Source organism: Hydra vulgaris, chromosome 09, assembly GCF_038396675.1.
Source record: "Hydra vulgaris chromosome 09, alternate assembly HydraT2T_AEP".
In the NCBI taxonomy this organism is placed as follows: Eukaryota; Metazoa; Cnidaria; class Hydrozoa; order Anthoathecata; family Hydridae; genus Hydra; species Hydra vulgaris.
Window position 1 is genome coordinate 5,079,627 of NC_088928.1, and position 72,089 is coordinate 5,151,715.

The window sequence follows — 72,089 nt, forward strand, 5'->3', positions numbered from 1 at the left end:
CATTATCTCGTCTTCTTCCACAGGTAACTTCATCTATTAAGTTCAATCCTTTGCAATCTGGTTTTAGATCGAATCACTCAACCGAAACAGCACTATTAAAGATATGCAATGACATCCTGCTAAACATTGATGATGCTTTGAACACTATTCTCCTATCTCTAGACATATCTTCAGCATTTGATACAATTGATCACAGCCTGCTGATTTCCCGTATTAAAGATGAATTTGGTGTCACGGATATTGCACTAAAATGGCTGACATCATACTTGCACTCTCGAAAATCTTTTGTTTCTATTGGATCAACAAAATCTAGACTAATAGTAAGTTCAACATGAGTACCACAGGTTAGTGTATTAGGCCCATTTCTATTTTCCATGTTTGTTTCACCTATATATCGTATTATAGCTAAACTCGGTACCAATCATCATCAGTGTGTTGATGATACCCAACTTTATACTGTCATCAACCCGGGCATAGATAGCATTAATCAAATCAAAGTGTGTGCTGATGCAGTAACAAAGTGGTTTCTAGAAAATAGACTTCTGCTCAACCCAAATGAAACGGAAGCTGTTTTATTTGGATTTAGAAAACAAATTAGCAAGCATAAAAATGATTCAAAAATTGTTTTTTCTGGAACAAAACTAACTACGATAAATTCAATAAAAATCCTTGGTGTCACGCTAGATTCATTGCTCTCTATGGACAAGCTCATAAACAACACTATTAAATCCTGCAATTACTATATTCGTGCCCTTCACCACATTTGTCCATGTCTGACTAAAGAAGCTGCAAGTACAATTGCATGTGGCATTGTTAACTATCAGCTTGACTATTGTAACAGTCTTTTATCTGGTACTTATCAAAAAAATGTTAAAAAACTCCAACGAATTCAAAATAGCTTATCTCAAATCATTTTTCATTCTCCTAATCATTTAAATTGAGAAATATTGCTGAAATCTCTTCATTGGTTACCAATAAATCAAAGAATAATCTATAAGATATCAGTTATCACATATAAAATTTTATTATCTAAATCTCTTGCATATTTATTTGAACTCCAAGAAGTCCGAACTTCAAAACAAAATACTAGATGATTAGATAGTTGTCAACTTACACGTCGTCAACAAAAAACTTCTCTGCGCTCGAATTCTTTTTGTATGACTGCACCTCGCATTTGGAATAGTTTATCTATGAACACGCGAAACAAAACCACTTTAGAAACATTTAGAAAAAGACTAAAATATGAACTTTTTATTAACGCTTTTTCAAACTCATAGCCAACTTGTTTTAGTGCTTCTGAATTACTTCATCACTATTGTGATTGTTGTAAATCAATATGGTGATTCCAAGTAATGTTTTCATCAAGATAAACACCTAAAAATTTTGTAACAAAATCTCTTTTTATTTTCTTTTGAATGATTAAGATTTGAGGTAATTTTGATCGGAGAAATTGCATTTTGTAATCGAATGAAATAAAACCCATTTTGTTTTATTAGTATTCAAGGTTAACTAGTTACATTTGAACCAATTAGATAGATGTCTGAGTTCTTCGTTAACTGTTTTAGAAAGTTCAGCCATATCATAGTTTGAAAGGAATAAGTTTGTATCATCTGCATACATAATGCTTGCTAGTTTTGAAGTTTTATTTAAGTCATTTATATAAATTAAAAAGAGTAGAGGACCAAGAATTCAGCCTTGTGGGACTGCACAGGTTATATTAAGAAAAGTGGGTTTATAATGATTGTTAAATGATACAAATTGTTTACGGTTAGATAGATAACTTTTAAACCATTTTAAAATTTTATTTTTTGTTCCGTAGTATTGAAGTTTATAAATCAAAATATGGTGATCGACCGTATCAAAAGCTTTTGATTGGTCAATAAAAATTCCTGGTGTATATTGTGATTTTTTGAATGATTTTAATTTCACGTACAAATTGGATAATTGGATGTTCAGTTGAGTTATCTTTCTTGAAACCAAATTGATTGTGTAAAGTAGATTGTTATCATGAAAATATTTGTATATTCAGTTGAACATAATTTTTTATAGAGTTTTTGAAAATATGGAGGGAGCAGAGATAGAACGATAATTACTGATTTCAGATTTTTCCCCTTCTTTAAAAGTAGGAATAAATTTTGTAATTTTTAATTGTTCTGGGAATACTCCTTGATGGATAGACGCCCTAAAGATTTTAAAAAGAACAACTTTAAGCTGTTCAAAGCAATCTATAACCACGTTTCCATTAACTTGATCTGCTACAATTGCTTTATCCTTTTTAACAGATTTGAAGGCTCTTTCAAACTCATTAAACATTAATTCGGAAGATGACTCATCTGAACAAATGCAATTCCCCAGGGGTTCTAGACAATCAGTAAAACAAAGACTTGGTCTTAGGGATTTTTTCTGACAGTGTTGGTCCTATATGATTAAAATATTTGTTAATTGCTTAAGCTATAGCTTTCGGTTCATATAAACTTTTGTTATCGACTCATATGTGGCAGGAAACCAGAGCATGATTTTTTTTTTCAAATATTTTCTTTCATTATTTGCCACGTGCGCTTTGTGTCGTTTTTAAATGTATTGAATAATTGGGAGTGATAATTTTTCTTCAGGTTTTTGCGAATTTTTTCAAATAGATTTTTGAAGTTTTTATAAGTTTTTTTGCTCGAAGATGTTTTTGCTTTTAAAAAACTTATATATAACTTTTGTTTTATTCTGAATGATTTTTTAAAACCTTTAGTAATCCAGGGTGTATTGATATTCTTAGTTGTTATTGTTTTTTCTACTATTGTAAAATTAACTTCATAAACAGAAAAAAATGTTTTGTAAAAAGTTTGATAAATATTATTTGGCTTTGCATCAAAATTTATATTTTTCCAATGCAGTAATGATAGTTGGTCTTTAAATAATTTAATATTAGTCTCGTTATAAATGCATTTTTGTATTACTTTTTTGGTATTAATGTTTATTTTTGGGTTTGGTTTATTAAGTTTCAGGAATATAGGAAAATGATCTGATGTATCAGTTTTTATGCTACCAAATTATGATACCAAACTTAAGATAATAAAATCCCGTTCCAGTTTATGTCAAGAAAACTTAGAAGCACAAATTTTTATTTCGGTAGAGAGACAACTATTAGAAGATATTGACATATCTGAAGTTGTAGAGTATTTTAAAAACAGCTCAGTTTAATGTAAATGTTATCCTAAACTGATATTACATGTTGTTCCTTAATAATAAGTTGTTAACTTTTTTTTTCACCTACCTACATTGATTTATTTTCCTCATATTCAATAACCATTAAGTTATTTTACTATTTGCCTATACAATAAATTATCATTTTTTTAATATCAGGCCCGTAAAAACAAAAATTATCTTGGGGGTGGGGTGGGGCAGCGCAGGATTAAAAGGTCCCGAAATAGTTTTAAGGACAGTTATATATATATATATATATATATATATATATATATATATATATATATATATATATATATATATATATATATATATATATGTCAGATATATATTTTTTTCAGTCAATATTTTCAAAACTGTTTATTTGAAAAATTATTGAAGGGGGAAAATGTCTCTGCTGCCCCCTCCCCTTCCCTGGTAACTACGGGCCTGTTTTATATCACAAACAATGTTTAGGCATAAACATAGTTAATAATAAAAAGAGATAAAAATATTACTAATACTACTATATAAATGGAACTACAATATTTAAATTAGAAAAGATTGGGAAACTTTTTTTTTTTTTTTAGTAGGAGGGGTAAGCGCGAGAGAATCTCTATGTTTACACCTTTGATAATAAAGATGTTATTATTATTATTATTACTCTTTTGGGCCCGTATATTTCATCCACACCTGGGCTGATATACTCCCAGTCCGCCCCTGCCAATCGTATCATTTAAATGAGACCTCATGACTTCATGTATTCTTCAGTAACAGCCAAGCTGTTTAACGACAAGTTAATTTCTTTTTCTAACATTGCTGTGCATTTTTTTCATTATATAACTGCTTCAGTCACAAAATTTCAAGTAACTAACATGTTTCTAACTACTGCATTTTGGGGTTTTTATTCTTATATGAAGAGTGAAAAAATTTTTAATAAAAATTGTGAAACTTATAGCAAATGCTAATGCTATCATGAGTGAAAAATATTATCAATGGATTATAATAAATTATGATCGTAGAAAGATAACAATTTTTATCATTGATTTACTCAAAATTACTCGCGGATCAGTAAGAACCTTTTCAAACCAACGCGAGGATTTGTTTTGTAAGCTCTTACCAAATTCTTGTTTGATTATTCCTGATTCTGAAATCAATTTACTGAATTCCCTTTTGAACACTTTATTTACTTTTAAATATTATTTCCCAATATCTGAAAAACTTTTCATGATCTATTAACTTAATTATATCCATGATTCGTCTGCCTGATTTGTCGGATTTTATGTCACTCAGGAGAAATAAAATTGCGTAATCATTAAGTTTGTTTTTAGATTGCCAAATAGCAATAAAAAAAAACCCGCCTCGGCTTTTAACTAAAACGTGGCGTTAAAAGCCAAGGCCGGTTTTTTTTTTTGTTGTGTTTGTGTTTAAAAAATATTTTTATTGATTAAGTCGTCAAACTAAAACAACCGCATCGGCAGTCATATTGAATGAGGGGATAACATTGCAAAAAATAAGAGGAAAAACTTAACAATTTTTTGATAGTTAAGAATGTTTTAAGAAAATTATTATAAAGACGTACCAATAAAATGATATAATTATTATATCAGTTAAGAAATGTGTACTTATATTTACGTCATGCATTATTACGGCATCGTTTCATTTTTTTTGGAATTAAAAATTAAATTTATGATTTAACTTTTAATTCCAAAGGCTTTTAATTCCAAATTCAAATATTTTATGCGACAACGTGGTAAGGTTAGCTGTACGAAAGATAAAAAGATTGTTTTAAGTAAAAGGGCGAGCACTTTCGCACCCCTCCATCCCCCTTTTTTTTCTTGCAGATTATGAAAAATCGTTGTTTAAAATGAAGAAAATTGGTATCCATTTTGTTTTTTCACCAAACCAAAGTGTCAAACCAAACTTTGACTTGAAGGAAAAAAATTCCCGACCAAAACGCTAATATTTATTTTCTTAACGCCATTATGTTAATATTGAAAATTACATGGTATTCGCGATCGCAGCGTTTAATTTTAAAATAAGATGTTGAAAGTGACAATAATGAACACTTAGCAATATAGTTGCGAATATTAGAAATCCTTTAATATAAAATTCCAAACAGCATTGATAGCTTAAATGATTAATTACTTCCTAAAATCTTGCATATAAGATCCTTCGAAATTTAACCAAATTAAATTAGTTAAAAATCGCTTTAAAGTACTTTATTTAACATTAGCTCCTTCTAAACTTCATGGCTCATCGATTCACCTCGATGATTGAGTTTAATTCTATTTCTTTGACCCAAATTGGATAAAGATTTGCAAACAATTTGGACGCTACTATTCGTTGCAGAGAGTTTTGTTTGATTGCAGAAACAATGCGTTGTCCTTTATGTGCCAAACCTTGCATACAGCAAAATTACTCACGAGCTGTGGACCTTGTTATTTGGAAATGTATGGTTAAACGCTGCAAAAGACCTTTCAGTATTAGAAAAAGCAGTTTTTTTGAAAAATCTCATTTGTAATTACGGCAAATTATCGGCATAACGTACATATGGTGTAGAAGCGACATTATTCCAGACTACTTGTCAGAATTTATGTGGACGCAGCGTTTTAGAGAACATCGTTTTTTTCATTTTTGAAGCGAAGTTGTTTCAAGCTATCCTGTCTAACCTCTGCTAACAAACGTTGTCTTTGTCAACCTTATTTTAATATACAAGAAAACTATTTTATAAAAATGAGAATATAAAAAAATTTATAAAAATGAGAAATTAGCAGTTACAAAATTATAAAAATGTTTTAATCAATAAAAATGGCTACTTTTGTAACAGTTTTGTGTTTAAAAACTGCGTTTGTTACAGGAATGTTTTAATTTTAACTTATAAAAACCAGGCTATTTACTGTTAACATGGAAGTGGTTTTTGAATTGAGCCCATGAAATGCATAGTGGTATAAGTGACTTTTTTCAATATTTTGAGTTATTGCCTACAATGGTTAGCATTTTGTTTATTCTACTACAGTGGTATAAGTCTAATGATATCGATAATGATGCTGGAACTGTTTTTTGTTATGCTCATCACTAAACAGCTGTTTTTGTTCACAGCCATAGTGATATTAGTCAGACTTCTCAAAACTAGATATGAGTGACTTATACCAATATGCATCTCAGGGGCTCAATTATGGATTAAAACAAATCAAAGTTAGAAAAAAAGGGGTAAGCAAAAGTGCACTAGTGCCATCAATTAGATATTATGTTATTAATGTGAAAGTATAATCTCAAGATATAATTTAAAAAATGGTAGGACGAGGTACATAAACATACGCTTTGTTTTTTTACAAATAAAATTCAAGCTTAACACAAAAATTCTGTACCGATAGAAACCACTCGCAAAAACTCGCAAAAACTCTAATACAGCAAAGAGACGTTTCTTTACTTCAGATTTAAAAACATATTGTATACAAACAGCAGCTTGGTCTGTAGAACCTATATCTTGTGTGCTGTCTACCAATGAACAAAATATTTAAAATATGTATTATATACACATATAGAAAAAAAATTTAATTTTCAAATAAAATACTTGTATACTAAGTTGTTTATCTCCCAATTCACCTTTAATTTTTCTTCTTATTAACTCTAATATAGCTAAGATAACTTTATTAACTGTATTCTTAGAGAGCATTGTTACTAAAGATCCTCTTCCTTTAGAATTATCAGAAATATTTTCTTTGCGCTTTTTACTACTTTTAATTGCAACTGTCAAATAGTCATTTAAAATTGAATCTCGCTTGGCTGTAAACTTTAAGAGTTCTAAAAAGTTTCCACTATTTTAGTTAATATTCTCACAGTTAATATTATATAAAGATTCAGATGAACCTGAACCTCTATAAGGGAGATTTTGTTTCCCCAAAAGCTTAACAATTTCAAAAACTTGCTCTAAAACATGAATACGTTCAAGTGCTTGTTTTTTTTTTTAAATTCATCATATTTATATTTACAGAATTTTCAATATTGTAATTATTGGATGCTAAAATATATGCTTCCACAGCTAAACCATGAACTTGACTATTTTCATGTGATTCAATGGTGGCATATAAATTTGTACATCCAGAACAAAAATTACTAGCTGAAGAACTGAATACCATGCAAATTGTGCAATAAACAGCTTCTACATAACTATTGCTTTTACATTTTACAGTCAACCATTTTCTTGGTACTAAATTACCTTTTAGGTCTGTTCGATTATATATTCTGTGAAGAGACCAAGCTACATTTTCTAAAAACTTAGGTTGACAAGGGTGAATTGTATTAACAAACTCCAATTTTTGAACCACGGTTAAATTTTTAGGATTTGTCGGAAATTTTAAATCAACTTGTATAGTATAACCATAATTTTCCTACATAAAAAAAATCTCATATATATTTAATGGGTAAACTATCTAATTAAAATGGCAATAAGTAAATGTCCTCACAATAGAAATGTCAGTTGTCGATGTACAAACCGAAATAAAATCAGAACCAGTTTTTCCAATACTGCTATTCATAATACCTCTCTCATCATCTATAATACTATTGATATTGATATTAGAACGTATAATAATATCTTCTACCTAATGCAATCAAACAATTAGAAACATAAGTTTTTTGTATTTTATAGTCTACAAGACTACAACACAAATTTATTTAAAAGTATTAGTTTTTTTAAATATCTTTGTGTACATTTTTTGTTTGTTTACATTTTATATATTTTAATATGGTATATAAGATACTTTAATACTTTGTACTCACACTAGAAAATGTAGGATTTTTCGTTTCATCAGATTCTACATTCTACTGTATTACTAATTCATTCTACTGTATTACTAATTCCAAACTTTTTTCATTGATGTTTAAGTTATTGGAATTATGCACAGTAGATGTACTAGTACATACAGGATCCTGTAATGATAATTCCAATATAAGTTATTTTGAATAAGAAACATAAGTTTTTTTTATTCTATAGTCTACAACACAATATTAAAATAAAAGTGTATAGCTAGGTTTTTTTTAAAAATACCTTTGTGTAAATTTTTTCTTTATTTACATTTAATTTATTTTAATGTGGTAGGCAGTCTTGTTAAGAATACTTTTCAAATGTATTTGAATATAAATACAAATACTTTTTAGAAATATTCAAAATACTTAACAAATATTTTTTTTTAGTTCAATAAATTGCATATTATAAATGTTATTTTTATTAATAATTATTTATATATAATATATAATTAACACGATATGCAAATGTGTAGATATTTAAACTTATTAATAAATGTTTCAATGACTAAATATAATTCTTTAATAAGTAGTAAGTACAAGTGTAACGTATGCCATGGTAGAGAGGAGCAGATGGGGGTTTCAGTCATTTTGTTATCTGCTTGTGTTTTGGGAAACCTTATTTACAAATTCTCATAAGTCAAAATTATTAACATTTACTTTAGAAACAAAATTTAAATTAGTATATTACGAAAAATTAGTAATTGAAATTTCGAGTTGAACACTAGAATAAAAGTATATATCACATATATCCATAAGATCCAATATCAATCATTGTTTGAGCAAAGTGACGGAACCCATCATCCTGAACACACGAGATTGGCTGAATGTCTTTTACAATCATGTACAGGGCTGCACGTTGAGCATTTTCACATATGTGTTTAGTAACCTGTAAAGTATAAAGCATTAAACAATAAACAATAGGCATTAAATACATAGCAATACATAATGGCCTTTTTTTTGTACTACAAATAACATTGTATTTCTAAAATATTGCTAACAACTTGTAACAAATTTATTTTGCTATCAATGACAGCAAGTAACAAGTGAAAAGTTAAAACGGTAAATAGAAAAAAGCAAGATCCGCTAACTATATTTACTAACCTCTGTCTTTTTAGGTAAAAAGCTTGTCATTTTTAATTGGTCAAGTTTTGAATTGATCTTTCTAATGTGTGATGTATTATGTCTTTGTAAAGTTTTTAGTATGACCAATTGGCACTGACAACCATAATCCACACTGCTTACAAACGGCAAACTCATTGACAACCTGATGATCATAACATGATTACTCACAGTTACACAAAAATCAAATAAAATGTATTGTAACTAAGGTCAATTGACTCTATTTAGCATTTGATATTCATTTATCAAACCTGAATGCTGCTCGGTTTGGCATTGTGTGCAACATGCAATGCCTGAGAGATGCAGATGATTATTGATTTATTGAAATATTTATAAAACTAAATAATTATATATGCAATAAGTCTAGCGAAAAACCTCATCCCCAACTTCAACGCAACGGAAGCGTGTCCAGCATTCATTCTTTGTCCATGATGCAGGAACTAAGCGAGCCGCTCCGTCATGTCAAAAAAAATATTATTATTAAGATACCTTGAAGTGTTTCTTTGACATAATTTATGAACCTAATAACAATTTAATATCAATATATTGATATATCTCCTGCAAAACTGTTGTAACAGACGCTTCAGTTGTTTATAATATTTTGCCATTATTTACGATTTCTTTGTTTGCATAAATTAACACGTTCGCTGCCAACTACGAGTATACTCGTAGTTAGCGGGACTTTGATATTTGCCTACTACGAGAATACTCGTAGTAAGCCGGCGTCATAAGTTTGCCAACTACGAGTAAACTCGTAGTTATACTAACTTATTTCAAATAATATTCGTCCATGACAGGCTTTGTCTATTAAGTTGTTGTTTTTCTTAGCTTTACATTTGATTTCAGAAAATATTACATTTTAATTTAAAAATCCAAGGAACCTAATTTAAATGCGGATAAAGACAGAAATAGCTTAAAACAGATAAAAGTAAAATATTGATAATGCTTTAATTTTGTTTCATGAAAATTAAAGTGTAAACCTATTCTTTTGAATAATACATTCTGAAACATTTGCCAATACATAACGGAGGTTTATTTTCACAAACAGCACATTCATATCGTGTTTTTTTACTATTTCTTTTAGAGCAGATTCGACATGGTTTTGTTGGAAATTTTTCTTTTCATTTAGTGGTATTGAAGACAAGTAGTGGAAGCTAATATTGGTGATTCGAGGCACAATTTCATTCAAACGTTCACCCAATAAATCCGTAACAATTAATTCTTTAAACTTAAGCAAGGAAGTTGTTTTATCTAGTCCATATTTACTGTTTAGACAGTAAGCATTAAACAAATATGTATCAAAGAGATGAAGTGCTACTTTTTTATACCATCTAATTGTCTTTCTTAGGCAATCATAATATAATACCATTTGTTCCGCCCTATCTACTCCTGGCATACATTGATTGTAATCTTTAATAATATTGGGTTTCCTTTTCTTCTCTCCTGTTTGTCACTTCAATCATTTGAAACGAATGCCAGTTCCTAATCATTAGCACTTCTCTTTTGTCTTTCTATTTAGCAACCACTACACTCTCTCTGCTTCTGCTTATAACGTCTGCCTGTTTCAGTTTTGCCTTTGTACATTCTTTTGGATTTGACTTTAGGTCATTTCTTAAATTATCACAAATGCATGTTTTTTGATTTATCATGTGCTTTGTTAACTCAAAGTAATTGTAAAACTTATCGGTGTACAGGTGATAACCTTTTCCCAGAATTTTTCCATGAAGTCTAAAACAATGGCTCCTGTTTCACCCAACAAATGTTTACCAAGAGTTGTCTCGCCAGAGTAGATTTTTACTTTTAGTACAATACCATCTAATTCGCAAAGCGCATAGAACTTGATACCATACTTATGTCTTTTATTTTTCACATACTGCCTGAATACAAGACTTCCCCTCCAAAGCATCATTGACTCATCGATTGATATATTTTTATTAGAACAGTAGATGTTATCCATTGTATTATTTAAGTGATCGAGAAGTCCAATCATTTTACACAAGCGTCCACTACCCGAATCTTCATTGTTAATAAAATGCCAAAACCGTAACATTAGTTGGAATTTATTTCGTGGCATTATTCTAGAAAATAAGGGAAATCTATAGAGACTGTTCTTAGACCAATAGTGTTTTAAAGATGGCATTTTTACACACCCCATATGAAGAAGAACTCCAAGAAACTGCCGCATATCTTCTGAATTTATTGATTTCCAATCTTTATAACGTGAGCTTCTTCTGAGGGGACGCTGCTTATTTATTTCTTGCGTTGCATAGCAATTAGTTTCAACTATCATAGTATTTATAAGCTCTTCTGTAACAAAAAGCCTAAAGAAATCTAATGGTTTCTTGCTCTCCATGTTTATGTTCTGACTAGGATCGGCGGTAAATTGAATTTGTTTTACAATATTCGGCTCATCTTTCCGTTGGTCTGAATTTCTAGATGGATTTGTTTCAGAAGTTATTTTGTCAGGCAAAATATTACTTATAAGATCTAACTGTTAAGCTTTGTTTTGATTTTGTGTATAAGCAAGACCACCCGTTGTTCTAGCTCTTTTCGGCGGCATTAAAAATTTTTCTACAGTGGCTTCTAGATGAGCGTCTATAAACTGATTGCCATCACTTTCTTCAGTGTTATTATCTTCAGATTCTGATTCTGATACAGTCAAGCTCGAAGACGTAGTAGTATAAGCGAAAAATGAATCTGAATCTTCAATGCCATTATCTTCACTATCCTCACAATCTTCCATAATCATATGTGCTGATCCAATTGTGGAATATCTGTGTTGAGCTAATATGAGATAGATAAATTTATAAATTATCTATTTATAAAAAAGAGATTACTTATCTATAAAACACATTAATTAGTATACTGTGTAAAAAAATTCGAAATGCACACTAAAATGTTTTTTAACATATTAAAAAACATTTTGTAAACGTTGTGTAAATCAATTTTTTTTCCTATTTTTAATAACATGCATTACAATGTAGTTATTAAATATATTTTAGCTTCTAGTCTAAAAAACACAACAATTTAGAATTAAGAAAACAAAATATAAATTATCTTTTTTACTAACTCCCAATGTGCATGTGCATGTGTAAAAAAATTGAAACACTATTTATAATAATATTGCATCAAATAAGCTACATTACTATACCTTTTCAAGATGTAATTGAGAACTTGAAAATTGTATTTGTTAAGAAAAGTTAGATGAAATTGAAAAATACAACATGTAATTTAGAAGTCACAATATGTAATTAAGAAACACAAAATGTAATTAAGAAATTTTAAAATGTATCTGAGAAACCCAACATGTAAAAAAGAAAACGCAATATGTAATTGGAAAAACAAAAGTTCTTATTAAGAAATCGTAATATGGAAAGGAGAATACATTATTTGTAATTGCAAATTCACAATGTAAGCTTAAAGGTCATTATAAAAAATTTTCTTTTTACATGCATTTTAATAAGTTAATAATATCAAATTTAGCATTTGTATGCACCAGCAATACAGTAATACAGTAAAGGAATTGAAAGGTAATTGTGTTATTTATCAATACACTATAAACAGAAAGTCTGTTATTAAATTGAATCCGTGCATTTATTTCACTAAATTTGTTTACATCCACTTTTGGAACAACCAGAACCACCTTGTCCAATTTGTGGGCATGAAATACATACAACAGAACAAGTTGAAAGAAAACATTATGTTTTATCTTCAACGAATGAGTTAATGAATATACTGAGCGAAATGACAACCCAATCGTCAATTTACGACTCTGGCGCAAACTTTAGGTGTTAAATATAAGACAGCATACAATTGGGTCCTTAGCGGAAATTTAAATTTCCTTGTAAATCCCTTTTTCATCACTTTTTTATTTTTATTGATAATATATTATTATTTATTGAAAACCAACCCATACGGCCACCTTGGCCAAATTAGGATCAAGCCTACCCAGCTAACACATGCTTAATTGGCCCAACGTTGGGTTAACGTTGGATTGGATGACTAACGTTGGCCCAACGTAGTGCCAACGCAATGTAACTCGACGTAGATTTTCATCACATTGGCTCTACGTTGGGCCAACTTACTTTGAAAAACCTACGCTTGCGGCTGATCGAGCTATTCACGCAAAGCATTTATATATAGCATTACAATCTCCATTTTAAAATAGTTTGCTTATTATAATGGCATCGTTGTAAATTAATAGAAAAAGCAAAGTAATTTTTGAGTGTTCTGCAAAGATATTAGAGCGTTGCGTGCAAGGAATTGTGCAGCTACACTTACAAAGGATTCAATACAATATCTATAATATTATTAGTTTCGTCATAAATCTTAAATCTTAAACCAAGATTTCTGTTGTTTTTATCAAAAAAATTATTGTTAATTTTAGATAATATTATGATCTATTTAGATTAAGTTTTAGTATATTATATATATATATATATATATATATATATATATATATATATATATATATATATATATATATATATATATATATATATATATATATATATATATACATCTATATAGGTAAATATGTAATATATGTATATATTTTATAGAATACATTTATAATTGTTGTAATAAATATATATATATATATATATATATATATATATATATATATATATATACACATAGGTATATATGTATATTATATAGTATATATTATTATGTAGGTATAATATATACTATAATATATATATATATGTATATATATATATACATATATATATATATATATATATATATATATATATATATATATATATATATATATATATATATATATATATATATATATAGATACAGATATATATATAGATACAGATATATATATATATACATATATATATATATATATATATATATATATATATATATATATATATATATATATTTATATATATATATATATTTATATATATATATATATATATATATATATATATATATGTATATATATATATATATATATATATATAAATATATATATATATTTATATAGTATATATTACTGTTACCCGCAGTATCAGGAATTTGCTAAATGCTAATTTATATTTATTATTTGCTATTTATATTTTTTATATAATATTATTTGCCAAATAATATTATATATATATATAGCAAATAATATTATAACTATTAGCATTTAGCTAATTCCTGATACTGCTGGTAAAAGTAATATATACTATATAGCTCTAGTTTATGTATTAAGCACTCTTTAAAATATACATAATTATTCATGATAATATAAAGATACTATCTTTAATATTTACATATATAGACTTGCGTATATATATATGTATATATATATATATATATATATATATATATATATATATATATATATATATATATATATATATATATATATGTATATATTAGGGTGTTTCATATTTTATCAATTTTTGAAATTAAACTCGCGAATCGATTTATAAATTGAACATTTATATGAAAATAATTTTGTACAAAAAAAAGTATGTTTGTACAATTTTTAGGGTCCCCGCCAGTTCGATTTTGGGCAAAAATGTTGGGTGTTTTAAACGCCTGGCGGGGACCTTAAAATTTATCCTATAAAATTTTTTATTCTTTTAAATAATATATGTTGGATTGGATATTAGTTACATAAAAGGAGCATGTTGAAAAAATTAAGATACGCCTCCGAGTTATAAAATACGCCTCCGAGTTATAAAATATGCCACCGAGTTATAAAATAGGTTTTTGTAAATATTAATAACTCGAAGGCGTATCTTAATTTTTTCAACATGCTCCTTTTATGTAATTAATATCCAATCCAACATATATTATTTAAAAGAATAAAAAAGTTTATAGGATAAATTTTAAGGTCCCCAGGCGTTTAAAACACCCAACATTTTTGCCCAAAATCGAACTGGCGGGGACCCTAAAAATTGTACAAACATACTTTTTTTTGTTCAAACTTATTTTCATATAAATGGTCAATTTATAAATCTATTCGCGAGTTTAATTTCAAAAATTGATAAAATATGAAACACCCTAGTATATATATATATATATATATATATATATATATATATATATATATATATATATATATATATATATATATATATATATATATATATTATATATATATATATATATATATATATATATATCGTCACTGCAAAACAAGACTCATTCAAAGTTTTTAACGTTTGTTATATTTACTTTTAGTTAGTAATGTGAGTGAACAACAGAATAGCAATTTGCCTATGCGAAGAATGTCACCTGGTTTATCAACATTAATATTTCTCGACGTAAATAATGTATTTTTTGCTTTTAAATTTTAAATATTACATATTTTTTAGTAGTCATTATTACACTGTAGAGTATAAAAAAAGCCTCCAAAAAATACTAGATCCAGGGCTATAAAAGTATTAATTTTAATAAAATATTTTATCTGATCTCATGGGTTTATTTTTAAACTTTTCAGATTATTTATCTTGTTTTGATTGATGGACGAGTTGTTGAAGAAACAGTGAGCAACATTTTCTGTTAATTGATGGCTACAGAAGTGGATCAACAAAGTAAACAGTGAAGGTCGAGGAGGACAAAGCAAGGGATGAAAAACATGAATTTATTGTTTATGGTTAGTGATCAATAAATATTAAACATGATAATAGTTATGTTGTATAGGGCCATTCAGTTATAACATAAAACAATTTGCTTATACACATGTAAGTTTTAACTTATACTTAAGTTATAACTGAATGTAACCCTATTTAAGGTTTTAACTTTTAGGAAACCCAAGTTGGCTTTACGAAAAATAGATAAAATTTGGTTTAAATGTAAATAGAATGTAATTGGTTTCATTTGTTGTCTTTTTAATGATTGCAAACAAATTTCTTTTAAACTGAAGTTAATCTATTTTTTAGGGCTACTAAAGTTTTTGAAATGTTTTAACACAAAGTTATTTAATAATATTTAAATGTATTTTTTTTACGACAAGGTGCAAAAGATGTTTCAAAAGCGGAAGTAAACGATCAAATGAAGTCGTGGGTTCGTAAATTGTACGACCGAAAAAAGTCAGATGGTGCGAGGATTGATTATGCATGCCACTCGGAACTTTGGGACAAAGGCAGTGATGCAAATGGCGAAGATAATGTCTAGATTATTGTATAACAGTTTTGATATTATCTGATATACATTTCATTTTATTGAATATGTTTTGTTTTTCACCTTGAAAATAAATTTAGCTTGAATGAAATAACAAACACATTTCAGTTTGCATTTGATTAAAACAATTTAAATAGCTTTAATCATACGTCGATTGCAATTGCAATCTTTTTAATACATTAAAAATAAACAAATTTAAGAAATTTTATGTTAACAATGACCTAACTAACTGCGTGCTAGTTACAAGTAGCGTTTATAATTCACTGAACCTAATAAAATATATCGTCGGATAAATGCTGGCTAAACTGCATTGGGCCAATGTAATCGGGCCAATGTATGCCCGGCGGCCATCAAGGAATCGGCCCAACGCTGGATGCCAACGTTGGGCCAACGTTACAAGAAGCATTGGGCCAACGTTGGCCCAACGCTGGTGTGTTAGCTGGGTAATATTACAAGGTAAACTAAAGCAATAAAATTAAAAATACAAATAACTTCTTTCTGATAATCTATATTATAAACATTTCTGAATTACAACTTTCATCTTCTAAATTACATCTAACGTTTCTTAATTACATCTTCCATGTTTTAAATTACATCTTACGTTTCTTAATTACAACTTTCAAGTTCTCAATTACATCTTGATAAAATGTAGTCACCGCAACGAGTTACACTCATTACGTTGTTACGAATAAACTCGTACTTCAGCACTGGAGAAAAAAAAGCTCTTCTCCGTTGCCAAAGTACGAGTATACTCTTAGTGCTTATTTTTTGTCAGTTATATTCAGAATAAAAAATACTATAGAATTCTTTTAGATTAAAAATATCTTATTTATTGAAATGTTGATATCTAGCCTTGGCAATGAGAATGTAACCGCGAAAAACAGCCTCGGCAAAAATTAATCATTATATATATATATATATATATATATATATATATATATATATATATATATATATATATATATATATATATATATATATATATATGTATATGTATATATATATATATATATATATATATATATATATATATATATATATATATATATATATATATATATATATATATATATATATATATATATATATATATATATATATATATATATATATTATATATGTATATGTATATATATATATATATATATATATATATATATATATATATATATATATATATATATATATATATATATATATATATATATATATATATATATATATATATTCTTTTAAACACCCAATAATTACATAAGTTGTAGGTAAAAAAAACAAATTGGAATCTTGGAATGTTTTCTTCCATCAAAGTTCTAAATATAAGTCTTTGTTCCTTTAAATTCCATAGTTGGACAGATTGTTTTAAGATTGCGGCAATATTGGCATCTAAAACTTCCTTAGGGCGTGCAGTTTTAATTTTATTGCCCTCGATCATACACTGGAGCATATTAATACCAAATTGCTTGCATATTAGCCATATCTCACCAACAAATAAACTTTAATTATTTATATACACGGCAACTGAATCATTATAATGAAGTAACATATGGGGTCATTAAGTAGCCTGATAAATAAGTTTAATTTGTTATGAATAAGAATGTTCGAGTCTACTTTGAAAAAAGAATGGAGGTAATTTTTACTATGCTTAGAAATATTAAAAAATGATTTTAAGACAGATCGTCCAACTTTATCAATATTCTGTAGAAACTTATTGTTGCAACCACCCAGTTCTAGTCCGTATAATAGCGTTGGAATAGCTAGGGAATTAAATAAATAAATAATCGTAGCAGGTCGGCAGAAACGAATTCCGTTTCTTATAAGAGCTTTTGCAACAGATAAAAATTGCGTTATCCTTTCATTTATACTCGTTTTTTGGAGTGTTGCCGTCATATTTTTGTTCTTATTATCCCAAAGGAAACCAAGATGTTTTAAATTGCTATGAAACTTAATAGGAGCGTCGTTAACATAAATCACGTTATTGATGATCGAGCTTACTCCAGATATTAAAAATTCAGTTTATTCTGCATTTAGTTTGATAAAGTTTGATATTCCATACTTTTGGACAATGTTAATAAGATTTTGAAGACCAGATATAGTTGAACTTTGAAAAATTATATCATCTGCATATGCAATGACACCAGTGTATACCCCATTTATTGAAGTTCCTACTTTGGATTCTGAGACAATTTTCTCTAAAAGATTTTCAGTATAAATATTGTAAAGAGGCGAAAGTATGGACCCTTGTCGAACTCCCTGAGACAACCTAAACTCTTCTGATGTGCATCCAAGATATGATACATTAGCAGTACCTGCCCGATATAACGATGAGATGGTATGAACTACCGATAGTGGGATTTTTTTCTGATAATATAGTTTCTCAAATAGTATTTCCCAGTTACAACTATCAAAACCTTTGTTAGCATCTAAACTGCATATATATATACAGGTGAATTGTTATGTTTATAGTGTTTTATTGTTTCACTCAGAATAAATTCTGCGTGAAGGGTAAAGTTATTTTTTTTAAACCCAAATTGATGTGAATGACTCTCTGTGATATCTGGACATATGTGTACGATAAGATATTCGAGAAGTTTCCTAAAAATAGGTAGAATACTGAATTCTCTGTAGTTATTTGGATTTTCCAGTGATGTTTTATAAGACTTAACTAATGGAATAATTGTGGCTGTTGATAAACATTGGGGAACCTTTTGTTAACATGCTGTTATAAAAAGAAGCGAGTGACATTATAAGATTGTTACTGCGAGAGTTTTTAAGATGTTCGGCACTTATTCCAAAACAATCGTAGGATTTATTTTTTTTAAGATTTAAAATACATTTTTCAATATCAGCTGTTGAAATAAATTTTGAATTAGGCTCTTTTCTTATATGTGGAATTTGTTGAGGATTAAATTCGTTATTTGTATATTGCGGCGTATTAAGTGTTTTTTGAAAATGATGGCTAAATTCTTCAACGATTTTGTTTTTGTTTTGCAATTTATTAATTGTAAAGAGTCGAGTATTATTTTTATTTTTTATTTTGCGAATATTGTCCCAAAACTTTTGAGGATTAGTATTGCGTAGGTATTCGATATTTTTGGTTTTTTCGTAGATTTTTTTGTTATGTGCTGCTTTAACAGCTTTACTGAAGTTTTTTCGGGAATAGATATATCTTTTGTAGACTATGCATTCTACTGACTTGTTATAATCTGATTTTTGCCATTGCTTTGCCAGTGCCATTGTAAGTGAATACTTACATGTCACTTGTTGTCCAAAACACTGTTTAACTGCCAAGAGAGCTGCATTTTTGATTTTGGAACTTGTGATTTTAATTTCTGCTTCTATTTTTTCATCTATAAATGTGTAATTGCTAAATGCTATTGATAGATTATGATTATAAAAATCAATAAACTTTTCATTCTTCTATGCATGTTTTGGAACTGAATCATACTTTTCCATTATATTATTTATTTCGTTAGATAAGCTGCTACCTTTAATGTTTATACTTGTGGATACCGGAAGGTGATCACTATTATTAAACGGTGAAGGGGGAATAACTTGACAATTTGTAAAACATAGTTCTGTATCTTTTAAAGATGCTATGTGGTCAATGTAAGAAGAATTTAAAAGAGTTTTATATTGATAGGTGTAGGTAAGACCAGCACCATTGATTATATCGACAAAAACCAACTCGTTTGATTTAATAAAATTTGTGAGATGTTTTGAGAGATTGTTTCGAGTTTTGTTGTTACGAAATTCTAAATCATATATTTTATAAGGAAATGACTGAAAGTCTCCAGATATAATACATTCTGCTTTATCCTCATAGTTGTTCATGATTGAAGTAATTGTTTGTAATTGAGAAGAATATTTATCGTACGATTCATTTTTGTTACGACAGCATGAAAGGTAAACCCCAATAAAATTAAATGACGCTTGTTTATTGTGCTTTTTATTGCAAGAATGTTTTCATCCTCATGTATCATATGAAAAGACGACATACCTTTTTTAATAAAGAATGCCTTTCCTCCATACGGTCTACCATATGTATTTTTTTTCTGCCGCATGAAAGATAACATTATGTGTTAGTATTACGGCTCGGCAAAGAAACAAAGCGTAGTTTAAAATAGCTCGGCAGCGAACGTGTTAAATATCAATAAATAAAACGTTGATCGGTTTGCCATTAACAATCTATCGGATTTATTTAAAATTATTGGCTTTTTTTTTTACGAGTTTGTTTGTTCTATGCCTTAGTTGCATTGAGTTGCAGACATGCTTTTTTGGTAAAACGGCTTATATCAAAAGTTTATGTCGGAACTGCTACCGAGATTTATGATATCCTATGTTATTGTTGCCGGATATTCTCCCAAAATTTTTTTAAGAAATTTAAATTTATAAGAAAGTAAAAAGAGATGGAAAAGACTATTAACTCAATTAATTTTGTTTTAATGACCTTTTGAAAATTGATCATCAAAACTTTTTTATGAGTTGCTGTAAGGTTTTAAATTAAAAATTTGTTAAAAAGTTTACAAATTGTGAAAAAAAGCAAAAATGGCAGCATCGCCAGAAAGTCTTCATGCAAACACTTCAACTCCACATTTAAAAAGAACAGATTATATAAAAAGAATGGATAGTAGCGAATCGTCGACATCAAGTTGGGATCTTTTGCCAAATGTATTAAATATATATTTTTTTCTTTTCATTATTTACAGAGTTATTGTTAGTAAATGTGTTAAATTTTGTTATAAAAATTGTTTTGGACAAAAAGTTATTTATAAAGTTTTTAATATTATTTATAGTATTAGATTTTTAAGTAACAAGTTTTTAATATTTTGAAAAACCATTGTAATATTTGTAAAACATGATTTGACCATATATTGTCATCCTCAGTTGAATTTTAGTAAAAATTATCTGATAATAACGGTATAAAATTTAGTTTAAATTAGTTGTTGCAAAAAAATATAACAGAAAACTGTAACTTTAATTTTTTTTAGAGGAAAATTATAAAATTGATTTTATATTTAATATTTTTTATTTTATATTTTTTATAAATAGGATTTTATATTATTTTATATTATATTTACTTTTGTATGAGGGAAATTATGGTTTTAAAGATTTAAATAAAAGCTTAGTAAACAATAAAAAATTGATAATAAAATTGATAATAAATTCATATTTTCAAACTATATTACTTTAATTATTAATTAGTTTAAAAATATATTTTTGTATGTTATACGTTACTAATATAGTTTAAAAATATGTTAAAAATTTTTTTTTTGAAAAAAATATACTAATATTATTAGTAGATTTTTTTCAAAAAACAACCATAAGTGGTGTAAATTAGTTGGATTAGATTTTGTTTCATTCATCTCCGTCTTTAAGTTTATAAAAGTTAGTGTTTATCTAGAGTTACAAACTTTTCAATGAAAATAATAAATCTTGTTTAGTTTGTTTTGTAAAAGGTTGTTGAAAATACAAAAGTAAATAAGAGCAATATTTTTTTATTTAAAATAATTTATGATTTCTAACTTCTTTAGAATATTGCAGTTCACAATATATATATATATATATATATATATATATATATATATATATATATATATATATATATATATATATATATATATATATATATATATATATATATATATATATATATAATATATATATATATATATATATATAGATATATAGGGCATTTCCAAAAAATCATGCGCAGAAACTCATATATGTTTTGTCTATTATTTTCATAATAACAAATCTGGCGATCTTCAATTTGCTCTCATTTAATTCTAACCTATATAAATATGTTGTAAACAAAAAATGGTTTACATTAGTAATGTTAACAAAGAATAAATTAAGTTTGAAGCTGAATCATGCACAAAACAGAAAAACTCACATTTTAGTTACTAGATAAATAAAAATTGAACTTTTTTTAAAAAGTTAAAATTGGCAACTCAAACACTTTCGAACTATTTAGGAAAAAAGTTCGAACTTTTTCAAACTTTTTTTAATAGTTTTTTATTTATTTAAAATTGAAAACAAAAGGGTACAAGTAAAATACAAATCTGTTAATTTTATTTATAAAGACTTTTTATTTGTTTATAAAAAGTAATTGCAAGTTATCATCCTGCAACCAATTTCTTTTTCAATGTGAAAATAATCCAAGGCTAGAGAGCCCTTTCACAAGATCATACAATTTAAAAACCATATATTTTATTTAAACATTTTCAGTTCTTTAGCTAGAGTCAATTCTTTGTTATAATTTCTAATATCGTAACCATTTTTGGCTTTATTAATATCGAGTCTATCTCTCTAAGCTGGAATAATCTTTGAATATGAATAATTTGCAAAATTATCTATATTATTTCTTTTTATTTTATTCTCAAACAGATTACCTGAATTTAAACAACTGGGTTTAACAAGTATATCATTTTTATGTACTAAATTATTATATTATTAATTTAATTTTTATTGATGCTTTTACATTTGAGAACCTCTATTTTGTGTTTATTTTTAAGTGTCTTGTAATAGTGCGTTGCAGCTTTTGGCATAAAAATGAAAATGCTTTTAAACTTCAGATCTTCTAGATGTGCTAATGCTGAGTAGCCATTTTTGTTTGAACTTAAAACTCTTTATAATTTTAATTTCAAATGTAAATAAACAGTGGTCAAATGGTGAAAAAGTACAAAGCAATGTTTAGTTCAAACTATTAAGTGAAAAAGTTTGAACTAGAACATTAAAAATTTTGGCGAAAAGTTCGAATGTTCGAATTTGAACATGTTCGAAATAGCAGCCCTAGTCACACCAATCGTTTAAATGCAATTCATGAATGATCACGCATGGAAGTCACGCACAGAAGTTAGGAATTCGTTAATTCGTTAGATATTTTTAAGAAAATAAATTGCTTGTGAGTATTTTAAGTGAAGTATTATACTTCTACAACTCATATTTGATATATTTTTGATGAGAAATGGCAGTCATCAATTATTTCTAGCTAAAGTATAGCATTTTTAAAATTATTGTTTATTTTCAAACTGTAGCGATATTATTATGCAAAAAAAAAAAAAATGATCAAAATATATATATTTAACTTATTCAGGTAACTTAAAACATGATAAAAATAATTTTCAATAAATGTTTTTTAAGAAAATCATAGTATTAAGCATATTGCTTTAAGTCCCAGCTTTTAATTGCTAAAGCAAAGAAAAATAAAAAACCACGCACAGAAATGAAAATGCCCTATATATATATATATATATATATATTTATATATATATATATATATATATATATATATATATATATATATATATATATATATATATATATATATATATATATATATATATATTTATATATATATACTTATTGTATTTGTTAACTTTTTTTAAATATTAAATTGTACTGTTTGGTTTATTGCTAGTTTTGATGATTGTTTGTATGAAAATAATTTGTATGAAATAAAAAAATTTTATGAACTTAATTCAACAAATTTCAAAATTTTAAAATCAATGAAAATAAATATTTAATTTTTTTTAAGGAATAATTATTAATTTTTGAATTTTTAAATACAAACATCTGTTTTCAATGAATTAAATAATTGAAGATCAAAAATATTTTGTGATACTGAAGTTGCTTAATTTATCCCTCGATTGATACATTTTATGATTGCCTAACAAATTAATCACAAAGTCTTTTGAACCTCAATTTCCAAAATAGTCAAATTACGCATCAAACTTCTCAATCTTAATTTTGAAAATAGTTATGCACCTAATATAAATTTACACATTGAATACTACATGATGGGCAACTAGATAATAAAGAATCTGGAAAAAAAAGAATTATATCAACACTCAAAAAAGATATCTGAAGATAATTTGAAATATTTTTTATTTTTTTATTTATTTAGTAACCTAATGCTAGTTTAGTAATTTTTGCAAGAAATTAAAATAATTGTACATTATTTTATTAGTTAATTTTAATGTTTGAATTTGTTGTTTTTTTTGAATTTTTTGGAATCCAGTTGAATGAATTTATTAGCTATTCTGTGATATAATTCTAAACAGCCTACAAACAATGACTTTGCCCTGTTCTATTAGATTAGCTACTTCTATAAAAATGACTAGTGTTATGTGGACATAGCCCACAAATTTTTAATTATTTGATTTTCAGTTGGTGTTAACATTATAAATGAAACAGTGATTTAACAATTGTTCTATTTTTTACACTGATCCAACCGAGCAATTTCAACATTTCTGTTTTGTGAGTTAACCAATAACATTTTATTAAAATTCTCATCGCTATATTTTGTAGTTTTTCTAAAATATTTAAGTTATTACTATTTACATCAAGAAAAATAGTAGCACAGTATGCAGTGAATATCTTTTCTGTACACATAGTGTGGAGCAATATAATCAAATTAATCAATAATAATGCATTATTTCATGCAATCACCAAACTCAATGACTCAAAAGTCATCCAATATTACTTTTATATTATTGTTTTGATTTGTCTCTTTTTTTGAGTTAACAATAAGCATGGCTTTGGACTCAAGTGCATTTACTTTAAACTTTGTAACTTTGAATCTCTCTATTAATTATTTTGCTTTTTTAAGGTCTTTCTATTAATTTTAATGCTCTTTTAAGGTATAGCGTTACTGTTATAACAAATTTATTGTTATTTAAAAATGTTCTTCTTAGAAAGCAATAATTAAATAGCTGATTCAGTTGATCTAATTTTCCTGAAACCAAATTAATAATGATAAAAAAATTACTTTCAAAATAACTTGATTTTTTCCAATTAAAAGTAACTTTTCCAGTCTTTAATGATAATTTAATTATTTTTAATAAAATACTTGAAAATGATAAACATAATTCCTTGAAGATAATAACATTTAAGCCTTTGCGCATTGATTTTTTGTTTTATTTTTGTTTTATTATATCATTTTAGTCTTGCATGGTAAAACCAGGAATAATATCATTTGATAAATTTTCCATTGCATTATAATTCTTTGAGTAGAAGTTGTAATTTCTATGATACTTTGGATTAAAGATTCATTATATTTATCTGCAGTTGATTTTTTTGTTTCATTTTTACTAAATTTACTTACAATATTTTCATCATCAACTTTAATTTTTTTTTAAACATCTTCGCTTCCAACAAGGCTGCAAGCAGCCACTAATTAAAGTTGGAAGTTACTGAAAGAGAAAATATGAAGATTGTAGAGCAAGATAACGATTGACGGACGACTTAAAAGATTGCAAATTATATGAATCAGGAAAGCAAGATGAAGGAAGCGAATTCCAAAGAGCTGATGTTCGAGGAAAAAAACAAGACAAATAAGCGTTTTTGGAGCACTTAGGAACAGTCACAGAAAAAGGATGACACTTAATTGAATGATGAGCAACACGAAAATGAATTTTAGTAGATGGCACAAGAGACGCTAGCTCTTTAGAACAGTGCCCATTATAGTATTTATAGAAAAGAGAAAGAGAATTACGAGAAAGCAACATTACGACGATGTAATAATAGTTTGAGGTTGGCTGCAAGAGCAGGTCCAACTATGTTTACAATGCGTTTTTGCACCTTGTCTAAAAGAGAAAGGGCATCATTACAAGATTCGCTCCAGATATGGCAACAGTATTCCATACAAGGCCAGATTTGAGATTTATAGAGATAGAGAATAGAATCTGAATTAAGAAAGTGACGAGCTCGATAAAGAGATGCAACCTTAGCAGATGCTAATTTTGCAACTGATTTGATATATGGTTTCCAAGAACGATTGGAAGTAAGAGTTAACCCTAGAAGATGAAGAGTAGGTGACTCATCGAGTACATCACCGTTCATAAATATAGGAAGATCTAAATTATTTCGATAACGATTGGCTAAAAAAAATTGAGTTTAATCTGAATTAAAGTTCACCAACCACTGTGAGCCCCATGCTGTAGCAGAAGTGAGATCCTTTTCAAGCTCAAATGCCCCCTCCAAGCAATCAGAGGGTGTTGGTTTCTTATCACGATAAGAATAAATGGTAGTATCATCAGCAAACAATGCCACCATAGATGTGAGAATATCTGGAAGATCATTAATGTAAATTAAAAAGAGTATATGGCCAAGGATAGAACCTTGAGGAACCCCTGAAGTTACAGAATAAGAAGAAGAGTGTTGTCCATCGAGGACAACTTTTATGCTACGATGGATTCAATGATCTTAAAAATGTTGCCGGATACACAATAAGAAGAAAGCTTATGGAGAAGACCAGCATGCCAGCAACTTTATCAAAAGCTTTTGAAATGTCAAGAGCAATGGTCTTAACTTCTCCACCTTTATCTAATGCACGATAAAACCTGTCCGTTATTGCTGTTAGCAAATCAGCTGTAGAATGAGAAGATCGAAGTCCATATTGATGGTCAGAAAGTAAGTTATTAGATTCAAGATGAGAAATTAAGTGTTTGTTAATTAAAGATTCAAAAACCTTGCTTATGACTTATGGGACGGTAGTTAGACGAATCAGATCGCTCTCCAGAATTTTTGAAAATAGGGATAACAGATGCCGCTTTCCAGCAGGCTAGAAAACAAGACTTTGATAAGCACTTGTTGAATAGTTTTCAGAGTATAGACGACAGCTCCGGAGAACACTTCTGCAAGACAATAACAGCTATGTTGTCCAGGCCACAAGCTGTAGAAGAGTCTAGGCAGAAAATCACTTTAGATACAGAAGCTGGAGTGATATGAATGTCAAGCAATGGATCAACTTGTTTGTTGACAATATCAGGTAAAATGCAACTAGTGGAATCAAGAGATGATATTGATGAAAAGTTTTTAGCAAACAATTCAGCTTTGTCTTTAGGTGAGGTGACAAAGTCTGAGCCATACAAGAGAGGTGGAATTATAGATTTGCCCTTATTAATGATATTATTAAAAATTCTCCAGAAGTCACGAGAGCCTAATTTTTGGGATGATATACGAGATTTCATGACCTGAGAATAGCGGGTTTGGCATTAGACAAACATTTTTTACAATTGTTTCTAGCAGTAATAAACAGACGTCTGTTTTCTGGAGAATTGTTTTGCTGATAAATATGGAAGTAACGGTTTTGATTGGCAATCGCAGCAGCACATCAAAACCGTTTTTCCTCACAGTGTGAGGAAAACCATGGAGGAGAGTGAGGCTTGACCTGGAATCGTCGAGAGGAAATAAAAGATTCCATGCCAGCCTGAATCCACGAAGTTATGTAAGTAGCACATTTGTTGACAGGAAGATGGAAGATTTCTACCCAAGGGCCATCACGAAGAAAATCACAGAAAGAATCCCAGTCAGCTTTACTGTAGTTATAAGAGGTTCGATAATAGGGGGATTCAGGTGATGAAGAAGAATGAGATATTAGTTTTAGAGAGATCAAACTGTGATCAGAAGAACCTAAGGGTGAGTGTGGAGAAACTGAGCACTGACTAGGATCAGAAACAAGACATAAGTCGAGTAGAGAAGGTAGATGATTCGGGTTGTCAGGAAAGCGAGTTGAAAAGTTGACTATTTGAGTTAGGGATTGAGAAAGGCAAAATTTGTGAGCTTTAATATCATCCATTATGTCTGGTTTAATTAATAGTTTGACAGTTGTTAGATATTTTAACAAATTCTTTAGGATAATTTTTGACTATATCAATTTTTAATTTCTAGTAATCAGCTTTTAGTTTCTCAATAATTATGTTTTTTTATTTCTTTTTTTTTTTTAATTTTCTATATTGTATTTTTCATTTGCTTTCACTATACCCATGGTATTTATACCTAACATATATTTTTTCACTCTTGATTATATTCTTTTATTGTATCTATTTATTTAGAATTCCTTAATCAGTTATTGTGAATATTATTATTGATTTATTATTATTAGTGATTGTTATTGATATTATTATTCATTTTAAAATTGATTTTAAAAATTTTTCTTGAATTACTGTTAGTCATTATTTCAACATCAATTGCTTTTTCATATTTGTTAATTCAATTGAGATGTTTTTATTAATAAAGAACAGTCAGTTTTATAGAAGTTAAGTTTATTATTAACAATACTATTGGTTGTGTTTTCTAGTTTCGGATTGTCTTTTTTCTAAGAATATTTACAAGTAATCATTTCATGGTCAGAAAGTGTTTTTTTTTTCGATAATTTCGATAAGAGTTAAATTAGTGATTGCTAAATCAATACAAGTACTTGATTTTTCAGATATTTTTATTGGTTCACTATTGAAAATAAATATTTTATTATTTTTGATAGATTACTTAAGTTTTATAGCGTATTAGGTTTACTTAAGTTTCATAGTGTGTTTCTCATTTAAAAGAATTTTTATGTTGACATCACCAAGAATGGTAACATTTAAAAATGATTTGTATTAATCCAAGAATAAAAAAATTTCAAGAAGGTGTTTTTGTTCTTCTCTGGAGATCTAAAACACTGCTTTGAAAATTAGTTTTCTTAATGACTAGTTAAATAGATAACAACCAACAACACATGTCTTAGATAGTAGATTTAGGATCTGACCTAACTTTAATGTCACTTTTATAATATAATATGCAACCACCGTTACAAGCACCTGTTAAATCTAAATTTATAAAAGAATATCCAAAAATTTCAAGCTTTTTATCAAAGATGTTAGGTGGGTTTCAGTTAGTCCAAGTGTGGTTTAAATTTTTCTTCGTACAGTTTCTTCATACTCTGTCAATTTTATTTATAACCATTAATATGCAATTTTAATTGCATTTTAAGTATAATTATAAAATATTCTTTTTTTTTTTTTCAAAACTTTTGTTTTTTAAAATGTATAAAAAAGGGGATATCTGCTACTATTGTATGTTGCTTTAATGCAGTTGTTAATACAGCTAATACAGAAATGATTTAATAATTTTAAAATTTTCCTTGATTAACCTTTTAAAGAGAGATTATTGGGAAGATCAGAATGTCCAAGTTCAGTTATAAAGGTTAACAAGTCTGGAGAATCAGAATTAATAATGATTGTCAGAGAGACTTGTGCCCTTTCTTGAGACAATTTTTGAAAAATTGTTTTGGTTTCTGTTTGAAAACTTTCAAAACCCATTAACTTCAATTGTATGTTAATTCTATTGGTCAAAATGTTTGTTTTTAATGACTTGTTTTGCTCATTAAAAAAAATTAATTGCTTTATTTCTTGTATTAAAGTAAAGAAAGGAATTAATTAAATTGTATTATAATTTAATATATTATTTTATAATATACTACATAAAAATAATTAAAATAACAGTTAAAATATTAAAATTGTTTTACTTTATACTTAAATCATATTTACTATAATTAATTTAATATTAGAAAATAATTGACAGTTTTTGTTTTACTTCTTCCTAGCTTCTTCTACTTATTATACTATTTATTATAATTAATTAGTTATTTTAAGTTCTGATTAGTATTATACTTTGTTTATATTTTAAACTGTAGGATGGAACTGCAGTAATAGACTTGGGTTCAGATACACCACTATCATTTACTTCAGGTAGCCTGACACCAACAGAAAAAAATGCCAAAAATGAATATGATTTTATGCAACAGATGCGCACTAAAATTGTTGAAGAAGTTGGTGGCCAGGTATATATGAGATTTTAGATATTTTTGATTAAATGAAATACTAAAAGTGATGCAGATGTAGTGACCAATTAGGGACAATTACATGTTGTTTTTTTAAACTAAAAAGTTGTACTCTGGAATTCTATGTTAAAGTAAACTATAGCTTTTAATTTTAATTTTTTCCATAATTACCCAAGGGTCTGGTAGTGAGCTGGAGCCATTAGTTCTTTAGGAGCAAATAACAGCAAAAAAAAAATTAGTGCTTGACAAGCAGCTTCTGCACCTTTTTACTGCTTCACAATTTATTTACTGCTTCACCATTTATTTACTGGTATAATCGAATTGTAAAAACTTTAAAATTGTTAAAAAATTTATATTAGAAACAATTTATTATGAAAAGTTGGTTATATTAAGTTTACTGCTAGATTCATATTTTGAAACTTAAGTTGTTAAAACAATGCTTTACCCTGTAATGAGATCAATGAACTGAAGAAACCCATAATTATTTCGAATTGAATAATATATGGTGATAAGATATCCAACCGATCGAACAACGTTGCCATTTTTTAAACAAAAATCATTTTGTTTAAAAAATGGCAATATCATCATATTTTCTTTGATAGCAACAGAATGGAAAGTAAATAAATCTTGTTTTGTTTTCCAGACAACTCCTTGTGTTTTATTGCAGGTAATTCTCCAGAATCTAAATTTATATGTTCTGCAATGAACATATAAATTTATGTTCTCCAGAATCTAAATTTATATGTTCATTTTCTGGTTTTACTTTAAGAATATGAACAGAGTTTGAAAACCATTTTTGTGCAAACTATCCTATTTAACTCTATAGTAGGGTGAGTCCCTTGAATAGTTCAATTTCCATTTTTTCATCAAGAAATTAGTCTATTGTCCATGTAAGTTGCTTCAAAAACAGCTTCAGAAGCCTCAGGAAGTTTTTGGATAACAAAATGAGCCATAAAAAGTATTTAATCCCAAATACTAGTCAATTAAACTGAAAAAATCAGTCTCTACATTTGGATCCAGATTTCTCCATAAAATTCATTGTTACTTTTTATCATCTTTATGTATTCCAATTCTTAAATACATTTCTGTTTTACCATGAGCTAAAGCGACTGAATATTTTTGAAATCGATGTCAAACTGTTAAAGTAATTTTTTTAGACACACTGACCACGGTAGTCTGCATCATAAATTTTTTTTATAAAATTTGTATACAACTTTTGTATTCTTTTTTTTTTTTTTAAATGGTTGTTATTTTTGCCAGCAAATTTTATACAAATTGATGAAAAAAAATTATTATCTTCTATAACAATTTAAACTTATTTGCTATGTGCTCTAGAATTAAGAGAAACTTCGGTAATTTTTTTTATTATGTTTATTCATTTTGACGTCTTTTTGCTTGTAAAAATCTTTCTTTTATAAATGTATTTACCATATTTAATGCATGTCTGAAATTGTTTCTTTTACATTGCCTATTTTTCAATGTTAATACAAATTACTAGAGATAATGATAGATAAATTACTAGAGATAATGATAGATAAATTACTAGAGATAATGATAGATAAATTACTAGAGATAATGATAGATAAATTACTAGAGATAATGATAGATAAATTACTAGAGATAATGATAGATAAATTACTAGAGATAATGATAGATAAATTACTAGAGATAATGATAGATAAATTACAAGAGATAATGATAGATAAATTACTAGAGATAATGATAGATAAATTACTAGAGATAATGAACATAACAATTGCTCTGTTTGAAAAAATGTACTTAAAAACTTAAAAAAATATTTTAAATAGGTTACTAAAAATTTCGTTAAAAAGTTCAGTAAATTAACAATGCACTAGCGTACAAGCTTTTGGAGCATCATCAATAAAAATAGTTTATCAGGAAATTAACTACTGGGTTTAAATGCTCAATTTGAATAATCCAACAAAAGGCAGAGTATTTCAATGGGGTAGTGAAAACAACCAAATATTCTATAATTAAATATTGTATTAATGACTTTTTATTTTTTTACATGAAAAAAACATGTAAAAGAATTTTATTTTTTCTTTTACAAATCAAATTAGTTTTCAGTGTGATAAAAACAGTAAAGTTTACTAAAACATTTGAAAAACAAATTTAAAAATTGTTCATGTTTCTAGTGAAAATTATAAAGTATTTTGTTAATATACTGATTGAAAAAGTTGCAAATAAATTTTATATCATAAAATGTTTTGATTTTCATTGTATTCTTATATGCTTTTTTCCTTGGCTTGTATCAATTTTGTCAAAAAAAGCAGAAAAGAAACAACATTTTACTTCATTAGTTGTACAGTGCAACTCAGCATAATCACCAATTAAAATATCAATTTCCAACATTGAGGAAATCAATGTTTTTTGGATGTTTCTAATTTTTTGACATCTTTGCCCAATTAACTGCTTTTAAGTTTTTAGTTACATTATTTAGTAAAAAATCTTCAATTGTAGTAATTTTTGCTTCCATATAAAGATTCCTGATGAAATTCCACCAGCATTGTTTTGAATAAATCAGCTTTTCCATTTAACATGTCAGGGAAAATAGTTTGGGCAGAGGTATCCCCGTGCAAGCGCCTTTTTATAAGGAAGTTTGCTGTGTGTAGACATTTTTTCGCAAAGAAAATTATATTTGCCATTAAAAAAAAAAAGTCCTCAATTTCTAAATTTGAAAATGCGGTTGGCGCTGTTGGAAACAATCTAGAATAGTCCTTGCATGTTTACAGTTACCTTTTCTTCTTTATCTTCTAGTTACTCAGTTGCTACATCAGAATTCAAATGTCTTGGTACTTCCATTGTCAAGTAATGCGTTGACCACTACTTTTTTATTTTCATAACAAAAAATAACTGGCACTGTTTGAAGAGATATACAGTTCATTACATATTTTTAGCTTGATTGGATGTTCCGCATATGAGAGCTTTCCGTTTTTCAAAACGGAAAAGCTCTCATATGTTGAACATCTGAAGTATATTTTATTTTTCTTGACTGTCTCCCATATTTCTTCAACATTTTGATTTTCAAATGTTGTACATTTGCATATTTTGTGATCATTTTTGCATGCAGCACATTTCTTTATCCAATTTATTTTCTTTTTGCAGTCATTGTCACAAAAGTATGAGTTTCCTTTAGATGGTTTGAAACCTTTAGTTTTTTTTTAAACCATGTTGAGTCTCTGTTGTTGCAATTTGAAAATCTGCTTCTTCAACAATAAACCTTTTTGAAGTTTCAACATTTTTGTTTAATTTGTTCTCATACACCCAAAGTTTGTATCTTATTAACATCATCTCTGAAACTTTTTTTTGCAGTTGATGGTATAATTTTCTATCTGCAAGTTCCTCCATTCCATTTGCTTCTTTTAGATTTTTTACTGCGACATCCAATACATTGGTGAACTTTCTTATACATGGCCCCCACATCTTAAAATGGGGCCCAATTCTAGAGCTTTTTGCAGGCCCCCCTCTACATACAAACTCTGTGTATACAAAAAAACTGACAGTTTTTTGGCAGAAAAAAAAAGGGAGAAAACAATAAAAAACATGAAGTTTGTTATTTAAAAAACGGTTTAAATTACTTTTAAAATCTAAATCTTATTTCTATTTATTTATAGATTTATGTTTTAAAAAGGATTCTATATGTTTTAAAGTTAAAACTCAAATTATCAATTTTTAAAATTTCAATTTTCAATTTTTGAGACTGGAAGGTTTTAAAGATTTATTCATTTAAAGCATATAACTTTTTTTTACAACCTCAAGCATATAACCTTTTTTTTACTTTTACTTGTTAAGTGGAGAACATTACAACTTTAAGTGAAAAAAATACATGTTTTTTAAGAAATTTTGACTTAAATATCGACTTAAATATTGACTTAAACAGTTTGTAAAAGTTCTTTTGATCTATAATCCTGTTCAAATTAAGGACATTTTAAAATTTTATTTAAAACACTTTGAAACAAACCAACTAAACAAAAATCTAAATATGTTCGAAAAAAGACTCAATAAATGTCATAAATTCTGTCTAAACAAAAAAAAATCTTTAAGAAATTTTTCTTAAATACAAGCAGAAAAAATTATTAAACAAAAACAGAAAGAAGTATAATATTTTTAGCCAGGCCCCATTCACCTCAGGGCCCTATTGCTAGAGTACCAACTGTCCCTCCCCTTGTGTGGGCCGTGCTTCTACATCTTTTGGTTTGTTTTCCATCACAGGTTTGAAGTTATTCAATTCGTCCAAGTACACCTTTCTCCTCGTTCTGCTATATTATTTTTCAAGTCTTTCTTTTGCAGTTTCATATGCAAAATATGAATGTTCAATTCCTTCAGTTGCTTTTAATGTATCACCACATAAATATTGATGTAACTGAAGAAATTTTTATTCAGCTGTTGCTGGAGCTTGATCAATAGGTGTGCAGAATGAAGCTTACTAATTTTCATAATTTTTTTAATCGCAATTAAACATTTGTATCGAGACACGTTTTAGTTGTTTCTATAAATCGTGTCCAATTTTAGCAGTTTTTTCATCTAAATTATTTGTTCCATTTTTCATTGTATATGTGTAGATATGTTTATATATTATATGCGTGATATTTGTAGATTTTATTGAATCCATTTAGCATTTTGCTTTTTCTTCATTATTATCTTCAAACTCCTGATTTAATTTTTGAGTGCTACACCATTGATCTCACTGTTGCTTTCTTGCTAACATTTTAGGTTTTTTTCTCCAGTTTTTCTGCTGTGAAGAAATTATCCTTTTCTATCAATTATGATCCGATGGTGATCGCAAATAATACTGATTATGTGTTATAAATTATATATTTGAAAATCAGATTCTACTGTTTAGATTGGTAATATAACTTTTTAAATCAACATTAATAAATTATTAACTCTGTTTATACAAATGGTTAAAATCGTTAAAATGAAATAAGACTTCTAATTGTGAATATAATTGGTTTTTAATGGTCGACCACTATACCGTTTGTTATCATTAAGGCCATAGTTGTGCCATTCAAATAGTTATGCCCATAATTAAAGTATTTGAATGTCTGTTTATATGCCATTTTCTATTAGGGTTTCTGTTTAACAGTAACAATAAAACAGCTGTTTTTTTTTTTAATAAAAATCATAAACAGCAAACAGCTGTTTTTTTAATGACAGGTTTTACTGTTTTATCAGGGTTTTTTTTAGTTTTTTTTGATTTAAATTAAAGTGACAGAAAATTAAAAACTTTTATTATTTTATTATGTTGTAATAAAATAAAAATCACTTGAAAAGAGTTTGTTTAAAGTTTGGCAATAGAATCAATCATATTAACAGATGAGAGAGCAAGTGAGAAGATTCAAAAATTTTTGGCAATTTCTTTGCGCAAAAGAGTCTTAAAAATATTGTCTCTGATTTGCCTACGAATGGCATTTGATTCGAGCCATAACCAGAAATTCGCCAGTCAATAGCAAGAGATAGATTAAAACTTCACTCTAACAAAAGCTATGTAATGAAAATTCTGCGCAAAGATTTTGATGAAAAGCCAAAAAAAAAGATTGACACCATAAAATTAAAAGTAGCCAATAAAGTAAAGTTTAACATGACTGTCGATGAGGTTACTTAAGAGGACAAAAACTATTTGATCAATATTCATAATAAAACTAAAAATATCACGTATAAAATGGAATTTTTGAATCTTGGATTCATGAAGTGCGCTTGATATGGTTGAAATAAAGAAACAACAGCTAAGTAATTCTACAATATCAATGAAAAAAATTTGGTTGCATCTATACAGAATGAACCATATGTAAACATTTTGTGTTAATCATGGTCTACATCTTGGAGTATGTGACACTTTTTATAAGAAAAAATGCGATACTGAAGATTTAAGCAGTGTCTTTGGTAATAATAATAATGAAAATTATTCTTTTAACGAAGACACTTTTTGAAGTTATAAATGATTACTGTAAAGATGACATTGACTACGATGAACTTAAGAACTCACGCAAGTTGATAAAAATCATCAAACTTTCAAGTGTTCAAAATCAGTTTTTTCAATCAAAAGTCAAGGTTATACTTGGAAAATAAAGTTGTAAAAACTTGCTGGAACACAATTATATATATATATATATATATATATATATATATATATATATATATATATATATATATATATATATATATATATATATATATATATATATTGATATTTAAGGCTGTTTTGTATTATAATAATAAAACAAAACTCATAGTCGGCTGATGATTGCCGTATAGGCATGAAACTTAAAGTACCATAGAAAAAGTTGTTTTTTCTTCATTAATATATATGTATATATATATATATATATATATATATATATATATATATATATATATATATATAGTTCTATAGTTTGTTGGCTTTAGGAAGAGCGGAAGGAAAAAAGTGATTCTTACGCCAACACATACGTCACTTTTAATTACTTTTAACTTTCGTCCAACATTTCCGTGTTGGACGAAAGTAAAAACCATTAATTTAATTACAAATTAATCGTTTTTTAAAAAAACCACAAAAACGCAAATTTAATTGACCAGAATGTTTTTAAAAACATTCTGAATGTTTTTATAACATTTTGAATGTTTTAACAATATAAACAATGTTTTTATTTTTATTTTTTTTAATAAAATGTTTTTATTTTTATTTTTTTTAATAAAATGTTTTTATTTTTATTTTTTTTACTGTAAATCATGCGCGGAGTGTTGCTACATCGACTATCTTATAGCCTGACTCGCAAGGGAGTGCTGCTACATCGACTGACAAATAGCCTGACTCGCAAGGGAGTGCTGCTACATCGACTGACAAATAGCCTGACTCGCAAGGGAGTGCTGCTACATCGACTGACAAATAGCCTGACCCGCAAGGGAGTGCTGCTACATCGACTGAGGGTTTGGTTGGGGCAGGCAGTCTATCATTATTAAAAAAAAAAAATTCCGGTCTTGCATTTTAATTTTTACTTTTTGTCAACAAAATATCGAAAAAACTTTCGGACAACATCTAAGGGTTCTATATATATATATATATATATATATATATATATATATATATATATATATATATATATATATATATATCAACCTTTTAAACAAGCGTACTGTATAAAAAAACAGGTTGACAGGTTAACGGTTGATTAGACATAATTGGACTGCATCATGGAACCTATACTATTGTAACTATTTGCTGGGAACCTCTTGTAATCCTATTGTTGTAATTTATAACTATTTTAAAGTTTTTACAATTCAAATATGCAAAACTATACCATCAGATAAATGATAAAAGCTGCAGAAGATGCTTGTGAAGCAATAAGTTCTTTTATGATGTTCTTTGCTCCTAGAGGACTCATGTCTCCAGCATTAAGTAAGGCACTGCACAGGTGGCAGACAAAACTTAAAAAAAATATTTTTTATATTCAAAACCCTATAATAAAACATATTTGTAGTACTCTATTTGACTACTTTCAAAATTGTTTTAAAATAGTAAAATAGTATTATAGTATCTTTTAAACCACAAAAATCATTTGTAGTTTCATGTAAAATAAAAAAAAAATTTTAAAGAAAAAATGTGAAATTTTTAAATTTTATGCATAGCTATTCAGTCGCGAGCAGTGAATTGTACACAGCAGTAAATGTTTTTATTTCTTTGTACCTGAATTTAAATAAGTTTTATTCATTTGTATTATTCTTTGAAATATGTTTTAGTATTTTCTCCTCTTAGTTATGGATTAGTTATGAAATAAAAAATACAGAATATTAATTGAATTATGAGATGAAAAGATAAATAGTAATCAAAATTACTCAATTCACTGCTTGTATATATTTTTATAAAAAAATAATTAAAAAAAAAGCTATAATAAAAAGTAACTTTTAGAATTCTATGTGCATGCGGAATTAGAATTTAAACTGTTTAACAGAATAGTTTTACGAAAAAAATATAAAGTAATGTATTTATACACTTATAAACTGGCTTTAAAATAACGAGGTAAATTGTTAACGCTTTTATTTTGTACAAAAAGTTTTATACATTTCAGGAAGCCATGAGAACTTATTTTAAATCTGGACATACTTTCAAGGGAAACTATTACCATAGTTTTTGAGGTAGAGATCAAATAAAAATGTCATTAAATAGAGTTTTTAGTTATATATTTATTTTATTTAAGTTTGTCTTTAACCAGTCTGTTTATTTCGATTCGACCAACTCTAAGATGAGTTGACCCAAAAAGTAAAAATACAAGGTTGAGGTCAATTTTTTTCAGACAAAGCTTTATTCTGGTTTTTGGTTGCGTCTTTTGCTTGCCAATTACCCTCATACACTTTGCCTTTAAATAGGTCAAAATAGCACAAAAGTCTTCGATTGGGCGACATTCTGGTACAGCTGGCAGATTGTCAACTTTTTTGAAAAAATTGATATTATGAGTCTCATTGCAGTTGGTCACTGTTTTGGCATAATGCAATGAGGCCAGGTCTGGTGAAAATACATAATTAGCATTGTCATGATGAGCATTAATGAGCTTCACTAATCTTCCTTTAATACAATCCATTTTTGTTGTTGGCTTTATTGACTGCAAGGCCACTGAAGATGAAAAATGGCTTGGAAATACCTTTGTCAGAAGCAGCCAGCCATACGAGCAGCTTGAGTTCAAACTTGCGCTTTTTGCACACAAAAAATTTGTCCTTGTCGCTAGAGTAGAAGGTGCTGTTTTTGTTTATCGTTAAGTGCAACATCATAAAGTAAGACTCATCATCAAGAATGACCAGCTTTCCTTTAAAATCATGATAAAGATGATCAATGCTGGTCTTTATTCACTCATTCTGGCTCTCTTGTCGATCAAGTATATCCTGTTTTGTAAAAGTTTTGATGTCAATGTACTTGGCAAAAGTTTTAATGATATGTGAATGACTGCATCTAAATTTTTGGCAGGCTTGCCTCATTAAAACTTGGTCACTGTGGTATAAGCATCTGAGACCAAATATGGTCTCAGATGCTTGATCACTGATTGTGGGTCATGGTTTTGGCCACTTGACTACTTCCTTGCACTCTTTTGTATCCAAAATCATTCTCAGCAAGTTTGATTATATAATGATAATATAGATAATTCTTTTCGAAATTCGTTGAGCATTGAAGTGATCTACTGTGAACTTTTTGGCTTGCAATTTATTATTCAACTAGAACTTGTAAATCCGTTTTCTTATCTCTACTAGCTTGGACATCATTATTATTTTAATTTTTATAAATTATCTAAACACAAGTAAATTAGCTTGTAGAGAATTAAATAAGAATTAAAATGGATATAAAAATGAAAAAGAAAAGATTAGCTTGTGGCATTTAAAAGTCAGCTAAAGTTAGTCCAGATTTTCAGTAACCACCCCTTATATACAACCAAATGGAGCTAAACACATTGCCCCTAATTTTCCCTTTTGGTTTCTTTTGGTTTCTTTTACATTTTTAAAAAATAACTAGTACTTAAAAACTTTCAACTTGTTATTTACTTGAAATTCATTTTTTTACAAATTGTCTACATATTTTTTTACATTTGTCTAATAATTTGTTTGTTTTTTGGTTTAGTAATATTATAAAATTTGTGAAATTCATGGACAAAATAAACTTTTCCCTAATGATTTACCATTCTTTTAATTTATATTAACTCTTCTAGTTTCTAGTTTTAAATATACCTACATCACATTAAATGCTATATCATCAATTAATGAAGTTGGGAAACCATGTTTTTCTTTTTAAAAAACTTACAGAATAGAAAAAAAATGCTGAACAATGTTATTAATAGTTTATCTAGTCCCGAATTACTTCATGCAACACAATTACTTCATGCAACACAATTACTTCATGCAACACAATTACTTCATGCAACACAATTACTTCATGCAACACAATTACTTCATGCAACACATTTAAAACTCAAAAGTGAGTTTAAGTATGAGTTTGTCAAAAAAAATTCTAAAATTTGAAATAAAAACCTTCAATAAAGCTGCTAAATATTCACCCGTCAATTAAAAATAAATAAATTTTTAAAGTTTTATAAATTTTGTTAAATAACTTTTAGTGTTAGCAACTATTTAACTGAAATTTATAATGAAAATAAATATATCTTAGTACAAAGCTATTATTTGGACATTTAAAGCGTTAAGTAAAAAAAAATTGAAATAAAATTTTTTTTTGGATGATAGCTAGTGAAATAAATTTTTAAAGCTCTGCAAGATCCAACTTATATGTTTACAGATTTATGTTAAAAGAGCAGTTTTTTTGTGGATCAAGTTTTGTAGATTAATAGAGCAATATTTTATTTAGTTTTATTTAACAATTTAAAAATCCCATTGTTGAATGAAAAAATAACATTTCTTATTTAACAATAGGGTTTATGTTATCTCAGTATTTTAAGGTGTCAGGTATGCATTGAAAACAATTACATTTGAAAAATCATATTTGAACCATATCATAAATGACCAATTACATTTTAAGCTAAAAAAAGATATTTACTCTAGTACTCAGGATATACTAGTTTAATATTTGAAAACTTTCAAAATTAATAAATAATTTTGCTTCTTTTGAGACCCAACGTAAAATGTTATTTGTATTTTATATTAGGTCTAATGTTATTTAAATATTGATGTTGTAGGTTTGGGCTGCAGGAAAATCACAAGCACTACGCTTTTTTGATCTGTATTCTAACATTGATACGTTGAGACCTTATTTTGATGTTGAACCAAAAGAGGTTTTAGTTAGGTAATAGTTTTTTAAATTATTGCTGACATTTTTAAAACTTTATTAGAAAATTTAATAACTTGTAAAATTTAATTTGTAAAGCAATGTATTAATAAATATTAAACAAGTTACTTATTAAATATTCAAATTAAAAGTTTAGTGAGAACTTTTATATTATTTATTTTGTTTTAGATTATCACAATCATTAGTTCCCAGGAAAACAACAAAACCACAGGTAATTGAATGATTAAAGAATAACTTCTTAAAACTTAAGTTATTATGTTTGCTGTTATAAATTTTGTAGACTGTAGCTGGAGAATTATATGGACCAATGATGGTTGTGTTTACATTGGTTGCGTTGCTACTTTTTTCTATGAAGTTTTCTGGACATACTGTGGTATGAATAATTTACTTGAAATTTCAATTTTTTTTTTTATTATAAAAATTCTTAGACATTTACTAAAACAAAATTAAACAAATAAATTTGTTTAGCAAGAAGGAACATTGATGGGAACTGCTATAGGAGTATGCTTTGGGTATTGGCTTGGTGGTTCAATTTTCTTCTACTTTTTATCCTATCTCTGTAATGCTCATATCACATTACTTCAGATTGTATCATTGACGGTAATTGTTGTATATTTCCAACTTTGTTTCTTAAGTAATAAACTTTGTTAGAAATAACTTCTTCTTATAAAAGTCTTCATCTTTGTAAACAATAAAAACCTTTACAAAAAGTGCCATATCTTTTTGGTAAATTTACACAGCTTAACTTGCAACAGATAAATTTTTGCATTAGGAAAAGTTTGTGTTGAAATTTTTGTCCTAATTATGTTGATTATTCGAATGGAAAAGTTCATATTTTGGTTTCATGTTGACAGTTATGTATGGATATGGAGTGTTGGTCTCGGAAATGTTATTTTAATCCACTTGTAAATTGATGCCATTATGATTAAATGTATTTGTCTGATTTGTAAATTGATGTCGTTGTGAATGATTGCATTTAATTCAGTCTAGTTAGCTCACTGGAATTATTATAATTATTATAAATTGAAATTATTACAATCATAAGATTGAAATTTAATGATAATAAATAGCATGTTTTATTTTTGAATTTGTGTAATGCAAGTTAAGCTGTGTAACTTTACCAAAAAGATATGGTACTTTTCGTAAAGGTTTCTATTGTTTACAAAGATGAAGACTTTTATAACAAATAAAAGATTTTTGCTTTTTCCTAATGTTCAGACTAAAATAATATTGGTATATAAATATGAAAGTATAAAAGACTTCGCATAAAGATCTTTCAAAAAGTAATGGCCTGGTCTACAATTACTATTATTGAAATGTCCTTTATCATACCTTTGAAGGATGTACCAATGACAAATAACAAATAATAATTATACAACACATTTTTCATACTTAATTTCTTATTTTCTATTGATTATAATAATTAGCATGATACATTTTGATTGGATAGTATTATACATGTGCAGAACACATAACATAATGAAGCTTACATTTAAATTACTTACTTTAACAGACTTATTTTTGGAAGAACTTTTAACTAAATATTTTTGTTGAGGGCATATAGTACATTTATGACATCATAGTTTTTGCATTTATATATATATATATTATTTTAGATCTATATGTTAAAATTTATTTCCGTAACACATGCTTGACTTTCTGGTTGATTAAATAATAAAATCATCAAGGAACATATACAAAAAAGTTCAACAACTTCATGACTCGATGTATTAAAGTTAAAAATATCTTAGATCGTTTAAATCTTATCTCAGTTTATATTGACAAGAATTTGCATATCCCTCTATAAGTTTTATTTTATAAATATTTTATAATACAATTATAAACTTATAATATAAATATTTTATAATTTATAGGTATTTTATTGAAAAAATTTTAAGATAAAAATATTTAAACTATATAGCTATAAAAATATTTATAATTGCTAAATATTTATAAGTGTTAGTATTTCTTATTATTCATAAATATTTATGTTTAGGGTTATGCTTTATTTAGTCATTGCATATGCATACTTCTAGCTACAGTTACGCATGAAAGTACTCATGGTGTATTTTATATTGCAATTTTTATACTAGGTGGATTGTCATCTTTACGAATGGTATTTTAAATTTTTATTGAATTATTTTTGATGATTCTTGCTTAGGTTTACTGATAACTTTTATTTTGTTATTTTAAACATTTTTTTTTTTAATGTTATTTGAAGAAAAATTTTGATTTAATTTTCTATTTTTATACAATTTACAAATACAGCAGTTGTACGGAGTGGCTTCTGCTCCTCTAAATTCGTCAAAAGTCCTTATTTTTCAATCTTCTAAAATCCTCTATTGTCCTCTAAAAAGTTAAAAATTTGATCAAATCTCCTCTTTAACTCCTCTTTTTTATTCTTTCATCTCAATTAATTCTTGGTGTTAAAAATCCCTGGTCTACAAAACAGGTTAACGCCTAAAAACGGGCATTCGGTTTAGAGACAATTCTACAAATAAAATGAGGGGAGGGGGATCTTTAAAAAGTACCGACTTGCTTCTTAAAAAAATCTCTTCTCCCCGCCATAAAATCGCCTCTAATTGGGTTCCAAAATATTGCTTTAACAAATCCATAACATTTAGCATAAAAAATGGCATTATTGACCCCTGTTCAAACTCCACAAGTGTTTTATTTTTAAGAAATAAATGTTTACATATTTGACATGCATTGAGAGATTTCTTGAGTATTTTCTAACACGATCTTATTAAATTTTGCTTAGCTATTGAAGTGTTATTATTTGAGGAGTATATTTTCAAAAGGTCCCAAAAATAAAAACTTTTAGTTTATTCCAATTCCAAATTTTTTAAACTGAAATCCATTGTCTATTTTTACATTAGTTCTAATAATGGACCCTTGGTCTTAATAATAGTTTGAGAAAATATCAATTTCTGTTGTTATGCGCCTATAAATAGTCCAGTTTTTTGTCGATTTTTCAAAATCATTTTTCATCTATATATAAATAAAATTTGAAAATCTAATCTAGATTTATCCCGCAATTTTTATTCCGATATTTTGGGTTTATAAATAAAGTTGCTAGGTAATAAACACATCTTTATTGTTTAAGATTTTTTATACCTTTTATTGTATAGAAATTGTTTGTTTAGTTAGGTGTGTACGTCAGCCGAACTTGGTCAAAACATCAAGGTATAATAATTGGCAGTATTGTTGCAACTATACATTTACTATTTCTTCTTTATCTACATTTTGCGTACCATTCAACGTATGAAGGTATTATTATAACATGTTCGATTTAAAATTGTTTTATATTTATAAATGATTCAATTTAATTATGAATTCAATTAATAACTAGTTATTATTTTAAATTTAAGCATTTTAATCCTGAAATAAATATAACATAAATATAATAGATAATATAAATATAGTATATAATAATAGATAATATAGATATAAAATAGTTTAAATGGTTAATATCTTTGATATTTAGAAATTTTTTTAGTTATGTTTAATTTCTTATTTAATTTAATTTACTGTTACTTTATGTTAAGAAGCTGCAAATCTCCTTGGTCGAGAAAAAAGATCCATATTTTCTGGTATTTTAGTGCCATCTAGTATTACATCCACTTAAAGGCAATAATTTAAATATGGATAAACAGGCAATAAATTAAATTTGGATAAAGTTAACAATATTTAACAAGAGATGCTGGTGATGATAGTTAAATAAAGGGTTATGCTTCACTTGTTTTAATTATCGCTTAAGTGGTGTTGTGTATAGCGAATCGTATAATGAACAAAGTTTTTAAACGTTAAAATTCTTTGCTGGTCCATTTTTTATTTATTCTTTTAATTTTATGTAAGTATAATAAAAAATATTGACCTAAATTATTTTATATATACATGCATACACTCTAAGAAAAAATCCGTTATATACAACGAACTGCATCTGTCGCTATTGCACCAACGGGTTTTCCGTTATGTTAACGGATTAAAATTTTAACGGATTGAAATTAGTCGGTATTAGTCCGTTAAAATTACGGATTTTTTCTGTACGTGCAACAAACAATTCATTAAAATAAAGGAATTATTACACTAGGCGGCTTTTTCTGTTTTGGTAAAATAAAAAACTTATTACGTTATCGTATTTAATAATTTATTATTCCCTTTATTAAAATTAGAAAGACTTTATTAAAATAAAGCCAGATAGAACTGGATTTCATTACAAAATAGTCCTAATTTTTAAAATATAGATTGTTTTATTATGATATTCAACATCTGATACAAAAAGTACTACTTATAAAAACTAACTTGATCGAGAGAGATTTTTTAGCAAGCTTTAAAAACGTTTTAACTTTTAAATTGAAAACTAATTAAATATTTATAATAATTTAATTCAATATAGAAACTTTCAATTATAATAAAAATTAAAAAATATAAATAAAAATGTAAAAAGTTTTTTAATATAAATTTTATTAATACAGTAATTCAAGGTCAAAAAACATATAAAAAACAGACATGTATACAATTGTTACTTTACTAGGTTTCAATTTTAAATACTTTTGTAAATTTATGTGTGTGCACGTTTCAATTCCAGCAAACTGTTGTCGATTATTTAAACAAACCTTAAAACACAATTAATAGATAAACAAACCTTAAAACACAATTAATAGATAAAAAAAAAAAACCTTAAAACGCAAAGTAAATATTGATGAATATAAATGATATATCATAATACAAAATGGAAATAAATTTACTAAAAAACCCTATAAGAAACATTTGTTGCTAATTCTTTATTTCTAAATTGCTAATAAAAATTATGTTGTTTTATTAGTTCTACATTTTAATGTATTAAACCAGTGTTGATAAACAGCGTGAATCTTCTCGCCTCCACTTTTCCTCCGTAGCAGACGGCGGCAGCCTCCCAATTAATTTTTAGCGGCAAAATTTCCTTTATTCCGCCTTGGCGGAAGACTTAACTTTTACAATATCCAATTATTAAAAATAAGTATTTAACGTTATGGCAAATGATAAAATACATAAAATTTTACCATGTTGACTTTGTAATCACTTAGTTTAATTAATTTTTTTTTTTTTTGTTAAAAAGATTTATTCGCCAATGGCAAAGAAGTAAATTTTCCAACTTTTAACTTTTGTTTTGAATAATAAAGCTACTAATCGCTTTATTAATTAATAATAATAGTTTAAAAAAATTTAAATTATTTTTATAAGTAGAAAAGTTTAAAAAAAAATTAAATTAATAATAATAAAACTACTATTCTACTTAATTTATTAGTTTAAAAAAAATTAGAATTTTTTTAAATACTCAAAACTTTCGCAAATGATCATGTAAAATTTTTTTTTTTTTTTTTTTTTATACATCTTCGCTTCCAACCAGGCTGCAAGCAGCCACTAATTAAAGTTGGAAGTTACTGAAAAAGAAAAGATGAAGATTGTAGAGCAAGATAACGATTGACGGACGACTTAAAAGATTGCAAATTATATGAATCAGGAAAGCAAGATGAAGGAAGCGAATTCCAAAGAGCTGATGACAAATAAGCGTTTTTGGAGCACTTAGAAACAGTCACAGAAAAAGGATGACACTTAATTGAATGACGAGTAACACGAGAATGAATTATAGTAGATGGCACAAGAGACACTAGCTCTTTAGAGCAGTGCCCATTATAGTATTTATAGAAAAGAGAAAGAGAAGCAACATTACGACGATGTGATAATGGTAGGAGGTTGGCTGCAAGAGCAGGTCCAACTATGTTTACAATGCGTTTTTGCACCTTGTCTAAAAAAGAAAGGGCATCATTAGAAGAACCGCCCCAGATATGGCAACAGTATTCCATACAAGGCCGGATTTGAGATTTATAGAGATAGAGAATAGAATCCGAAGTAAGAAAGTGACGAGCTCGATAAAGAGATGCAACCTTAGCAGATGCTAATTTTGCAACTGATTTGATATATGGTTTCCAAGAAAGATTGGAAGTAAGAGTTAACCCTAGAAAATGAAGAGTAGGTGACTCATCGAGTACATCACCGTTCATAAATATAGGAAGATCTAAATTATTGCGATAACGATTGGTTGAAAAAATTAAGTTTTATCTGAATTAAAGTTCACCAGCCACTGTGAGGCCCATGCTGAAGCAGAAGTGAGATCCTTTTCAAGCTCAAATGCCCCCTCCAAGCAATCAGAAGGTCTTGGTTTCTTATCTTGACAAGAATAAATGGTAGTATCATCAGCAAACAATGCCACCATAGATGTGAGAATATCTGGAAGATCATTAATGTAAATTAAAAAGGGTATATGGCCAAGGATAGAACCTTGAGGAACCCCTGAAGTTACAGAATAAGAAGTAGAGTGTTGTCCATCGAGGACAACTTTTATGCTACGATGGATTCAATGATCTTAAAGATGTTGCCGGATGCACAATAAGAAAAGAACACTTCTGCAAGACAATAACAGGTATGTTGTCCGGGCCACAAGCTGTAGAAGAGTCTAGGCAGGAAATCACTTTAGATACAGATGCTGGAGTGATATGAATGTCAAGCAATGGATCAACCTGTTTGTTGGCAATATCAGGTAGAACGCAACTAGTGGAATCAAGAGATGATATTGATGAAAAGTTTTTAGCAAACAATTCGGCTTTGTCTTTAGGTGAGGAGACAAAGTCTGAGCCATACAAAAGAGGTGGAATTATAGATTTGCCTTTTTTATTGATATTATTAAAGATTCTCCAGAAGTCACGAGAGCCTAATTTTTGGGATGAGATACGAGATTTCATGACCGGAGAATAGCGGGTTTTGGCGTTAGACAAAACCCTTTTACAATTGTTTCTAGCAGTAATAAACAGACGTCTGTTTTCTCGAGAATTGTTTTGCTAATAAATATGGAAGTAACTGTTTCGATTGGCAATCGCAGCAGCACAGTGTGAGGAAAACCATGGAGGAGAGTGAGGCTTGACCTGGAATCGTCGAGAGGGAATAAAAGATTCCATGCCAGCCTGAATCCACGAAGTTATGTAAGAAGTACATTTGTCGACAGGAAGACGAAAGATTTCTACCCAAGGGCCATCACGAAGAAAATCACGGAAAGAATCTCAGTCAGCTTTACTGTAGTTGTAAGAGGTTCGATAATAGGGGGATTCAGATGATGAAGAAGAATGAGATATTAGTTTTAGAGAGATCAAACTGTGATCAGAAGAATCTAAGGGTGAATGTGGAGAAACTGAGCACTGACTAGGATCAGAAACAAGACATAAGTCGAGTAGAGAAGGTAAATGATTAGGGTTGTCAGGAAAGCGAGTTGGAAAGTTGACTATTTGAGTTAGGGATTGAGAAAGGCAAAAGTTGTGGGCTTTAATGCCTGCAGAGTCACTGACACTAGAGCCAAGCCATTCAGAGTGGTGAGCATTAAAGTCACCGACAACAACTATATTAGCTGATGGATAAAGAGAGAAGGCTTGGCCAATATGATCAGAAATAATGTCAAAAAGAGTGCAATCTTGAGATGAAGGAGAGCGATATAGAACAAAGAGAAAGGCAATAGAGTGAAGTGGGGCTAAACGAAAGCACATGAAAGAATAGTCTGTGGATTCAAATCTAGTTTCACGACAAATGGGTGAATTCTTACAAATGTAAATGCCCAGGCCAAGCATGTGACTATAGGAGTCTTTACGAATTAGAGGAAGATAACCATCAACACTAAGATCACAAGATGAGACAGCCGAACTCAAATTAGTCTCACAAAGAGCAAGTAGGTCTGGTGAACTTTGCAAGAGATAAGACTCAACAGAAGAAAAGTTACTTCGAAGACCACAAATATTAGTGAATGATAGGTTTAGGGAACTTGGTGATGATGATGGTTTTTTGTGCTTTATAGCTTTTGGTACTTTATTCATTTTTAAATTAGATTGAAGAACTTGACTCGAAGCATAGATAGTACTCAGAACACCGTTTAATAGCCCAAGCAAATGCCTCATTACTACTAATAAACCCTAAGCTGTAACAAAGGGCTCCAAATGTGGCCTCCGCAATGCACACCAAAAGTACAAACAGGGACACCATCCATGCACAACATGGCACTTTTAATACTTTGATATTTTTCAGCTGTTGATGGAATCAGCCTCTCTGAGAGCTACCACAGAGTTCGGGAAACCTGACTACCAGCCGGCCTCAGAACCATAAAACTGAGTTTTAGAGCTGTACCCTCATTAGGAGATAATAGAATGAGTTGCCTAGTCATAAAAACAGAGACGCAAGCAAAACCCATGCATTGAGTCAAGAAGATCCAGCATTCAACATCCTAAACTGGAAACAATGTATTAAAATATATCTGCGCCAGCCTAATAGATGAAGAAGAGGTGCGAGGCTGGTCAACAGATAGAATCTGTTTACCCCTTAAGTCTTTGCCTAGGTGGCCTTTTACAAGACAGTAGCTGGGTGCATTTAACATCTGCCCAAGATGAGTATTTTAATCGAGACACCATCTCTAGCCTTTACTCAACCAAGAGCCCCAAGGCAGGGAGTGTTTTAAATCGGAGTTGGCATCTCCTAGCCTTTGCCTAAAAAGGCGTATCCTACAAGGCAGCAGGACATGAAGCAGATTGTACTGGGTTACATGTTACCAGTAGCAGGATAACCTGATCTGACTGTAAAATGAAACTTGATGTCAAATAATATTTGTTTATTTATTAAATTACAATAATTTAAACTTACAGTGTGGTATAGCATATATATACAAATTATAACAATCTAAATATAAACTTTGCTGTAACTAGTCTAAATAAATACTCATAAAAAATGCAAGTAAACATTTTATAACTGATGAAACTTACAATGTGATATTACATGCCGTGTCTAAAAGAACAAATTTTAAAACCATATAAACTAGCGCTATGTAATCATATCTGCAACCTAAATAATGATACCCATCAAAAGAATTGTAAACATTTTTAATTTTACAACTGATTAAAATTTATATTGTAAGTTACTGTATGTCGCGTCTAAAATATAAAATTATTCAAGAATATATAATAGTCTATATTATAGAAATAAATGCTCAACTACCCTTAGATTTTATTATATAAAAAAATTAAAAATGTATTCAAATCTTTATATAGACAATTTAAAATAAGTTAAGCAACCTTCGAACTAACAAATAACAAAATGTAATTTAAACTGTGTTTATCCATTTGCTTTCTCTTCTAAAATCTAGTAGAAAAAGCAAATGGATAAACACAATTTAATTTGCGCTTTTTTTAAATTGCTTCACATCTAGTAAAAATGTGGTACTTAGAAAATGGCAAATTAAATTTTTTGCAACAAACTTTTTATTTACGATTAAATGTGGATAAAGAATAGGGGCGTGTACAGGAATTTTTTTGGGTAAGTCGCAATTTTAACTCCTCCCCAAAAATGTTAAGTTTTAGCATTCCCCCCCCCCCCCTCCTTATTGACAAACCCATACATGAGGTATGACAGCAATCGCCCGATATTTTATTGCACATGATGCTAACCATTATCAAGCATCATCGTTTCGCACGCTATCTCTTTTTAGAAGAAAATCATGATAACCATAGCCAGCACCAACGCTTCACAATTTCACACGACCTATTCTTATATGAAGCAAAAAAAATTCTTAAAAATCCCTGCTATCGCACTTTTTTAGATTTAGGGAGAGCACGCATAAAGTAATACAGACATCGACTTATTTAGGGATAGCAGGGAGTAAATGAGTCAACTTATTGGTTGATTCGTATACTACTCTTGGTTTGGACAATATTCCTTATCTAGTGTTTGGGACACTACTCCTTATATTACTATTTGCGACACTATTCCTTATCTACTGTTTGCGAAATTAGGCTTTTTTAATACGTTTGATGCAATATGAACTTTTTTTTCGAAACAATAACTTCCGCCCCCCTCCAAAAAAAAAAAGTTGAAAACCAAGTAGTAAATAAACTGCGGGCTATACTTACTGTACTGTTCAATGCCAAATAATATTTTTACAAGGATGTGTGGCTATGAAAATAGCTGTTAAACAAAGAGTTATTTTTTTAAGATAATATTATTTATATTTTAAATTTTTATTATATATTTAATTAATTTATTTTATTATATTTTTATTAAAATTTTATTTAAAACACAACCTACGATTATTTATAGCAAACTTTTTTAACATCTATAGGTAACTCTGTGTAAATATTCATTAAAGCTAAAACATTTAGGCAGTCCTCTACCATTGTGCTTCTTTTATAATATTTTATAATATAAAACGTTCGCTCACATTCACATGAAGTTAAGGGTAAGGTAGCAAGTAACTTAAGACAAATTTTCCAGGACGATTTATTGTTTTTAATGTTTCAGTAATATTAGACGGAAGTTCATTTTTAAAATTTACCCAATATACTTCTTACAGTTTAAGCTCACCTAATAAAGCGAGTAAATTTGGTAAGTCTGTTATATAAAAGTCACCGAAAGACATGACATGATCTTTCCAATTAGTATAACTAGAACACTGAAATTCTGCAATCATGTTTGAAGGAACTAAGACAAGTGCTTTATAACACTTTAAAGTTGTATCATTAAACCTTGTGTTTAACTCAGTACTCAGTAGGTCTAACAAAGGAATAGTGATAACCAATTTAAAATAATGAGAGACAGACTCAAAAGGAGTATTAGCTCTGTTTTTTAAAATAAATGAAGTTCTAGGCTTTTCTTCTATAACATTTATCTTGGATGCAATTTTTAATGCTTGTTCATAGCATATTTGATGGTATTTGTCTACTATATTTCTAAGAGAAGACACAGCATCTTTTAAAGACACAGCATCTTTTAATGCCTGGATAAGATTCAAACCATTATGAATATCATTACTTTTTGTCTGCAACAATTGTGTAATCGGAAGAGTTATATCAAAAACATTTCTTGTTATACAAAGTGCAACAATGAAATCAAAACCTGTTATTAACTTCATTAAAGAGGAAGCAGAAGTAGATGTTGTATGATTAAATGTTTTATTGATATTTAAGGACATTTCTTCAAGATAGGAGACCACAGGTATAAAAAGTATCCATGCCATGTACTTTAACAATCCAACGTGTTCTACAAACACCTTTTAACTTTTTTTGGGAAGCTAATGGAGTACTTTAATCAATATGCTCTTCTAATTTTTGTTGCCTGGTTGGAGAAAGATTAAAAAAGTATGATACCTCTTTTACATGAGCTAAAAGGTTCCTGATAGACTGCACATTGCATGATGCACAAATAGCTAAATTAAGTCTGTGGCTGTAACAATGAGTAAAAATAGCTTTTTCATTCAAATTTAAAATACAAGCCGACAACCCTTTAGTATGTCCAGCCATTGCTCCAGCACCTTTATAAGATTGTCCCCTGCAATTTATAATATCCAAGGAAAGGACAGACATACTTTTTAGTAAAACACTAAATAAACCTTCGCCAGGAACACCATTTGAACAATGTATAAATTTAACAAATTCTTGCTTTATGTCTAAATTAGAATCAACAAATCTAATAACCAAAGAAAGTTGCTCTTTATTTGAACTGTCTGAAGCTTCATTAGCAATAATAGAAAAATATTGAGACTTTTTGATTTCTTCTATTATTTTGTCGGTAACTACTTCTCTGCAACAATTTATCAGCTCATTTTGAGATGTATTTGATATATAAGATGCATTTTTTGATGATATTTTAAATGATCTTCAAGAATTTTATCGCCAGCTTTGACACGAAAATAAAGCAGCTCGATGAAATTTCCTGCAGTTGGACTAGGAGATTCGCTTCTACCAATATGAAATTTTGAATTATCTCGATGACCTCTTAAAGGAAGACCAAGGCGCCCATATAGAATAATTGTTTCAATAATTGGTAACAATAATCTACGATTTTCAGAAATCTGTTATTGAATTATTTTTTGGAAGGTTATATCAATTGGCTCTGTTTTAATAGACCAAAATGATGATAAAGAAAACAAAACTTCAGCAGTTTTAACATGCAATCCCATGTTTCTGCAGGTTAGATTATTATTGTTTTTTCCAAATACATGTTTTTTAAAGTGAGCAGAAGCCTCGTTCCAGTAGTTGAATGGTTTACTGAACAGCCTTTCTAATATAGTACATTCTGAAGGAAAACTATGACCAAAAATTACACATGGCGAGCAGAAAGCGCCATTAAATATTTTTGAATAAGTAAGTCATGGAAATTTATCTACCCATGCAAGTTGAAAGCTACGTCCATTTGAATTTTTAGAAAAAGCAAATGTTTTACAATGCATAAGCATAGATTAAACTAAATGTTGAACTTAAGAATTACTTAAAGTTTTAGCAACACTGGAATAACTAGCATAATTAGAAACCAAATAACCAATATCATAATTATAGGAAGGGATAGTAATTGGTATACATTGAGTTACTTTACTAAAACTAGGTATTGGTAATTGGTTGCAAAGATATGAAGATTTATTTTTTAAATTAAATTCCATAAGACCATCAAGATCTTTAGATTTGCTTTGAAAAGTAATTTTAGTCTGTAACCTGCTACTTTCATTGGAAGCTTTACGTTTCAAATTGTTTTTTAGTACTAATGGAACATAATGATTGTGTTGAAAAAGGACAGAAAAATCATTTGAAAAATTTTTATAACAAAAAAGAAGATATAAAGACTCGTAATTTTCAAAAGAGGTTATACGGGGATAAATAATTTGGCTAGATAATGGTTTGTACTTAGTGAGGCCATTATCTGGGTTTCTATTTTTTTTCCACATATCATTCTATTTTTTTTCCACATATGCTTGACAATCCAAGAACACAAAGGAAAGAGAACCAGTTCTTATCATTTCAATTTTGAACAGCTTCTTCTTGTACTAACTCTTTGCCTTCCTTTCTTATATCTAAAGAATTTTTTGATACTTAAATCGGCGGAGTTTTTTTTAAACAAGGTACTTGTAGGTAGGAAGTTATCTTAGGTTTCTACCTACAAGTTTGAAACTCATCTATACTTACTTGTCTACAAAAACGCGACATTGGTTCAAACCATAATGAATTTGTAACATAGTTACTTCTTGCTACACTTTTAAGCTAAACCATTTATACGATCAGCTTTACTAACTATTTGCGTCTTCCTAAGATTTTCATTAGGTTTAAGGTCTAGTAAATTTGCTGGTCATTTTGGGAACATTATTTGGTTAGTATTAAACTATATTTCGACAAGTTTGGATGTCTAAAGTCGTTATTGTGCTGCTGGAATAGCCATGTTATTAATCGTCAGCAAAAGAAACCGTTTCTTTTTTTTACAAGATTTATATGCATATGAAATGGTTCATAATGCTGTTAATTTTTTTCATATTATAAGATAACAAACTAAAATCTACCGCTAAAATTGCCAATAGCTTTGAGCAGTGGTTAGAGTCCTGAGTTTACAATCTAGAAATATGAGGCTTAATATTCGCTCTACCCTGTAACGGAAAAAGGTGTTCATGTTAAAGAAAAAAGGCGTAGATGCGTGATACTATATAAGCACCTATTAGGTGTTGTCGTAAAAAGGTGCTGAACAAAAAGGTGTTTATGATACATTAACACCTAATAGGTGTTGCGGTTAAGAGTTGTTCATGTTACATTAACATTCTTTATGTTACATTAATATCCAACAGTAAATATGATCTTAACCTTTTTGTTAACTCATGATTGGCATGTTTTTAATAAGGTTTTAAAAAACCCAAAGTTTTTTTAAAGGATTGTTCCAAGAGCACACATTTATATTTTGAAAAACAACTTTTTAATATAAAGTTAATATTTTATATACATTAAGACTATAAATATACAAATAAATTTTATGTTATAACAAATTTCAAAAGCTAAAAACTTTAACTATTTGAAATAAAATTGTAATATAAATTTTTGTTTTGTATTTTTGTAATTTTAAAAATGTATATGATTGCTAAAAACTGACCGAAGAAAAAATATACAATGCTTGCTATGAAACGTCAAAATCGAAATCCGAAAGGAAAGAGATTTTACTACACATGAGTACAAGTTACATTGTAAATCCATCTCACACGAGGTATCTGTTCGTAAAGAAAACTAAGCCGGGTCTTCCCAAACAAATATACATCAGTTTTTTAAAAAACGTCATTAAAAGATATTTTATGACCAATTATTAATAGTATATTTACTGATAAATTAAAATCAGTCAAAAATTCACCCAGTTTTTAAAAATGGTGATTATTATTTCAGGGATCAATCTAAGGACCTTCATTATTTTTAATATATATTAATGGTATGAATAAAGCTTCTCATAAAGTATCGTCAATTATGTATGCTGACGATACAAATTTATTTTACAACAACTCTGATGTAAAAATATTGTTCGAAACAATGAACACTGAACTAGACAGCATTAACCCATGGTTTTTAGCTGATAAGTTATCATTAAATTGTGAATAAACAAGTTTTACTCTCTTTCATAAAATAAGACAATCAACTAATCGTTCGTTAAAGTTGCCAAAACAGTCAATCAATAAAAATGAAATAAATTCAGTAAATCATAAAAAATTTTTTTGGAAAATAATATTTGATGAGAACCTATCATGGAAAAAAACATATTAGTCTCATTGAAACAAAAATATTTTATACTATAAGTGTATTATATAAATCTAGGGCCTTTCTTAATTATAAATCACGCAAAAAGCTTTATTTGCTCATTGTCATTTCTCCTACGCTAATATTACTTGGTCTAACACACACAAAACTAAATTAAAAAGATTACAGAGCCTACAAAACCACGCATGTAAAACAGTTAACTATTAAAAAGATTAGAACAATCTTCCCCTGTAATGAAATACACGGATGTCCTAGATATATCAAGACTTATTTCGCTTCAAATATTAGGATTTATGTATAAAGACAAGAATAACTTGCTATTAAAAGATTTTTCTAAGACTTTTACATCGGCTTTCTCAAAAAAATTCAATCTTCGGTCAAATACCAACCATACACAGCAAAAAACATAACGCTAAAATAACAGTTACATAACATATATACAAACGTATATATGTTATGTAACATATATACATATATAGGGGAAAGACGCCTTTGATGGCATAGCGCCAATGATGGCATACCGGTCATATTTTCATAAATATAGGTTATGGCAAAAAAGTGATTAGACCAACATTTCTATACTGACTTTACATTAATTTTAGTAAAAATACGTCCCTTATGCACAAATTTTGGGATGTGCTGTTGTATTTTTAATCCTTTTAAGTATTTAAGATTGTGATTTTATTATCAACTGTGCAGAAATGAAATTTTAATGCATTTTATTTCCGAGTTTTGTGCATTTAGTGGAATACTTATTTTAATTTTATCTTTTGAACAAGGCAGACATAGCTTGTTTAAATGAAAATGATAACTTCTTCCTATGATGGCATACTCACGAGTTAGGTGTGTTGCAATATTGACGAGTTGAGAAAACCTTTTTTCTTTCATAAAAACAATATATTTGTTAGTGAAGTAAAAAGGAATTTTTTCTTCACTAAAAAATTTTTGGTTCAAAAAACACATGAAACACAATATCTCTTATGCGCATGCGCGAAATTCTAGACTGCTGCTGTGTAGCACAAAAGGGTTATTTAGGACGATTACGCGTAATTTCTGGCATTTCTGAAGGAAGACTCTAAGGTCGAATGAAATTGTCAAGTTACCCTTGATGCTAACCATCCCCATCCTCCCCTATGCCATCATAGGAGCAGTAGTTGCCTATAATGGCATGCATGTGCTTTTTTTTTAAATAAAAATAACTAATATCAAAATAAAACTGGTAAAAACTCTTGGGGTAATTATGGTTTTTCATGTAACAAAGAATGTATCCATATCAAAACTTTTGTTCATGGTCTACAGGATACTGAATAATGAAGCTTCAAAGTTAAGTATGCCATCATAGGCGCCTTTCCCCTATATATTATATATATAACATATATATATATATATATATATATATATATATATATATATATATATATATATATATATATATATATATATATATATATATATATAGATATATATAGAACCCTTAGATGTTGTCCGAAAGTTTTTTCGATATTTTGTTGACAAAAAGTAAAAATTAAAATGCAAGACCGGAATTTTTTTTTTTAATAATGATAGACTGCCTGCCCCAACCAAACCCTCAGTCGATGTAGCAGCACTCCCTTGCGGGTCAGGCTATTTGTCAGTCGATGTAGCAGCACTCCCTTGCGAGTCAGGCTATTTGTCAGTCGATGTAGCAGCACTCCCTTGCGAGTCAGGCTATTTGTCAGTCGATGTAGCAGCACTCCCTTGCGAGTCAGGCTATAAGATAGTCGATGTAGCAACACTCCGCGCATGATTTACAGTAAAAAAAATAAAAATAAAAACATTTTATTAAAAAAAATAAAAATAAAAACATTTTATTAAAAAAAATAAAAATAAAAACATTGTTTATATTGTTAAAAACATTCAAAATGTTATAAAAACATTCAGAATGTTTTTAAAAACATTCTGGTCAATTAAATTTGCGTTTTTGTGGTTTTTTTAAAAAACGATTAATTTGTAATTAAATTAATGGTTTTTACTTTCGTCCAACACGGAAATGTTGGACGAAAGTCAAAAGTAATTAAAAGTGACGTATGTGTTGGCGTAAGAATCACTTTTTTCCTTCCGCTCTTCCTAAAGCCAACAAACTATAGAACTATAGATATACATATATATATATATATATATATATATATATATATATATATATATATATATATATATATATATATATATATATATATATATATATATATATATATATATATATATATATATATGGATTTCCATTCAAATGAACACTGCCACAAGGAAAAGCAATTGCAAATATTTTTCGCGCCAAATAAATAGCATGTTTTCTTAACAACTCACACACATTTAAAAACAATTTACCCTTGTTACATTGACACGTTTTTACGCCAACACGTTTTTTTTTTAACGATAACACCTTTTTTTTAAACAGTTAGAGTTTTTTGTCTTCAACATGTTCATATTTTTAACACCTTCATACGCTAGCACCTTTTTTTTAAAACACGCACACTTTTTTCCGTAACAGTGTAATCAAAATATCAAAGTTAGTGAGAAAGTCGGTGGAAACTTCCTCATTAAATGCTCTTCGGTGGTAGTCTGGGAAAGATTGTTATGTTCATAGGGACTTACAAGTTTAATCATTAAATTGAATAATTCAAATTGAAACATTTAATTTTTGTATTTACGTTTAACGGTGTTCTGTTGCAAATTAAATGTGATCTTGTGGAATTGTGTATAATATATATTTTATGTTTTATATATATATATATATATATATATATATATATATATATATATATATATATATATATATATATATATATATATATATATATATATATATATATATATATATATATATATATATGTGTATATATATTAACTTTATCAACAACAAAAAAACATGGTTCAACTTTTCGTTGTTGTTGTTTTGCTATTTTACTTAGAGCTATTTTAAATTAAACCATCATATTTTTTTAAATTAGACCGTCATATTTTTTTAAATTAAACCATCATATTTTTTTAAATTAGACCGTCATATTTTTTTAAATTAGACCGTCATATTTTTTTAAATTAGAAAGTCATATTTTTTTAAATTAAACCATCATATTTTTTTAAATTAAACCATCATATTTTTTTAAATTAGACCGTCATATTTTTTTAAATTAGACCGTCATATTTTTTTAAATTAAACCGTCATATTTTTTTAAATAAAATTGTCATATTTTTTTAAATTAGGCCGTCATATTTTTTTAAATTAAACCGTCATATTTTTTTAAATTAGACCGTCATATTTTTTTAAATTAGACCGTCATATTTTTTTAAATTAGACCGTCATATTTTTTTAAATTAGACCGTCATATTTTTTTAAATTAGACCGTTATATATTTTAAATGAAAAACTCCGCTTAAGCTTGGTTTCCAATTGTTAAAGAAATGTCGTAGTACAGGTTTAAAACAATTTTGTTTTAGGTGGCCTATACTCAACTTAATTTAGAAATTTCTAAAATCGTAGAATCGTAGAAATTAAAATCGTAGAATCGTAGAAATTTCTAAAATCGTAGTTTTTGATTTTCAACCGACAACTTTTGATTTTTCAAATTTAAACCTAATTAAAACACAAACGGTTTATTTTCCAACCTACTTAGATTTTTATCAATTGAATTTTCAACCTACTGTATTTCTGACCTACTGTTTTTTCAACCAACTGTATTTTTTGACTTACTGTTTTTTCGATCAACTTTACTTTTTCAACTATTTCAACTTGTTCAACTATTTCAACTTTATCAACTACACTTTTTCCGGTATGTATTTTGTATATTTTTTGTTCATTCAGCCGTAGCGCAGTGGTTGTAGCACTGGCTTCAGAATTTCAATTTCAATGCCTGCTAGAACTTGTCTTTTATTAATTTATTGTTAATTGAATTTTTTTTAATAAAAAAAAAAAAAAAAAACGCAAGGACATCTCATTACATCTCAAACCTGTTGAATATGAAAATCTCTATAATCGGTTGACAAATAAATCGTTCGAAAATGAAAACATCATGAATCGGTAAATAATATGAACATTAATTTGTTGAAAACAATTTAGACCTCAGTAGGATATCTGAAAATTATTTCAACTATTAAGTAGATGTTTCTTTTTGTAAATCAATTTAGTAGGTTGAAGTTTTTGTAGTTCGAACTATGCGACCTTGTTCAGGCAAGTAACAAAAATTATATTGGGAGGGCAATGCTGGGTTAGGGGCTCCGAATTAGTTTTAAGGACCTTTTTTTATTTTTATTTTTATTTTTTCAATATTTTCAGTCAATTTTTTCAAAACTATTTATTTGAAAAATTATTGGGAGGCAAATGCCCCTGCTATTCCCTCCCCTCCCCCCCGGTTCTACGGGCCTGTTGTTTTACAATGAAAATATTTTCAAGCTTAAATTGCACAACGTAACGTTGGCTGTACAACAAAATATATATTGTACAATAATCCTTGTGTAGATAGAAAAAATCTTTTTTTATTTTTATTTAAATAGATTTGATATTTTATTCAGCATTTCTATTAGTATTGGAAATGTTTAGCTCTGTTTTAGTACCGATGAATTTGAAGATGAGGGTACCTTTTGGCTAAACTGCAAAAAAACCCTAGAGAAAATAAAACTACTAATAATTTTAATGAATCTAATAACATCATTTTACCTTCATGGTCTAATTCAACTGCATTTAAACCAAAAGGCGTTCCTAAAGCAAGAACGCAGAAAATACTAAAAAGAGATTGGCCTAAATTAGCCATAGCTTGTGGTCGCACTTGTGGAATTTCGGACGGAGCAGCGTTTATTGCATCCACCGCACTTCAAGATTTTAAACTAAGTTGTTGTTAAAAGTTGTTGAAGAATACGTATCACTCGTAGAGAAACCAGGATCAAAATATATTTGGCATATTACAATTAATTCAGGGTCAGCAAAAAACGTCAAATGCAGTTTGCTGAATTAGTTGAAAAACAGGTAGGAGTCTGGATAGAAAGCCTTTAAAGCTTTCATGAATTAACAAGTGAAATTGTCTCTGTTATTGCATAATCAGTTTAAAAAAATAATTAGTGGATTTAAAACAAATAAAATCATATAATTTGAATAATTAGCGGATTTAAAACAAATAAAAACATGTAGTTTGAATAATATGTGGGTTTGAAACAAATAAATCATATAATTTGAATAATTAGCGGATTTGAAACAAATAAAACTAATTGTTTTATAATATAAATAAAAAATAGTTAGAGTAACTGATCAGATTCTAAAGAATTGTTTTTTGTTTTTTATAGATACGAAATATTGAATAATTTGGTCGTCGTAAGATGTGTTGGGACCAATATAAGGAAAAACTAAACTTTTAAAGGAAGAATTAGGAAAGCCTTTACAATGGTTTATATACCAACTCCACGCAAATGAACTACTTTCTTGTCACCTTTTAATTCATTTAGATGGATCTACATTAGGTCCTTATGGATTTTTTTGAAGTAATTGGAAAGCTAATGTCAAACTGGGAAAAATTCACAGATATTCTATTTGTTCTAAATGATTCAGATCTACCAGATATGATAAATATTCAACTTCGCACTGATCAAAAATATCTTTATGATATGTGTCAAACTGTTTCCAGTAGAAATTGCTCCACAGACTTATCACAACGGAAGCCAGGAACACTTTCAGACACTAGATGGTTAACAGCAGCGAATAGGTTATTACGCATCTATGTTTCAACAACTACCCTTTTAAAGAATTTAATTACTCTTGTAACATATACCATGAAGGTGCATGCACTAGTTTGGTTTTTAATAAAGCCTAATTCATCTTGTAAGGATGTTCAACGACACTGATATACACAGAGAAACTTGCGCCACTTGATCAGGTGCTTTGCTTTTATTTATTATTCACATTATTTTGATTTTATTTATTAGGTATTCTTCGCAAATTCACATAATCGTTTTTGCTATAGAATACAATACAACTTATTGGTGGGGTAAATGTAAATGGTGGTGTATGCAATTGTAAATAATAATATAAACTTTCTTGTACTATTACATAGGAGTCCCTGCTTTACATATCTCACTTAGTATATATTTAAAGTTTTTCAATATGTTAGAAGACTCTTGTCACACAATTGACATAAAAATTGCAGGTCGAATGGCAGTAACCAACCAAACACTTGACTGTGAGGAAACTAATGCATATATAGAGCACCAGCGCCAAATAAATCAACTTCAAATAAGTATTTAAGAACTTGAAGTTCTTGAATACTATTTGAAGTTGATTTAATTGACTAAAACACGTGTTAAAACAGTAGCACTTGAAATGCAAATAATTTTTAACCCTGAAAATGAAGAAAAAATTAAATTAGTATTTGAACGTCACCTGATTCACTTTGAAAAGAAAAAAAAAGAACAGGTAACAACTTTAATTTTTATTATTTACAAAAAATATTTAATTTAGATTGGTATTTAAACCCGGAATAATACAGTTGAGAATCTTATACATTGGAATATCTAAGTTTTGTTTATTCATTATATTTTTTTGAATTTTTCTTAAGAACATATTTAATCATAGATCTCAGAACTGAAAATACTGCTTGAAGCAGACCATATAAAGATATCGTTTGGGCCACTTGTAAACAAATTTGATAAGGTACTTAACTCATTCGGAGTTCAAAGACAAGCCTATCACGGGAAAAGTTTTGTTGGTAATCATGTTAAGAAAATGTTAAAGGTAAAATAATATCTAATATATATTTCTTAAATTTATAAAATCTACTCTTTACTAAAAACAAAGTTTACGTAAATTTAAATGTACAATGCAGTATAAATATATATGTGTGTGTGTCTGTGTGTCTGTGTAAGTGGAATAGATGGCTAATACTAACATCATTAGACATAACTAGATACATAATTAACAACAGTTACTTTATATAATACATATTTCACAATTATTTTAAATATTAAATTAGGAGAAAAATATCCTTGAACTTTGCAACTCTATACCAAACCTTGTAGTCGAACTTGAGTTCAACGACACTAATATACACAGAGAAACTATTGAAGTTTGTAAAAACTTCAAGGTACTCTTCTCTAAATTTGGAATATGTCACAAGCTTGTTAACTCCTGCAATCAGTTCAATGAAGATAACAAACAGGACCTTTGTATATCATGTTATAATTTGGCAGAACACAATAAATAGAGAAAATCATTTTTGTTATTTGATCTTTATCTTTGTTTTTTAAAATCATTGAGTTATATGTATATATATATATATATATATATATATATATATATATATATATATATATATATATATATATATATATATATATATATATATATATATATGTATATATATATATATACATATTATTGGTTACAGAGAATCGAATCAAAGATTTCATGAAGTACTTCTGTGAAAACTGGCCAAACGCTTCAATCACACCCAAGCTTCATATGCTGGAGTACCATGCATTACCTTTCATTAGAAAATGGGGAGTAGGACTAGATACTTATGGAGAGCAAGGTGGGGAAAGTCTTCATGCTGAAATCAACCGCATGAAGAGTACCTACTGTCATATGAAAGGAGTCCGTAGATTAAAATAGCATGATGAATGAGCATTTCATAAAAAACAACCCGACTGTAAAAAAATACCAAAAGAAAGCTCAGCCAAGAAAAAGAAAAATTATAGATACTAAAAATAATCCGATAAAATACTGCAAAATGATTTAAAGAAAATAAATTGCAGTATTAAAGCCAATATAATATTTATGCACGTATTTTTAACCTTTCAAATAAAAAGAAAATTTACCAATCTTTAAAAGCATTATATTATCACAAAAAAAAGTAACCGGTTTTTGATTTTTGCTTTAAGCGATTCACAAACTTTTATATTATTAAAAAAAAATCAAGGTAGTCACTAAAAAATTTAAAACTTTAGAATATAGACTATAATTTTAGCACAAGTTAAACTTCGTCTAATAAACAGCTAAGTTTCACTTTAGTCCCACTTCTATTCTCTTTGTAAAATTATTTAAAAGATAGCTTTGATGACACATACCATACCTAAAGTATTGCTTTGATATTATTACTTATAGACTATTTAGAAATATCTACAAATAAATCTAATTTAAAGTTTAGCAACTTTATTAGTAGTTCTCTGTTTACTTGCAAACATTATTGTTTACCGACATATGAGCAGAATATAACGCATGCGCATGATAAATCTCCATTACTAAACCACCGTGAAGCCACTACATTAATTGTCAGAAACATGAAACAATTTAAAGATTTCCTTTATCATACATGTATTATATATAATATTATCATGATTAAAAATTATTATATTATGTGTATAAACAGACAGTCACACAAAAATACACACACATTTTTTCTAGCTCTAATTAAGTGTGTATATGTTTTTGCGTTTTTTACTGTTATCCGCAGTACCAGGAATAAGCTAAATGCTAATGTTTATGATAACTCTGTTTCAGGTGTTACCCACAATCATCAGGCAAAGTTTAATTTTGCTATCAAAATTTTGGTATGAAAATTAAACTTTTAGCAAGCAATTTCACCATTTAAAATGATTTACCGGTTCTTTTGTTTTATTTGACATTTGTTAAAATAATTTTTAATAATTCTGTTTGTATATATTGGAAGTTTGTTATCAAATTTATGGCTATTATTATGTTTATTTTTACAATAATATACTATATTTTATACCGTTTTTAACAAATATATTTTAACTGATGATGACTATATATAGTCGAAACATGTCTTAATTAATAAAATATTTTTAGATTTAGTTTTAGATTTTCTTGTGCCTGTAAAATTGACGATTACTGGAGCATTTTTCTTAGGCTTTTTGTTACTGGTATTAATGAATTTATACCTATTAGGAAAAAGTATTATACCAAAACGAGTAATCACTATCCAAAATTCATTTAAAAATCTTAAGCCGCAAAGTATTATTATATAAAAAAAGATGGACAAATAATAAAACCATTTATAACAAATCAGCTTACAATCAGTACGCCAGGAATTGCAAACTAATCTTATCTAATTACCAATCAAAAATTGAATTAAACCTAGTAGAGGGAAATAACATTAGCAAGTTTTATAAGTATGTTATCAATAAAATGAATATCCTTAATAAGCACCACGATCTAGTAGACAAAAATAACAATAACAAGGTCACTTGTTATTGTTATTCTTTATTTTTATTATGCCAATAATATAGAAATTGCTAACGTGTTTAATAATCACTTTGGAAGTGTTTTTACGAACGATAATTGCTATAGTCCTAATATTGTCACTTATGTTAATGATCCAATAAGTATTGATACGGTTCATTTTTCCGAGGAGTTAGTGTATAAAACCCTAGTGGGAATTAATCCTAGCACCTCGTTCGGTCCTGATGGTTTACCTAATGCAGTTCTTTAAAAGTTAGCTCATGTTTTATGTTTTCCTCTTTCATATATTTTTGAGGCTAGTTTTACATCAAACGCTTTACCTAATCAATGGCGCAAAGCTTTCGTCTCCCCAATTTTTAAAAACGGAGCTACATTGGATACTAACAACTATAGACCCATCTCTTTAACTTGTACTTGTTGTCGAAGCATGAAAAAAATTATCATCTCACATATTGTTGAGTATCTAAATAAATACAACATAATATCTCCTAGTCAGCACGGTTTCCTCAATAAACGTTCTACGTGTACAAATCTTTTAGAATCTACAAACGAATGGATTATCGCACTTGAAAATCATCTGATTACTGATGTTATATATATTGACTTCCAAAAGGCGTTTGATTCCGTATCACATTCAAAACTAATATTTAAGCTTTCATTATACAATATTCGTGGTAACCTTTTAAAGTGGATCTCTGCATTTCTCACATACAGATCTTAACAGGTAAAGATTGGTAGTGCTTTATTAGATGCGATTCTAATTGTTAGTGGCGTACCTCATGTTAGTGTGCTAGGACCAACTTTGTTCTTATTATTTATAAATGACTTATTATCTGTAATAAACAATTTGAATGTACAAAAAAACTTTTTGCTGATGATTTAAAGTTATACAATTCGTATCGCGATATGAATCATAGCCATGATTTAACTATTGCTCTTGATAGAATAATTATTTAGTCGGATACTTGGCAATTGCCAATTGCCAGCAAGAAATATATTGCACACAGATTAGCACTTTCTCCATTGCATAGTATTAATTTTAATTACAAGTTAGGTGATTGTATTCTAGATTGGTCATCTAACCCAAAAGATCTTGGAGTAAATATCGACTCCCGCCAAAACTACAAAAACATATTGCCAGAGTCATTCATATAGCAAATACTAGAGCATACCTAATCTTAAAAAGCTTTAAAACTCCCAATCCTATTATATTATACGTACATTTACCACTTATATAAGACCAATTATTGAATATTGCTCTCCAGTTTGGTTGCCACATTAAACTATGTTAACATAATCTACTGAAAATATTCAAAAACGATTCACAAAAAAAATTGCTAATCTTAGTTGTTTAAGCTATTCTAGCCGTTTACAGCTGCTTGGTTTGGATTCTCTGGAGCTCAGACGTTTAAAACATGATTTAGTTATATGTTTTAAAATTATGCATAATTTGGTTTGCATAAATAAAAATTTGTTCGAATTTATGCATAATTTGGTTTGAATAAATGAAAATTCGAAATTACCAATAATAAATATACGCGTGGTCATACTTATAGGATTCGCAAACAACAATGCCAATTCGACATTCGCAAATATTGTTTTTCTCAACGAGTTGTAAGTATTTGGAATAATCTGACATCAGAAGCTGTAAATGCTGATAATATTTGTATTTTTAAAAATAAAATAAAATCGTGCAATTTCGATAGATATTGTGTCTATAAAAGGATGTCATGTTTGTTTTAAATGGATGCAAAACACTGTGGATGCAAAAATATTTTTTATACACTGTATACTTTTTTATACGCTGTATACACTTTTATACACTTTTTATATACTGTATTGGCAAAACAACTATGACATTCAATTAAAACATGCATAATGATAATTAAAACAACCATGATTTCGTGTTGATTGGTCGTTGATCAAAGAAAAATTCGATCTGAAACTTAATTGTCGTGAAAAACTAAATCTGAATCTTTATGCCGCGAAATTCCGTTTTCCAAAACATGCAAGATCTTGTTGTAAATCTAATCGTTGATGAAGAAAAAAACTCAATATGAAGCTTTATCGTTGACAAGAGTTAATTGAAACACAACACAATTAATTTTAAGAAGGTACGATCGAAAGAATGGTTTAGAGGTGGTGCTTGTCGCGTTATTTATAATGAAGAGATTAAAAGAAGAACTGAAGAGCTTATAAACGATAATACAACGACAATTATAATTGAAATTAAATAAGCTTTAAATGTAAATGTATCAATTACAATTGATTGGAGATGGGTGAACAATCTTGGATACACATATAAAACTACTCGACCAATTTATGAAAGAAGAAACAACAATGAGTGAAAAAATCTTCGAATTGAATATATTAGGTGGTATACTTCCGCCTCGCTTATTCATTGCTGAAAGTTCATTTAATTTACACATGTTTTGCAGTGATTCATGGGCAAGAAGAGTAGTAACACCAAACCCGATCATTCGCCCTAGACAGCGTAACGTTTCGATGATATTGGTTGTCAAAGGTTTAAATATTATTCACTGCGAAGCTGTCAGTGTGTCAGTCAACAGAGTTTGTCAAGAATATAATGATGAAGTTGTACGAGTTTTGGGGACAGAGGAAGAATTCACCCTAGTGATGGATAATTTCAGAATCCATCATAATTTTGAGATGAGGGCTCAGAACATTCGAATAAAATATTTGCCACCATATTCACCACTCTAAAATCTGTGTGAAGAGATTTTTTTTTTATCTAAAGAATAACGTGCGAAGAAATACGGCCCCAGCTGGAAGAAATGAACTAATTACAAGAATGCGTGAGGCATGCTTATCTTTTCCTAATGTCTTAGGTCATACTTCATACCTTGACAGTAATTGGAAAACAAACATTATATTTTAAATAAAATAAAATTTTAAATAGTTTTAAAAAATTGAACAAAAAATATTAAAATATATTAAAATAAAATCTTTTTTTTTTTTAATAATATCGAAGTTTAGATGCATGCTATATTGTTTTAATTGAAAATCACGATTGTTTTAATTGATTGCCACGACGTTTTAAATGAATGTCAAATTTCTTTCAAATGAATGTCATGGTTGTTTTAAATGGATGTCGCGTTTGTTTTTAAATGGTGCAAAAACCACATTTATTCACAAGAAAATTGATACAAGGCAGAGTAAAAATAACACTAAGTAATTTATGATAATTAATGATATGTTGTATTATACAAAACTTATTAGATGTTCACTAGATGCAAGTTTCTATTATATGTTTGTATAATAAGATTTAAAAACTTAATCCGAAAACACATGGAAAATCCATAGTTTTTACAAATATGCAAAAATTAGCAATATTACAACATGTTATGTTACGTCAATCATGTTTAGTGCCTCAAGTCAAATCGTCTCTAATTATGTTTATAAAACTGAACTACTTTGAACTACAAGAACCAAAAGTGGACCACCTAATGTACAATACAATCAAAATCAGGAAGGTTTGATTCTATTTGTTTTGATGGATTTACAAACAAAAACTCACACACACATTTAAGAAAACTGGCAATGACCTAAGTATAAGAGGTCTTACAGTGCCGTACTCAGGGTAGTTTAGGCGGTACCGGTTAAAAAAAAAGAAAAAAAAGTCCTTTAGATAAAATGGCTTAACCTCCTTGCCAAATACTCCCCTTCTCTTCCGGTGAATTTATGAAGTTATAAATATATAGTTATAAAGCATTATAAAGAATGCATTTTACGTACGAAATGGCGATTTCGCCTATACGTTTAAGAAAATCTTTAATAATTTCAAATATTTAAATAGTTTTTTGATATTGTTTATTCAGCATTTATTTACTTTAAATTAACTATTGTAAAAAAAAATGTTATACGGGCGCATTAGTTTAGTTTGGGCGCCCATACCAAATCAACCGGTATGAAATTGCGTCTGGGTACGGTACTGTCATATACTTAAGTCTATATCAGGTATATGTCTTGTATTTTTTAGTTATTTTGCAGAAATAAAAAATGAAACAATAAACAATAACAAGTGCAGTTTTATGTAAAATTACTTTTTTGTCAGTTATAAATAAAAATTACAAACTTTAAAACTTCAAGAAAAAAATATTCGTAAATAAACACCATTTATAAATTAACACATTTATAAATAAACAAGATAACAAAAAGATTTACAACAAATAAAAAGAAGTTGAAACAAACTAATTTTTGTTTTGATTTTAATGTTAAAAATGGCGATAGAATATTAGAGGTAAAAGTCTTGAAAATAACAAATATCATTTATATACAACACTGCACGACTCCATAATTTCCAGAATTCATCCAAGTATCAACAGTGCGATCTAACTCCTCAGATACACCAGGATCAAGACCGACAACTATATCAGCCTTTAAAGTTCTAAGAGTACACCACGGAGCAGGAAAAAATCCTGATGATGCTTCTTTGATGTCGGTGGTATAAGGCCAATTTAGATCGCCCACAAGCTTTCTGTAGTTTAAATCACCTTTAAACAATATTAGTTTTGATTTACTTAACTTTGAGTATAAAGACGGTGCTTCCTGCTCAAGCATTGAATAGTCATACGCCGAAGTCCAAAATTTGTCTTCAATTATAACAAGAAGGTTATCATCCAAGTAACCAACCCATTTCTTTCCTAAATTTGAAACATTCTTATCTGTTGAATTTACACATTGCTCTATGGTCCAAAAAAAGTCTTTAGCAGTCGTGTCTGACACAAACCATGGTATGCATTTAACATGAAAATGAACTTCTGTGCAAAACTTGAACGTTAGCAAAAAGTCTGCTAAACAAAGATCACTAAATAATTCAAATCCTGCATTATCCAAAACAAATGTAATGATACTTTTTTCATTTGACAAACGCATACGGTTAAGATATGTCCATACTTCATCCTTGTGATTACATATAATATTAGCTTTAAGATTATTTTGCTCTTCGGTGCTTTTTACTTGCTTATCGTTTTCTTCAACTTGTTCACCCTCTTTTTCCTCGACAAGTATCGAAAGATCGCATTTATTACTCCATAGGGAATACTAAAGATAAAACAAAACATGATAAATAGTATTTTAAAAAGATTTTTTATTTGGAAAACTAGCGAGAGGCTAAGCAACTTCTTTTGATTGCAAAATGTATGTATATATGTCGTGTGAATTTACTAATGTATGTAGTGCTGATTTTACTGTTTTAATGGTATTCATTGCTGAAATTTATTTTTAGATAAGGTATAAATTTTAGAGGAGAAAGTTGGCTAAAAAAGATGTGATTTTAAATACTATAAAAACATTATTCGAGTGAAAATATGGCATATGCAAAATATCTATCATAATATGCCGAAGCGATTTCCCAGCTCCAGTTGAACGATATTTGATTCTCATCATATTATACCTAACTTTTATGAACACTAATAACTTTTTATTGATTAAAAATACATTTTATTTACAATATTAAAAAAAAACTTGTTTAATATATAAACTTGTTTAATAATAGTATTTGCGAATTAGGTATAATTGGGTGGTATCGGACACATGTTTGGAGTGTGGTTTCGGACAACTTAATCCGTTTACATATTAAAAATGAGCAACATTTTTATATATAAATAATAATACATTTAATACAATACTCAAAACCAAATTACTAATTCATTTAATCTCATTAAAAAAACTTACGATTTGAAAAAAGTGTTTTACTTTCGTTAGTAAAAAGTTTATGTTAATATTTCTAAATGATGACATTTTCAATCCTATTCCTTATATATCAGAGGCAATTTTTAAAAGCGATTTTTTTTTTAAATATGTTGAGAACAGTCCAAAGCTAATTTATTATTTATTATATTTGTATCACAGCGGTAAAAAAGTGGTAAAACCATGGTTAAACTATGTGTCCGGGGCTGTCCTCCAATTTTTAAATATGCCTTTTTTCTAACATTTTTTCTTTAATGTTTTGTATATTATCAAAGTACACAATAATTATTTTTTTGTTTCTTTTTCAATAGATAAATGTTTATATTTAAAAAAAAGTCTTTTGACTCTTGGTTTTCTGTTAGTACATCTGTACAATCTCTTTTTTCCTTAAGTGTCCTGGGCTTCATTAACCTTTTTTCAAAGTAAGTTAGTATATTTTCTATCTAAGTTTATATTAAATCTCTAAATTAAAATAACTACACTTATGACTTTTTTGCGCATCTATACCTACTACCTTTAATGCATACTGCATGGTCACACTTTATGATATATTAGGTGTCATGTTATAGAGTTAGTCGCAATGTGGAACAAACTGTTGCAATAACAAGCATTTTCGTAAGAATATCGACAGAATTTGATGATTGATGTCGAATTCTGGTGTCTTATAAGTATTATAATATTTTGATAGTGTACAAAATTTTTTAAAGAGATTTCTCAGAGGTTAATTAGTTCTTGAAAAATTCTTATGCATAATAGATTGTCACAAAGGCTGCAAGTTGTGCAACAAAACCGTTGTAACGGTTTTGACCGTTTTAACGGGCTGTCAAATTTAATGACTAATTAAATGTTTATTAGCATTAAGTATTATATTGACTTATACTTAATATTGACTTATACTTAATGTTGACTTATACTTAATGTTATACAAACAAATACTTAATGTTATACAAACAATTACTAGTGTGGTTATAGTTTAAGCAAGAATTTTTATGAGTACAAAAACCGTAAAATACTGTTTTCTTCTATTGAAGAAAATGTTTGAAAAGTTTTTTGAAAATAGTAAACAACAAGTTTGCAACTTTTTAAACTTTTGAGAAAGACAAGTTAAAATTATTAGACTTTAAACAAGTTAAAATTGTTAGACATTTTTTTAAACTTTTTTCGTAATTTCCGTAAATAAATTGTAAATTTTCTGTAAAAAAAAAAACTCTTCATATTTATGTTTTTCCTTGTGCAAGTAAATTCGTAAAATTATCAAATGAAAAAGTAATCCGTATGCAACATCCTAGTGGGCAGATTATATAATTTAGTCTTGATTAATTAAGTCGCAGATTAATTAACAGCTGCGTTGTTAATTAATTAATCTGCGTTTAGGGAACGGAAAAATAATTATTTGAGCATACGCAGTTTTCCTTCAGACAAATAAAAACTTTTATTACGCATGCTCAATGATTATTTTTTCCTTTCGTTTCCCGTTTTTGAAAAATAAACTGAAAAAATAAACAAACAGAAAATCTATAATTAGTTCTTGACGCTGACAAAACAAGCAAATGGTTTTGACTCAAACAAGTAAAATATAGTTTGTCTACAAATATTACATTGATATTATCCATGTAATATTTGTAGACAAACCATATTTTACAAAGTTATTTAAATTTTAAAATATTTTATTACTTTGATTTAAAATACTTTTAAAAGTGACGTCAAAAATAACAAGTACATTTATTGTTCGTAATAATTGTCATAAAATTTCATAGAAATCATATATCCATTCTTCTTAATAATTTAAAATTTAATTATTTAATAAAATTTTTTTTAAAGTTAGAAGGTTGAAGCATCGTATATGCGTCTTAACCAAAGTATTGTAACAATTTACCTCTAACAAAACTTCAAAAGATTCATACAGTTTACTTTCATC

The 72,089-nt window shown here is 28.0% G+C and overlaps 4 protein-coding genes and 1 long non-coding RNA gene across 7 annotated transcripts in view; 3 read left to right on the forward strand and 2 right to left on the reverse strand.

Annotated features, from left to right (window-relative positions):
• Positions 1-374: 374 nt before the first annotated feature.
• On the forward strand, positions 375-941 carry LOC136085203 (uncharacterized). The gene has a single exon (XM_065806492.1). The coding sequence runs from the start codon at positions 375-377 to the stop codon at positions 939-941; it is 567 nt and encodes a 188-aa protein (XP_065662564.1).
• A 14,303-nt stretch (positions 942-15,244) lies between these two features.
• On the forward strand, positions 15,245-16,291 carry LOC136084981 (uncharacterized). Of its 2 annotated transcripts, none has more exons than XR_010640968.1 (3): positions 15,245-15,395; positions 15,563-15,718; positions 16,079-16,291. It is a non-coding gene; the product is annotated as an uncharacterized LOC136084981 (long non-coding RNA). The 2 variants fall into 2 exon arrangements; XR_010640969.1 differs by having other exon boundaries at positions 15,245-15,386.
• Positions 16,292-20,394: 4,103 nt separating this feature from the next.
• Positions 20,395-44,507, forward strand: LOC100198685 (protein YIPF3). The gene is made up of 9 exons (XM_065804573.1): positions 20,395-20,913; positions 29,702-29,848; positions 40,516-40,622; positions 40,794-40,836; positions 40,906-40,998; positions 41,094-41,225; positions 42,622-42,741; positions 43,772-43,895; positions 44,174-44,507. Exons 1-9 carry the CDS (start codon positions 20,791-20,793, stop codon positions 44,251-44,253), a joined length of 969 nt encoding a protein of 322 aa, XP_065660645.1. The 5' UTR covers positions 20,395-20,790; the 3' UTR covers positions 44,254-44,507.
• Positions 44,508-51,775: 7,268 nt separating this feature from the next.
• On the reverse strand, positions 51,776-60,026 carry LOC136085204 (52 kDa repressor of the inhibitor of the protein kinase-like). Its single transcript, XM_065806493.1, has 4 exons — positions 59,933-60,026; positions 53,002-53,225; positions 52,322-52,542; positions 51,776-52,271 (listed from the first exon to the last, which is right to left on the reverse strand). Exons 1-4 carry the CDS (start codon positions 60,024-60,026, stop codon positions 51,776-51,778), a joined length of 1,035 nt encoding a protein of 344 aa, XP_065662565.1.
• An 8,464-nt stretch (positions 60,027-68,490) lies between these two features.
• The window catches only part of LOC100211145 (damage-control phosphatase ARMT1), a 20,449-nt gene continuing 16,850 nt past the window's right edge, over positions 68,491-72,089 (reverse strand). Inside the window, exons 4-5 of one of the 2 annotated variants that reach the window (XM_065804574.1) lie at positions 72,048-72,089; positions 68,491-69,523 (exon numbers count right to left, since the gene is read on the reverse strand). The exon at positions 72,048-72,089 is cut by the window's right edge and continues 115 nt beyond it. In XM_065804574.1, coding sequence (XP_065660646.1) covers positions 68,750-69,523; positions 72,048-72,089 — 816 coding nt within the window. In that variant the 3' untranslated portion in view covers positions 68,491-68,749. The remainder of the gene's footprint in view (positions 69,524-72,047) is intronic. The other variant, XM_065804575.1, reaches the window with a different exon arrangement.

Excerpts from the sequence above, each read along its gene's own strand:
- LOC136085203 (XM_065806492.1), top strand. The coding sequence starts at position 375 with ATGTTTGTTTCACCTATATATCGTATTATAGCTAAACTCGGTACCAAT.
- LOC100198685 (XM_065804573.1), top strand. The coding sequence starts at position 20,791 with ATGGCAGCATCGCCAGAAAGTCTTCATGCAAACACTTCAACTCCACAT. Across the intron at positions 40,837-40,905 it reads GGAAAACAACAAAACCACAG|ACTGTAGCTGGAGAATTATA; the intron begins GTAATTGAATGA and ends TAAATTTTGTAG. Across the intron at positions 42,742-43,771 it reads GATTGTCATCTTTACGAATG|TTAGGTGTGTACGTCAGCCG; the intron begins GTATTTTAAATT and ends TTGTTTGTTTAG.
- LOC136085204 (XM_065806493.1), bottom strand. The coding sequence starts at position 60,026 with ATGGCTAATTTAGGCCAATCTCTTTTTAGTATTTTCTGCGTTCTTGCT. Across the intron at positions 53,226-59,932 it reads AGTTGAATTAGACCATGAAG|TACTAAAAAACAATTTGAAA; the intron begins GTAAAATGATGT and ends ATGTTCCATTAG. Across the intron at positions 52,272-52,321 it reads TTAAAATATCATCAAAAAAT|AGAAGTAGTTACCGACAAAA; the intron begins GCATCTTATATA and ends AAATTGTTGCAG.